The following is a 72,089-nucleotide window of genomic DNA, read 5'->3' on the forward strand; positions in this document are numbered from 1 at the left end:
GGCACCGAGGCCCAGCAATAACACTGGAGGCAAAAAATACATATATATATATATATATATATATATATATATATATATATATATATATATATATATATATATATATATATATATATTTCTAGTTTTCACTCAGCAGCAAATTGTAAGATTTTTTTCTTTTGCTTCTTGCAGCTTAAATAGAATATTACTACATTTAAAACATCAGACTTAAATGTGGGCTATAGCGCCCTCTAGTGGCTTCTTGAATATGAATGCTTAAAACTGACAAAATCCTTATTATTATAATTAATTTTATTTTATGTTTACCTCCAGGGTTATCGCTGGGGCTCAGTGACTGCATTATGAATCCACTGCTCCTGGTGGCCATTTTTCCACTGCTGTTATTGTTATTGCTGTTGTTGTTGGATAGCACAGAGAGAAATCGAGAGAGGAGAGGAACACGGGGGGGGGGGGGGAGAGAAAGACAGACATCTGCAGACTTGCTTTACCGCTTGCAAAGCGACCCCCCTGCAGGTGGGGAGCCCCGGTCTTGACCAGAATTCTTGCGCTTTGTGCTACGTGTGCTCAATTCTGTGCACCCCCCCCCCAATATTATCTTTTTAAAGTTGCTTCATATCAGATCTTTAGAAGCTTTTAAAACAGAAACATACTGGAAAAATCTGTGGTAGTTCGTATTTATCCTTTACTTTTCCCAGAAAGAAAGACATTGCCAAATTTGTATTTCTGTAGTATCTCTGTATGAAAATAGTTTCTTGTTTAAGAGGACCTTAGAAGGACAAGATCTAAATACAAGATATTTGCATTTAGAGTTAATGTGTTCTTTCTTTCTTTATTTATTTTTTGGCCTCCAAGGTTATTGCTGGGGCTCAGTGCCTGCACCATGAATCCACTGCTCCGGGAGGCCATTTTTCCCTCCTCTTTGCTGCCGTTGTTATAGCCTTGTTGTGGTTATTGTTGTTGTTGTTGTTGCTGTTGTTCGCTGTTGGATAGGACAGAGAGAAATGGAGAGAGATGGGGAAGACAGAAAAGGGGAGAGAAAGACACCTGCAGATCTGCTTCACTGCCTGTGAAGTGACTCCCCTGCAGGTGGGGAGCTGGGGGCTCGAACCGGGATCCTTAGGCTGGTCTTTGTGCTTTGCGCCACGTGCGCTTCACCCGCTGCGCTGTCGTAGCCGACCCCACCCTTTTAAAATTTTTTTATTTATAAAAAGGAAACATTGACTAACCCATAGGATAAGATGAGTACAACTTCACACAGTTCCCACCACCAGAACTCTGTATCCCATCCCCTCCCCTGATAGCTTTTCCTATTCTTTAACCCTCTGGGAGTATGGACCCAAGGTCATTGTGGGATGTATAAGGTGGAAGGTCTGGCTTCTGTAATTGCTTCCCTGCTGAACATGGGTGTTGACAGGTCCATCCATACTCCCAGCCTGTCTCTTTCTTTCCCTAGTGGGGAAGGTCTCTGGGGGAAGCGGAGCTCCAGGACACTTTGGTGGGGTTGTCTGTCCAGGGAAGTCTGGTCAGCATCCTGCTAGCATCTGGAACCTGGTGGTTGACAAGAGAGTTAACATACAAAGCCAAACAAATTGTCGACCAATTACAATTACGGACCTAAAGGCTGACATAGTGCAGATGAAGAGTTGGGGGGGGGGGGTCCTCCATTTTGTAGACAGCTAGTAGGCATATTTTAGTTAACTTCCAAAGGATCTGTGACTATACTAGTTTTTGTTTTTTTCCCTGAGCCTGAAATCTGATACGCTGGTGGATCCAAGTTATTGTCAGAGTTATAGTGTTCTACCTGAGCAAAAACACTTTGTTATATCTACCTTCCTAAGCTGGCAAGATTGCTCACACCTGGGAAGGTGCTTGCTTTGCAATGTTTGAGACGTGTGAGCCCGGTGCTCACAAGCTTCAATGCTTTAGTATCTTTTTGTCTCTCTCTCTGTCTCTGTCTCTCCCTCTGTCTCTCTTCCTATGTGAAATCACCCCAGAATGGCAAGATCCTGGTGTTAACAACAACAACAAAAAGGATGTAACTTCCTTAAATGGCTGACATGTGGCCACATCAATAACACAGTTGAGTTCTTGGGTTTTTGAGGAACAACGAAATTCTGGAGTTCGTTATAGAATTTTAATCTCTCTTAATAACAAATAGAGTTTTCTGGAAACAATTCTTGTGCCTTTCTATAGTATCCAGTTTGAAAGAACCAGTAGAGGATCAACCACCTTCACTTTTAAGTGGGTTGGTGTGACAACACATATTTGAAGATGTATGAACCTGTACTCGTATGACTTCACCAGGAGAAGCAAAAAAGACTCATTTAAATTTAGATTCAGATTTATTTGATTGCATTCTGACTATTGGTATATTGTAATTGTGCATGCTTGGGCACTGTCCTGCAGTAAGCTATCAGATACATTCAGTTACTCTGAAAGCTTCATTTCTTAATTACGTTAGCCAAATAAAAACGTGCATATGCTAGGCAGTACATTTTTGAATAGCTTAATACTTTGAAACTGGCTATTTTCATGTCATACTTTTTTATTCCTCCATTTACCAAAGAAAGATTCTCAGTGGAATTTTCCATATGTCATTTTTTTTTCTATTTTGATGCCTTTCTTTAAAAATAATTTTTGTTATTGTTATTCCTGTGTTTCACACTTTGGTTCCACTTATTTTAATAGAGAGACAGAGATAGAGAAAAAGAGAGAGGGTAACCCCAGCACTGATACTTCCTCAGAGGTGATAGGGGCTGGGTTTGAATGTGGGTCACACACATGACAAAGAAGCTCACTATCCAAGTGAATTGTTTTGCTGATCCTAAAATATTTTTATTAAGGATATGTTTTACAACTCTGTTGTCTTTGGAGCATGGTTCAAGACATCTCCAAAATCTGTGTCAGAACACTTCTTCACCCACCACCAAAATGCCATCTTCTCTGTCCCTTACTGGAACTTATCCCTGTCCCCGTTAAGTGACCCCCCTATAGCTACAGACCCAGGCCAAGGATTTATACATGTCATTTGGAGAGGCCTCTGCCTCAGCACAGAACAGAAAATATTACAGGCGCCACTAGGTGGCACACTAACTGTAGCGATACTTCCGCACAAGGACAAAATGACATGATTGAAATAGATCGCGTGTTAAAACAGGAAATTATATGATTATGCTTTGTTATTGGAGGAAAGAAAACATCAAAATTTGACCATGACTGTACCAATTTTTATAAAATTCTTTCCTTTCTTTCACTGATTTCTGCTATAAAATCAAAGATGTGTTTCTTTGGATAATGAAAGTTGACGTAGAGGATGTAAGAAACAACTTGGCAGGAAAGTACCATCTTTTATATTGACATGTTTGTATGGAGAATGGTATCATCACATTTATTAGAAGTATTAGATGTCAAATTTTGGCTATTGCATAAAAATTCATTTAAAAATATTTATTCCCTTTTGTTGCCCTTGTTTTACTGTTGTAGTTATTGTTGTTGTTATTGATGTCTTTGTTGTTGGATAGGACAGAGAGCAATGGAGAGAGGAGGGGAAGACAGAGAGGGGGAGAGAAAGACACCTGCAGACCTGCTTCACCGCCTGTGAAGTGACCCCCTGCAGGCGGGGAGCCGGGGGCTCGAACTAGGATCCTTACGGCAGTCCTTGCACTTTGTGCCACCTGCGCTTAACCTGCTGTGCTACTGCCCGACTCCCCAAAACTTCATTTTTATATTTGACACAGCACCATACAAATCTTCAAAAAATTAAATAACATTTTAACTGCACCAACTATATGGGGCAAAAAATCATCCAGACATAATTACCTTGAGCTTCTCTGATGTGATTCCTATTGATTTCTGGGTGCTCAGAAATAAAAAGTTTACTTAAAAAAAAGAGGAGAACTAATCACAGTAGAGGCAGCAATTAAAGCAGAACTACACAAGTAATTACAGTCACAGATTCTGCAGGAACACAGAAGTCACTGAAGCCATGGGAAAACACATTGAATGAAATGAATACTTGGATAGGATGGGAAGGACGTGAGAATTCTGTGAAGAGTCTTTCATGATGCAACAATTATTCCCCCTCCCCTTTCTCCTGGGCTATGAAGGTATGTGTGAATAAAAGCCAATCTCATTCTGTAGTGGAATAATAAAAACTATGGGGTCAGGGGCCTCCCACTATCTGGCTTTATTCCCTTGTCAAAATAGTCTCATTTGCTAGGGTGCCCCTATTTGCATTTAAGCTGACCCTCTCATCTCCTCTCTCCCCTGTGTTTTGCTGTGGCCAACATGGGTAAACTTCCCTTCTCTAATGCAGGCCTGTTGCTAAGAAATCCTGATCAGTCTGGACGCACATTTCTTTTTTTCTTTTTCTTCTTTCTTTTAAAAATTTATTTATTATTGGATAGTGACAGCCAGAAACTGAGAGGAGAGGGGGCGATGGAGAGGGAGAGACAGAGAGACACCTGCAGCCCTGCTTCACACCACTCATGAAGCTTTCCTCTTGCAGGTGGGGGGCCAGGGGCTTGAACTCCAGTCTTTGCATACTGCAACATGTGCACTCAACCAGGGGCACCACCAACTGGCCCCACACTTCTGAGCCTCAGACTCTATGTCATTCAGGTGTCTTGCCAGTGGAATTTGAGCAGAGACAGTGTGTCATTTCTTGGCATAATGACAAAGCGATAGTGCTTTTTCCCTGCTTCCTGTCTTCGATCTACCGAGTGGATATGCATGACATTGGGAGCCTCTGTGGAAGGTGGTAGAAACTTCATTCATACAGGGACCTTTCACCTCTCATAGCCCCTACTCCGCCTCCCCCTTCTGACAGCCAATAGTTTCCATTATTAGGGGTGACAGAGACTGTTGGGAACAACTAATCAGTTACTGTAATAGTTTTTCTTTATGTTTTTTTCTGTCTTATTCGTTTTTTTCAACCTTGATGCCATTCCTATCTTTTTCTGGTTGACTTAGACCTGACTGCCTGAAAAATAATAGGAGGCATTATTTGAAAGTATGCAGTTTATCAGATGAGATAGCACTTCTTTTTTCTTTTCTTTCTTTTTCTCTTTCTCTCTCTCTCTCCTTCCTTCCTTCCTTCCTTCCTCCTCCCCTCCCTCCCTTTCTTCCTCCCTCCAGAGCACTGCTCAGCTTTGGCTTATGCTTGTGCTAGGAATTGAACCTGGAGCCTGGAAGCCTCAGGCATGAAAGTCTTTTACATGACCTTTATTCCATCACCCCAGCCCCCAAATAGGCAATTTATGAGGTGCACATTTTGTGCTATTTTAACAATAGACTTTTTGTAGGCATTTGAAGATAGCTGGTAAACCAGAAATCAAGTAGAAAACTAGTCAGTGTCAAAAGAGAAATATATAACTTCTAATATATTTTCCTATCTTTGAATGTAAATCAGAGTAATGCATGAAAATGTGTTTAATAAAATATATTTACATTTAAATAATAAGAATATAGCATTCAGAATAAGATTTAAAAAAAACATTAAAAAATTTATTTATTTTTGTTGCCCTTGTTGTTTTATTGTTGTAGTTATTGATGTCATTGTAGTTGAATAAGACAGAGAGAAATGGAGAGGGGAGGGGGAGACAGAGAGGGAGAGAGTAAGGGTCCTTATGCCAGTCCTTGCGCTTTGCGTCACCTGCACCTAACTGAGTATAATACTCCTTTGTGTATATGTACTGCGACTTTCTGGGTTACTTCCGGGTATTCCTCTATGCAAATAGTAGACCTATGAATTCCATTGACTTAGTCAGTAATGGGAGTAAATGTTGGCGAGAAGCAGGAGTGATTTTGCGTTTAACGACATTAAGGTGGGGGCTCTGAGTAGCACACACTGTCAGAGGCAAGGACGGGCTTCAAACCTCCAGTCCCCAGCTGCAGGGGAAGCTTCAGGAATGGTGAAGCAGTGCTGCAGGCGTCCTTCTGTCTCCTTCTTCCTTCTCGATTTCTCTGTCTCTGTTCGATTAATTTAAAAAAATTGGATAAAATTAAAAACCTTAAACTTTATTCCATAGTCTCTCTCTCCCCCCCTTTCTTTTTTTTTTTTTTTCTAGAACAGATGGAAATTGAGAAGGGGAGGAGGAGACAGCAGGGAGGTGAAGAGGAGTGGAGCAGTGCTGCAGGTGTCCCTCTCTCAGTATTCTTATGGGGCACATGGGGTACTCTGTTCTGCTTTGTACTTTTTGTAACCAGGCCTTTATGTTGGTCATTACACCAGGTTCCCCTGCCTTGCTTGATGCTGTGGTCCATTTACATAATCATTGTTTTGCCTGAGACCCGCCCTGCCTGCAGCGTATTGGTTTAATCCCCACTGGTTAGATGGAAGCTTGTTACCTTCGTGCGCTTTTTCTCTCTACCCCCTCTCCTAGCCATTTCCTTTTCCGACCTGCCACTTCTGTTTCAAAAGATATAAATGTGTTTTCTCTGATCAATAAACGAAATTGCATTGCATTCCCGCTCAGCCACGTGTTCCAAAGTCTCTCTCTCCGGCGTTGCTAGCCTGGCACCTTTAAAGACCAGTGAAACAACTTGTCTTCACAACAAATTATTTAATGCCTTTTCCTGGAGAAAATTTTGTTCAATGAAGTCTTTTTCCAAACAAACATTCCCACCTCTGTCTTCCTGTCTACACAACTGAATATGCCCTTAAAAGACAACAGATAGGAAAAGACAAGAGAGCTGGGCTGTCACCACTAATCCACAGAGCCTGGCTTCTTTCATTTTTGTGGCACTGTGTGTGGCAGTGCACACACCACATCGTTTGTCTCTTGCTGTCCATAACAATGACATGACCACACACAGGATTTTGCCAGGAATGGTAGGAATGACTGTGGTGTGTATCAGCAATAGGAAACTATAGGGAATTGGGCGGGTAGCACAGAGGGTTAAGCTCAGGTGGCGCACAGCACAAGGACCAGTGTAAGAATCCTGGTTTGAGCCCCCGGCTCCCCACCTGCAGGGGAGTCACTTCACAGGCGGTGAAGCAGGTCTGCAGGTGTCTGTCTTTCTCTCCCCCTCTCTGTCTTCCCCTCCTCTCTCCATTTCTCTCTGTCCTATCCAACGACAACAATATCAGTAACAACAATAATAACTACAACAACAATGAAAAACAACAAGGGCAACAAAAGGGAAAATAAATAAATATAAAAAATAAAAATAAATTAAAAATATAATAAAAGAAAACTATAAAAGACAGTTTCCAGTGGAAGAAATGGGGACACAGAACTCTGGTGGTGGAACAGTATAGAATTATACCCCTGTTATCTCATAATTTTGGAAATCAGTATTAAATCACTAATAAAATAAAATAAATCCAAAAAAGATAACATCCTGGTCCCAATTCTCTTTTTATTACCCCATTGGAGGGGTGGGGTAAGACCTTGGTGAAAGGCATTCTTATGTTTGATCTAGGAAAGTATGTCAAAATAACTGGAAGAATTGAATCAGCTGCTTGAGGAAAAATAATAGATGGAACATTTTATTGCAACACTAGATAATAAAGGTAAAAAATGTTATACTTAGTAGTAGCTTATGAAGTGTGTCGTCAATATTTCCAATTGCCTTAAGAGTTATGGTCTTTCTATTTTTGTTAAAAACTTTATGGCTTACAAATTTACAACTAAAATGTGGAAAAATTCATTCAGTTGTTACAGTGGGTACTGAGTTATTCATATATAATCAGTATATATGTGGATCTCTCTGGGGAGTGCATTTCTGGAAGAAGTGAGTATATAGAGTAAGTAGAAAAAAAGAGAAAGATATTTTATTTTTCAAAGTAACTTTGTTATGAATTCCAGCTTCCACAGCCAAATTATTTTTGCTATAGTCACGTCACCTTTTTTTCACTTTATTAGATTGAAAGCAATTAGGAATGATATTTTACTTATCCTTCTTTTATTTTTCCTTTTTAATTGTTTTATTATATGTCTTTTATTGCCACCAGGGTTCTTGCTGGGGCTCAGTGCTGGCAATAAGAATACCTTGCTCCCAGCCGCCATTTCTCTCCCCCTCCTTCTCCTCCCCCATCTGATAGGACAGAAAGAAATTGAAAAGGGAGGGGAAGACAGAGAGGGAGAGAACTGCTTCACCTTTTGTGAATCTCCCCCCTGAAGGTGGGGAGTTGGGGGCTTGAGCTGGGTCCTTGAGGGAGGTGATTTGTGTTCTACTGCCCAGCCCTTTAATAGTTTTACGAGGAATAGAGTGGTTTATAAGACACTTGTCATTTGATACAATTTCTTGCTTCTCCATGATAGGTGACTGCCTTCCCTCACCCAGGACACTGCACTGGGTCCTTAGTGCGCTCTCAACTTCCTGCCCCTAGTCCTTTTTTTTTTTTTTTTTTTTCATATCTATGGTTCTTAAGCAAGAATATCAAGAGTAAACGCCCTCCCCACCTGCAGGGTAAAACTTCACGAGTGGTAAAGCAGTACTTCAGATGTCTTTGTGACTCCCTCTCATCTTCCCCCCTTTCAGTTTCTCTCTTGTCTCTATCCAATAATAAATAAATAAAAATATTTTTAAAAACAGAGTAAGTTCTTAAAAGAATAGTTATCCTGCATCCAATCCCCAAAGGGTTCAGATTGAGTGGGTTATAAATATGTCTTTAGGGAGTTGGGTGGTAGCAGTGGGTTAAGTGTACGTGGTGCAAAGCTCAAGGATGTTGTTAAGCATCCAGGTTCCAACCCCCGACTCCTCACCCGCAGGGGAGTCGCTTCACAAGCAGTGAAGCAGGTCTGCAGGTGTCTGTCTTGTCTGTCTTTCTCTCCCCCTCTCTGTCTTCCCCTCCTCTCTCCATTTCTCTTTGTCCTATCCAACAACAACGACATCAATAGTAACTACAACAACAATGAAAAAACAAGGGCAACAAAAGGGAAAATAAATAAAAAAATAAATACACTTTAAAAAATAAAAAAATAAATAAGTATGTCTTTAGAAAACGCACACGTGACTTGAAAACACAGAGTTAGGAAGCACTTCATTTGTCTTAAACTTTCTAGAATCACACACTCATTTGGAGATTCACTGGAGAAAGTAACTTTTAAAAATATATATTTATTTATTTATTCGCTTTTGTTGCCCTTGTTGTGTTATTGTTGTAGTTACCATTGTTGTTGTTATTGATGTCATCGTCGTTGGATAGGACAGAGAGAAATGGAAGTCCTGTGAGCTGTGCTACCACTGCACAGCTCTCTAGCCCTTTAAATAACTAAATACATTTTAAAAGTATTTTTATTTATTTAGTTATTTATTTTCTATCATTGGATAGAAACAGAGAGAAGTTGAGAGGGAGGGGGAGATAGAGAGAGGAAAGGAGACACCAGTAGTGAAGCTCTCTCCCTGTAGGTGGAGACCAGGGGCTTGAACCCTGGTCCTTGTGCACTGTAGTGTGTGTGCTTAACCAGGTGCGCCACCACCTAGTCCCTATAAGTACATTTTTAAATACTTTTAATTTGGTAGTACTCAGTGGGTTTTCTGCTTTATTTAACCTTATACATATAATAGTTTAATTTTTAAAAAATCTAATTTTGGGGGAGTCGGGCTGTAGCGCAGCGGGTTAAGCGCACGTGGCGCAAAGCACAAGGACCGGCATAAGGATCCCGGTTCGAACCGCGGCTCCCCACCTGCAGGGAAGTCGCTTCACAGGCGGTGAAGCAGGTCTGCAGGTGTCTATCTTTCTCTCCCCCTCTGTCTTGCCCTCCTCTCTCCGTTTCTCTCTGTCCTATCCAACAACGACGACAACAACAATAATAACTACAATAAAACAACAAGGGCAACAAAAGGGAATAAATAAATAAAAATAAAATATTAAAAAATAAAATAAAATAAATCTAATTTTTTACACTTCAAGGACAATATTGACCCAGCAAGCAGTGAACTGTGTACTATCTCCTGGGAGATTTTAAGTACCTTTTTAGCAACTGTGGGACAATATTAGGACATTATTTAACCACAATACACGTGTTTTCCTTTGTCTGTATTCTAGTAATGGAAACTTTACTGTGGGTTCATTTAGAATGTGATGAGTAACCACTTTTAGGTGCCTAAATGCTAAATTAAAATGCAAGATGACCTACTTAGTTGATAGAAGGAAAGTCAGTATGGAAAACACACATAATTCTTCAACTTTGTTTATTTGTAGCTTAACATGTAATGCCATACAGCTTTAACAGTCACTTAAAAAAGATGTTATATTTGCATAAAACAGAAGCAAAAAAATTTGAAATGAAATGCCATCTTGCTTCAAGTTTGAGTACTAATATATGTCTATATACATTTCAAGTATATTAAATAAATAGAGGATGAGTAATCTTGAAAACCACAATGAATATCTTAGGCACACGGCATTAGAAAAAATGCAGAGTCTGCAGAATTCTTGAGAGTGCTGAATGACTCACTCTTAGATCATTTTCACACATACGTTTTACACAAAATATAATCATCATAGGCGGTACTCAGATGCCTCTGAATCTGACCTTTTATCCCAGCACCCGTGCCTTCTTATTTTATTCTCTGATTCCATTGTTCTACACAGTGATTAAGTATGAAAATATTTTGCATTTTTCTTCAACTAATTGTCTAAGAAGGCATCAGTGCTACTGAAACGAGTATAACCTCTTTATATATTTATGGACATATATTATGGATACCAAATTACACAGCAGCTTACTGTAATACTGAGAGTTAACCTGAAGGCAAACTTACAAATTTTAAAATATACCAATTTTTTAAAATTTCCAATGCTGTCAAAACTGGAAATTAGTAGAAACTGAGGTAATACTTGTTTTATTTTAGAGACAGAAATACTAGAGGAAAAAAAACAAAACGCCAAACATATTTTTAAAAATGTTGACCAACATTGGTTTCATAAGCTTTGCCTGATAACACTTTCTGTCCAAATGTAAAACAAAGAATCCAGAGTAAATCTCTAGTTAAATTTACATACACTGTCTGGTTTAAAAGTCACAGTCATGGATGTCTGAGTCGCTCTCTGAGAAGCAAAAGCCCAATGCTTCTCTTTGTAGAGTCAAGACTCTAATAAAAATGAATCAAGTCAAATCTACTGACTCCTCCCCCAGCTACAAGTCAGATTCGGGCATATCCGGCATATCTGCCATCAAGTACCCTATCCCATACCGTCCATTGGGAGCAGTGTCCGGAGTGGATGATCCGCACTGTTTTCGGTAAATATTCTTACCAGAATCTGGCGATGACACCTCACTTGATGTCCTTTCATGAATGAGGCTGGCATCATCTCTTTCTAAGCTCACAGGCTGTTTCAGGGCCCTTCCTTTCTTATAGGACACAGATGATAAGTTCCCAGAACGATGGTCCAAGAGATTGGGGTAACGAATGATGATCATCACTGGGATGGGGAGGAGGGCTAGGACCATGAGAGAGATAGAGAGAATCGTTGCCCATGCTGGATAGTTCAGAAATACTTCAGATGCCTATTAAAGCCAAGCAAAAACAAAAACAAATAAGACAAAATCCATCATTATTATCAATCTACCTTTCTCTGCAACTATAAGATAGTTATGTTTATCTTGATTTTCTTTTTTTTTTTTTTCCAATCAACAAATCTTTACTGGGGATCAATTTTTACTGAGCATGATGTTATTAATTACAAATTATAGCATGGAAAATCACAAATCACATAATTTCAGGGAACTTTCTATTTGGTAGGTAAGATACAAATAATGAAAAACGCAGGGGCTAGGCAGTAGTGCATCTGATTGAGCTCATGGTTCAGTGCACAAGCATGTGGGTTCAAGCCTTCCGGTCCCCACCTGCTGGAGGGAAGTTTCATGAGCAGTGAAGCAGTTCTGCAGGTGTCTCTCTTTCTCTCCCTTCCCTCTTGATTTCTCTGTCTCTAGCCAACGAATAATAAATTAAAGAAAGCAAAATAATAAATCCTAATGATGGATTGTTTTGACATTTGACTACCCAGTGTTGTTTGAAAAAGGATGAAAAATTTTACAAAAGTAAATCCAATTTTTTAATCTTGGCTTCCTAAGCACAGAATCTGGGCTAGCCTCATGACTTGCTTTGATTATTAAGATGTTGGGGAAGTGACATTAAGCAATTTCTAATGTTAGGCACCTGAAATTGCTGGTTCTATTTCTTAGGACCATGTTCTGAATCCCTGATACTTAGACGAACGAAGGATGTCAAAGAGAAAGCCTCCAAAGTTCTCCAAGGACAATCCAACTACATAAATTAACACAGGCAAGGCAAATGGAAGAATTGCCTAACTGACCCACAAAACCCTAAAAAATAATAAATCTTTGCATAAATTTTAAAGACATCTTCATTGAAACAAATCCAATTACAAAGAAGACAAAGGCAAGCATAAACCTATGGGACTACATCAAATTAAAAAGCTTCTGCACAGCAAACGGAACCACTACCCAAACCAAGAGACCCCTCACAGAATGGGAGAAGATCTTTACATGCCATACATCAGACAAGAGGCTAATAACCAACATATATAAAGAGCTTGCCAAACTCAACAACAAGACAACAAATACCCCATCCAAAAATGGGGAGAGGACATGGACAGAATATTCACTACAGAAGAGATCCAAAAGGCCGAAGAACACATGAAAAAATGCTCCAAGTCTTTGCTTGTCAGAGAAATGCAAATAAAGACAACAATGAGATACCACTTCAAAATAATAATAATAGTAAGTCAGTATTGTTCTGGTCACTGTTTTAAGGTAATTTGTTATCAACTAACAGACAACTGTTATATGTACTTTACTATCTAGCTGAAATCTGGGAAATAGGAACATTTTTAATTATATCTGGCTGCAGAGGCCTTAGTAAGGGATAAAAGACCTATTTTTGTCCCAGTTATGAATGTAATTGTTATTAAACAGTTATTGATCAAAGAATATAGGTATGCATTACCTCTGGAAAATAAACATTCTTGATTTTATCACAGCCATTATGCCTTATAATGGCATTGTTATGTGGTTAGTACAACTTGAGAAGAGATTAAAATACTTGTTAGTATAAAATCATAACAAAGTTTTATATTTACCTATTTAAAATTATGTCTACATGGTTAATGAATATTTTCAGTACTATATAGTCTCTGGAGTAGAATTTAATACAAGTTAGATAGAAAAACTGTTTCTGGAGGTTTTTTTTTTTTTTCTAGAGTCAAAGACCAAATAATCATTGATATAAAGATGGTGACATGAATAAAGCTATTTTAGTAAGAACCAGGTTTGGTATTAATCTTTTAAAAATATGTCACATATAAAAATGCAGGTGTGGAGTTTAACAAAATATGTATCCCAAGATTCTCACATAAAAGCAACATCATTCATTAAATAGCAAAATACACTGTGAAGAAAGCAAAAGGAAAAAACCCCTCTAACCTGGATATATATACTTTTTTTGCTACCCGAGTTATCTTTTATTTATTTATTCCCTTTTGTTGCCCTAGTTGTTATTTTATTGTTGTAGTTATTATTGATGTCATTGTTGTTGGATAGGACAGAGAGAAATGGAGAGAGGAGGGGAAGACAGAGAGGAGGAGAGAAAGACAGACACCTGCAGACCTGCTTCACTGCCTGTGAAGCGACTCCCCTGCAGGTGGGGAGCTGGGGGCTTGAACCGGGATCCTTATGTAGGTCCTTGTGCTTTGTGCCACCTGCGCTTAACCCGCTGTGCTGCCGCCCGACTCCCCTCTGAGTTATCTCTTTTGCTTGGTGCTGGCACTACAAATTCACTGCTCCCGATGGCCATTTTTTTTCTTTTTTTCATTTCCTTTCTCTTTTTTCTTTCTATTTTTAATTGACAGTACAGAGAGAAATTGAGAGGAGAGGCGGAGGTAGAGAGGGAGAGACACCTGCAGACCTAGTTCACCCTCATGAAGCATTCTCCCTGCAGGTGGGGAGTGGGGGAGAGGGCTTGAACCTGGGTCCTTACACATGGTGACATGTGTTTAACGAGGTGTACCACCACCCAGCCCCCTCGCTTCCTTATATTTCACCTTGTCTTCAATCCATGCAGGGTAGCCAGGAGCATTTAATCCCATATTCACTGCACAGGCTACAAGGAGTGCAGTCAGGACTAGAGGTGAAATGTATTTCCACATGTAATAGTAGTATCTGTGAGGAGCAAAGCCCAGCATATGTTTTAGGTCTTCCATAAACCTAGATGAAAAGAAAGTGATTAGTCCTAGTGTTAGGATCGTTACATCTTAAAAACGAGAGACACTTGCCACACTGCTTCACCACTCTCAAAGCTTTCCCCCTGCAGGTCAGGGCTCGAACCCCTGGTCCTTGTGCATTGTAACACATGTACCCGGGAGTGGGGCGGTAGCACATTGGGTTAAGCGCACGTGGTGTGAAGTGCAAGGACCTGCATAAGGATCCTGGTTCAAGCCCCAGCTCCCCACCTGCAGGGATGTTGCTTCATAGGCAGTGAGGCAGGTCTGCAGGTGTCTGTCTTTCTCTGCCCCTCTTTGTCTTCCCCTCCTCTCTCCATTTCTCTCTGTCCTATCCAACAATGACGACATCAATAACAACTACAATAATAAAACAAAACCACATGCACTCGACCAGGTGCATTGCCACTTGGCCCCTGGAATTAACCTTTTTGTCTATTTTATTTTGTCCCTTTAAGTTTCATCTTAATTTCTGAAGTATTTTTCTTCTTTCTTTCTTTCATTTTCCTTTCTTTCCTTTCTTTCTTTCATTTTTTTCCTTTCTTTCCTTTCTTTCTTTCTTTCTTTCTTTCTTTCTTTCTTTCTTTCTTTCTTTCTTTCTTTCTTCTTTAATTGAGGAGATTGTTTACAAGACTGGGCTGTCTCGAGGGTATAATTGCACATCTCTCCAAAAGCATGCTGGCCTATCTTTCTCCCAATCCAAACACCACCCTTCCCCCATTGTAATCCATAGTCCACAGGCTCTTTGGTCTCCTCCCCCTTCCCCCTTAGCGTTTATTCACACTTTACCTTGCTTTCACTTGCTTTGTTTCATAACTGTTTAAGAGTAGACCTTAGAATTTCCCATTTCGGCTTCCACTGCTTCCCGTCCCCCCTTCATATTGACTTTCTATTTCCCTTGCCTGAACTCTCTCCTGCTGAATTCAAATTTTGTTCGCATCAATTTTTTCTTTAGTGCAGATCTTGGGAGGTAAAATGTATTTGATAATAAGAATTAAATCAAAGCTGCAGAATCCTAGTCTGTACTGCCACCCACACAATTCCATCTAATCACCTTTATTAAATTGCATGGAGGAAGTGCCTGCAAAAGATTGAGTTTGTGGCAAAGTGTTTTCCCTCCTCTTCTCAATTAAACAGACATTGAAAATTGCTCTTTCCAAAACAGAAATGAAAAATGAATGCATAAGAGCAAACATACTTACTTCTCTATGCCATAAACATAGGAGACAGCAATGTTTTCCAAAATGACTATAAATAGCAAAGGCAGAGTGGCAGAATAATCATCAAACATTGTAACAAAGTAATTTCCAGAGCTTTGCACAAATATCAGGCCCACAAAAAATGCCACAAAACAACAGATGACTGGAAAAAGAGAAAAAAAAGTAAGCCTTTATTGAGATTCATGTCTTTAAAATCTCATTATAATACATCTAAAACCTACTTTTTCACTTTTATTAACTTGTTAATAGTAAAACTGCAATTTTTCTAGTATCGTGGGGTATAGGATATTTGGAGTTAGTTTACCTGAATTTAGTCCCATCTTCAATGTAAATGTATTATAAGGTAGTAACTGAACTCACCTCTCTGAGTCTGTAGAAACTTAGTTACCAAGCATGGATGAAAATGAGGCAAAACTAACCGATTCTAAAAGTCTAAATGTGAAAAGTATTAATAGCCAACAGAGAGATATTGAGAAGGGTGGGGGAAATAGGGAGAGGAGGGGCAGGCAGTGGTGCACCTTGTTAAGCGCACACATTACAGTGTGCAAAGGACCCAGGTACAAGCCCCTGTTCCCCACCTGCAGGGGAAAAGCTTCACAAGTGGTGACACATTGGCTGCAGGTGCCTCTCTCTCTCTCTCTCTCCCTCTCTATCACACCCTCCTCTCTCAATCTCTCTTGGTTTCCATCCAATGATAAATAAATGAATAAATAAAAAGAGGGAAGGAAAGACAGAGAAACACCTGCAGCCCTGTTTCACTACTTGTGAAGCTTTCCCCCTGCAGGTAGAGACCATGGGCTTGAACCTGGGTCTTTGTACACTGTAGTGTGAGTGTTTAGCCAGGGGTGCCAACACATGGCCCCAACATTTTATTTATGTCAATAAATGCTTATAGGTCACTTCTACTTTTAATAATACTTATTAATTTTATAATGATAGAGAACATATTGACTCCTTGAATGAACACATCTAGTATAGCCTATGAGGTTGTGACATCATGACTTTGTCTTTTAAATATGGTCATTTTAAAAAACAGCTGAAAAATAAGCCACATCTGATCTGACCTCAGTACCAACTCAATCTGGAGCTTTACCTTGTCTCAACATATTAGTAGGGTAAACAGCTAATAAACATCTGAAAGGAATTTTCCGGACATCTAAGAATCAGATGCTGAAACCTTCTGACTAGTTACCATTCAAAGAAAAGCTCAATGGGAGTCGGGCGGTAGCCCAGCGGGTTAATCGCAGGTGGCATAAGGACCTTCATATGGATCCCGGTTCGAGCCCCCCCCCCCCACCTGCAGGGGAGTTGCTTCACAAGCGGAAACAGGTCTGCAGGTGTCTGTCTTGTCCCTCTCTGTCTTCCCCTCCTCTCTCCATTTCTTTCTGTCCTATCCAACAACAACGGCATCAGTAACAACAACAATAATAACTACAACAATAAAACGAGGGAAACAAAAGGGAATAAATTTAAAAAAGTAGTTTTTTAAAGAAAGATTTTTAGTATCCAAATATTTCTGGTAGACTTTCTACTCTCTTTTGTACATTAGTAGAGAAATTCTCAATAACAAAAAAAAGATGGCAATATTCTATTTCTCAAACACCTTTTAGAAAAGGGAAGTGAAAGTGAAAGCAAATAAGACACAGGTAGGGCCAGGAGCACAGAAAATACAACATCCTGGGTTCAATCATACAGCATTTCCCTAGAGATCTTAATCAGTGGGGCTGGGTTGTGGCACACCTGGTAGAGTGCACATATTACAATGTGCAAGGACACAGGTTCAAGCCCCTGGTTCCCACCTGTTGGGGCTGGGGGGAAGCTTCATAAGCAGCTAGGCAATGCTGCAGGTTCCTGTCTCTCTCTCTCGCTTTTTCTACCAACCCCTTATCTATTGATTTCTGTCTCTATCCAGTAAGTAAATAAAGATAAATAAAATATGTAAAACGGAAATCTTAATCAGTATGGGTGAAATTACCACGACTTCTGTCTTTTAAGCACTACGCTAATGGTATGAGGTATAACACACAAGGAATGTAAGTAAACATGTAAAAAGGAAAAACAGCATTTCCTGGAATCTACCACATACTAAAAATCTTTAAGTGCTTGTCACAGCAAGTCGACTGTATTCGAAGTCTGAGCAGAGGTTTGGTTTGAAGCATTGCCCGTGCTGCCTTTGCCGTCTCCTAATACACTCCAATATAAGTTAAACACGAAGAGGATGTATTAGACATGATGTGGACAGTAGAAATTTTTGCTACAGACTTGGGACAGGTAAAAAATAGTTCATTGACATCCTAATGTGGGAACTATCAGAGAAGACAAAAATGCATCAGAGGTTATGGGGAACTTTTCCTCAAGATAAAATGGAAGCTGGATCGCGTGGCGGCGGAGACTCTGTCTACATAGTGCTGCTTTCCCTATAACTTCGAAAGTTCTTAGACCACAGAAGAGATGGCCAGAGGAATGCAGCAAAGATGCCTGGTTTTAGTCTGCACATCAAGCAAAAAACTGATAATATTAAATGAAGGAGACACTTCAGAAATAAAAACTGCCTTCTGGGAGAAAAATGATAGTAGTTTCTCATTTTTTTTAAGTTGAGTTGAGAATATTTAGTTTTTATTTATTTATTTTTAACAAACGACTAAAGTTGTTTTCTACATACAGATATATACTTAGTAGAGAAGTGAAGCGACACTGCTATTTATTTTGGAATTATTTACCCACTACTAGTCTGTTGGAGCTTACTAAGAGCTTGTACAACACTGCTCAACCTTTGAGGTCACATGTTGATTTCCGGTTGGTTTGCCTAGCTGTTTTACTGCTTGCTTTATCTCCATTCATGTACTTAACATAAATTACCTTCTGACTTCTTACCCCTCTTCCAATTCATTTCTTATTTTTTAAATGTAATTAAAAAGGTTTTGTTTGGGGGCCGGGCGGTAGCACAGTGGGTTAAGAGCAAGGACCGGTGTATGGATCCAGGCTGAGCCCGACTCCCCACCTGCAGGGGGGTCGCTTCACAAGCGGTGAAGCAGGTCTGCAGGTGTCTATCTTTCTCTCCCCCTCTATGCCCTCCCTTCCGCTCTCAGTTTCTTTCTGTCCTATCCAACAACAACAATAAACAACAAGGGCAACAAAAGGAAAAAAAAAAAGGCTTGGTTTATTTAATTTATGAGCTCCTATTTACAACAACAACCCAATTCAGCTTCTATCTCTTTCTTTGATAGTTTCACCCATAGATGCCTTTTGTTTCCAAGTTCTTGTAACGTGGAAAGTCTCCACTATGGCATGTCTTATCTATCTCAGTTGATTTTAAAGAAGAGTGCTACTATTTCTAGACAAGAGGCACTCATATATCTCTGTATCTCATAATTTCCCTTACATCATTTATATTCCTTACATACAAGAATGATTTAGTACAAAAAAAAAAAAAGCAAAAAAAAACTTTTCTGACCAATTCAAGTAAATGCTGATTCATAGGGTTGTTGTTACAAGCAAATCAAGATGGGTGTCGTCATACCTTTCCCTCTACCAAACTATCATCCTCCACCATAAAGGACTTCTCTCTCTCTCTCTCTCCCCCTCTCTTTCTCCCTTTCCCTCTCCCTGTCCCTCTCTCTTTCAAGCTTTTAGGCTATTGCTGGGGCTTCTGGCAGCCATTTTGTTTCCATTTTATTTGATAGGACAGAGAGAAATCGAGAGGGGTGGGGGAGATAGAAAGGGAGAGATAGGGAGTCAGGCGGTAGCGCAGTGGGTTAAGCGCACCTGTCGGGAAGTACGAGGACCAGAGCAAGAATCCCAGTTTGAGCCCCTGGCTCCCCACTTGCACAGAAGTCGCTTCACAGGCGGTGAAGCAGGTCTGTAGGTGTCTACCTCTCCCACTGTCTGTCTTCCCCTCCTCTCTCCATTTCTCTCTGTCCTAACAATGACAACATCAATAACAACGATAATAAATACAACAACAATTTTTAAAAAAGGCAAAGAGAAAGACACCTACAGACCTGCTTCACTGGTGAAGCGGCCCCCCCAGAAGGTGGGGAGATGGGGGTTTGAACTCAGAACCTTGCGTGGGTCCTTGTGCATAGTATTATGTACGCTTAACCGGTTATGCCACTGCCTGGCCCCTCCTTGCCCCAATATCTCCTTAACCAGCATTCTACCACTCCTAGCCCCCTGGCCTGCTGTGATAAGCCTCAGTCCATTGAAGTTTCACGTCATATTTTCCCAAGCTTTGTTCGTTAGGTCCCACCTAGGAGTGAGATCACCCATGGTTCACCCTCCTCCTCCTGGCTTATTTCATTTAACATGATTGCAAAAAAAAAAAAAAAAAAAAGCTACTGTCTTAAAATTTTTCATTACTTAACTAACATCTCACAGGTTGAACTCAACAACCTTCTGTTAATACTTTCTCTTATCTAGAAACATTCAATACTAATAGTCCACAATTACTACTTTATATAAAGACTGAATTCAGATTTTCCAATTTCAATAACATACTTTTTGGGATAGGAATATAGAATGTCAGCTGCTTTATTTATAATGATGTGAACAAAACTCTACATGATTATTCTTTTGTTTTTGTAATGCCAGTGATTCATGATATTACTGCTGGTAGCGATATAGTAATAATTAAAACAGCATAGATCAAGTCTGTTTTTGTTACTGTTGTTGTCCAGAGCACTGCTCAGCTCTGTTGTATAGTGTTGCCAGAGATTAAACCTGGGGCCTCTAATACTTAAGGCATGAAAATCTGTTGTATAGTTTTCTGTGCTCTCTCGCCAATTCTAAACCTATCATTTTCAAGTTATATGAATGAATATATAGAAAGAATAACATAGAAATATATATTATTATTTTTAATAAGTTTTTAATATTTATCCCCTTTTGTTGTCCTTATTGTTTTATTGTTGTAGTTACTATTGTTGTTGCTACTGATGTCATTATTGTTGGATAGGACAGAGAGAAATGGAGAGAGGAGGGGAAGACAGAGAGGGGGAGAGAAAGACACCTGCAGACCTGCTTCACCACCTGTGAAGCAACTCCACTGCAGGTGGGGAGCCTGGAGCTGGAACCGGGATCCTTACGCCAAATCTTGCGCTTTGCGCCACTTGCGCTTAACCCACTGAGCTACCTCCCGAATCCCGCGATATATATTAATTGATAGACAAATAAATCCAAACTATCACACATCTGTTTCTGTTCAACAAGAATGAAGTGTCATCTCACTTTAACAAAAACCAAATACTTAAAAACTCACCAGTCACGATGTCTTTCCTCACTTTTAAAGTATCCACAGTAGGTGTGATGATCCCTTCCATGGTTCCAAACATGCTGCCCAGTCCTAGGTTTATGAGCATGAGGAAAAACATCACTGACCAGAAGGGAGCACCAGGTAAGTGGGTCATGGCTTCTGTAAAGGCAATAAAGGCTAAGCCGGTCCCCTGAACAGCCTGAAAAAAATAGAGAGAATAGCAATAGTAATACAGAGATCAACACTGAATGATGGCTATTTGTCCGTTAAAAAGTGGAGGGAAGGCAGTCGGGAGGTAGCTCAGCAGGTTAACCTCAGGTGGCGCAAAGCACAAAGACCCGCGTGAGGATCCTGGTTTGAGCCCCCAGCTCCCCACCTGCAGGGGAGTCGCTTCACAAGCGGTGAAGCAGGTCTGCAGGTGTCTATCTTTTTCTCTCCTCTGTCTTCCCCTCCTCTCTCCATTTCTCTCTGTCCTATCTAACAACAATGACATCAATAACAATAATAACTACAACAATTAAACAAGGGCAACAAAAGGGAATACATACATTAAGATTTTAAAAAAGTGGAGGGAAAACTCTGAATGTCTAGAACTAAAAATAAACATGTTGATATCCTAAGAAATTATACCCTTAAATAAACTGAAAGGCAACTGTAGTATCTCATAAGGGAACAGAGGGACCCAAATTTAATCAGGAAAAACAACCTCTTAAGGCTTAGCTCATTTTAGCTACACTATTCCTTAGAGAATTCAAGGTTTTTATGTTCATTGGGGCTTCATCCATAATTTTCTCTACATGACTCTTTATGTTTACTCTCAACTTATAGTTACTTATCCTAAAGAAAGCGATTAGCAGGCAATTCCCTCATTCTTTTTCTGTTGTTGCCTCCAGGGTTATTGCTGGTACCTGGTGCCTGCACTACGAATCCACTGCTATTGGTGGCCGTGTTTTTCTCCCATTGATGTTTTTGCTGCTGTTGTTGTTGGATAGGACAGAGAGAAGCCGAAAGAGAGGAGGGTAAGACAGAGAGGGGGAATGAAAGACACCTGCAGACCCACTTCACTGCTTGTGAACGACCCCCCTGCAGGTGGGGAAGCCGGGGGCTCAAACCAGGATCCTTGCGCTGGTTCTTTTGCTTTGCACTATGTGTGCTTAACCTGGTGAGCTACTGCCCGACCCCCAATTTCCCCACTCTGTTTTCCTTTCTGACAATATTAAGAGAACATGACAATCAATATGAGGATATTTATCAACATTCACCTATTCTGTGTTTAATATAATGCATGACAATGGCATAGTTAAAAGGTCTTGATCATGATTTATCAACCACAATTTTATTTAAATGACCCAAAATCTCATTTATTTTCCCAATCATGCAACATGTATATGTCATAATTTAAATATTTTACCAAATATTATATCAAGAAAGGTATCATACTAGTGATTTTCTAAGATGCAGTTAATTATATTCATGTTTAACTTTTTTTATATTTATTTTATTTATTCCCTTTTGTTGCCCTTGTTTTTTATTGTTGTAGTTATTATTATTGTTGTTGTTGTTTTTGGATAGGACAGAGAGAAATGGAGAGAGGAGGGGAAGACCGAGAGGAGGAGAGAAAGATAGACACCTGCAGACCTGCTTCACCGCCTGTGAAGCGACTCCCCTGCAGGTGGGGAGCCGGGGTTCGAACCTGGATCCTTATGCCGGTCCTTGTGCTTTGCGCCACCTGCGCTTAACCCGCTGCGCTACAGCCCGACTCCCTATGTTTAACTTTTGTGGTTAAATTGAACCTTTTTTTTTTAAGTAAAGCAAGCTTTTATGCTTTTTATTATTTTTTTTACTTACTTATTTTTATTTATTATTGAATAGAGACAGAGAGAAATTGAGGGTGGAGGAGACAGAGAGGGAAAGAGACAGACAGACACCTGCAGCCCTGCTTCACCATTCATGAAGCTTTCCCCCCACAGGTGGGGAGCAGACCTTTTATGTTTTTCAAAGAAGTAAACTCTCTGAAGTAAAATCTTCTATAGGAACTTTAAGAGTCATTTACCTAAAGGCACTCTTGTGGGTAATGCCTATTTTAGCTAGTGAATAACTACATTATTGCGAAAGCACAGCCTACTAACTTTATTTAGTTCCTCTTCAATTTTGCAGGCACTCAGATGGAGATCAGGAAAATCTTCTTTCACTTTTTGAATGATGTCATAAACTAAATGATAATCTTTTGTAGTAATAGCTGAAAAGTTGATGTGATGGGGAATAATATCCTGACTAATGGTGCCTGCTTTCAAATATGCTGTGATCATTTCCGAATTTCTGAAAAACACAAACACATTAGTAAACACTTAGGGTTCAGTAGAGTCTATTGGGTATGCAAGTATTGCCATCAAAAGTTAAAGGAAACTAATATCCATACTCTGCTATGCATTTCTTATTTATGACATTTGCTTTGAAGCCCAGAACTGCAAACACCACCAGTGTTGCCAGGATGGAAGTAAAAAAATTGACGAAGGCCACCAGGATAGCATCGAAGTGACAGTTGCTGTCTCTTGTGTTATAGCTGGAAAAGGCAATTACACCACCAAATCCCAGGCCTAAGGCAAAGAACACCTGAGTGGCAGCCTCTTTCCAGACGTTGGGATCCAGCATTATTCGAATCTGTTTAAAATTAAACAGAATAGAAGTCAGCTGCAAGTTAAAGTTCAGAATAAACAAAATAAAACTTGTTCTATTATTTAAAAGTATCATGCTGACATTTATGTACCCAAAGTTTATTTAAATATGAGCTATATGCTGTTCTTAAGTAGAAATAATACCGTTTATTCTATTTGAAAATTAACCAAGAAATATGAACTAAAAAAAAACTACCAGGGGCCAGGTGGTGGTGTACCTGGTTAAGCACTCATACCACAGTGCACAGGGACCCAGGTTCAAGTCCCTGTTCTCACCTGCAGGGGGAAAACTTCAGGAGTGGTGAAGCAGGGCTGCAGGTATCTCTCTGCCTCTCTCCCTATCTCCCCTACCCTCTCAATTTCTCTATGTTTCTATCCAATAATAAATAAATATAAATAAAAAAACTATCAAGCCTTTACATCAGGGGCAGGGAAGGTGCAGCCTGGGAGTTATATTTGACCTCTGAAAGCCTTTGTTTTGGTCCCACCAAAGTAATTACAGGCAAGACTAAAAAAAATCAGTAGGCCTAGGAGCTTTTTTTCCCCCCTAGCAACAGTTAGTGCTGGTTTTTAAGTTAATCGTTTTGTATGGTCTCTGGATTTGTAAATACCTAAATGGCCACTGGCAGAAAAAAAGTTCCCCAACCCTATATAATAGAGACTATAGATAGAGATTTTTCTTTTATACTGATTTTCTACTTCTAAGTAACTTGAATATCTTTTTTTTTATTTAAGAAAGGAGACATTAACAAAACCATAGAATAAGAGGGGTACAATTCCACAAAATTCCCATAACCCGATCTCCATATCCCATCCCCTCCCCTGATAGCCTTCCCATTCTCTATCTCTCTGGGAGTATGGATCCAGGGTCGTTGTGGGTTGCAGAGGGTGGAAGGTCTGGCTTCTGTAATTGCTTCCCCGCTGAACGTGGGTGTTGACTGGTCCATCCATACTCCCAGCCTGCCTCTCTCTTTCCCTAGTAGGGTGGGGCTATCTTTAAGACAGATCATGAAAGAAATTAACTATCTTCATTTATTTACTATCTATTTCTTTCTTTTAACCTTTTTAAAAAAATCTTTATTTATTTGATAGAGACAGCCATGTACATGTGCTGCTGGGTATATGTGCTGCTGGGGATTGAACTTGGGACCTCATGCTTGAGAATCCAACGATTTATTCACTGTGCCACCTCCCAGACCACTGTATATAATCACATCTTTAAGACAGACAGTATCAGACATAGACCTTAATTACTTAATTACTTTTTATTTGGGTCACAATGGTATTCAAAGTAGTTTTTAAATCTCTTTCTACTATTGCAATGAAATATCTTTTATTGGGAGCAGTGTCAAACATGATCAAGAATGAGTTCCATGAAAAGTTTCAGATTCTAATGCTGCCATTTAATACAAACAATGAGACTTGGGCAAGTTGACTATCCTCTGTGTTTCAGCATCCTTAATCAAATTATGGGTGTAATAGGACAGGTACTACTCATCACAATGTTTCCCACACTCAATGATTGTGTTCACTCGTTATTAGCATAGGCTGGCTATCATGGCAGATACTTTATAAGAATTATGTACTTTAATATTCATAAATATCTGTGAAATTTTGATAACACTGTGTGAAACTTTAGAAAGGTTAAGTACCTGCCTAGGTCATACCCCGTTCTTAGGGGAGAACTAAAATATGAACACACATAGATTCTGAAATCTGTATTCTCTCAAATATTATGGTTTATTGTTCAACTGATTATAGTTATTGTTGTTGAAATATATGTGATTGCCCACAAAAATAATCATGATCATATATGTATTCCTTTTTGTTGCTTTTTTATTGTTTTAATCATTGTTGGATAGGACAGAGAGAAATGAAGAGAAGAGGAGAGAAAGATAGACACCTGCAGACCTGCTTTACCACCTGTGAAGTGACTCTCCTGCAGGTAGGGGGCCGGGGGCTCAAACTGAGATCTTTACCCCAGTCTTTGTGCTTTGCGCCACTTAAGTTTAACCCGCTGCGTTACCGCCTGACTCCCTCATGACTATATTTCTAAGCTACACACAATTAAGTTAGATGTGTACTTTGTCTATTGACTACTGCTAGTTATATTAGCATTCATGGTTAAGGCATCTATGAACATGCATTCACTGTTTATCTCTAGCCACTAGAGGGCAGAAAGAACCTACTTATAAATGCATTCCGGTGACTTCCAATGCAGAAACTATATCTCCACTGTCAAGAGATTTTAGGTCACAATGTGCAAGGACTTGGATTCGAACCCCCAGTCCCTACCTGTAGAGGGAAAGTTTCACAAGTGATGAAGCAGTGCTGCAGGTCTCTGTCTTTCTCTCTCCCCTTTCTCTCAATTTCTGGCTGTCTCTATCCAGTAAATAAATAAAGATAACAAAAAAATCTATTAAAATCAGTTTAAAAAAATCTATTAAAAATTAGTTTAAATGACAGCAAGGCAAAGGTCTCCACTATCTGTGAAATAAGATAGGTTGTACCACTCAGAACACTTGCCTTGTTTAAGAAAAAAAGGCTTAATGTTTTGATTACTTTCTGCTCTGATCAGTCCATTCCCCAGTCTTAACCCTTAAATTCATATCCTACAGTTGTAACATATGCGCTTTAATAGATTGTTCAGTGATTAAATTAGTCATAAAACACTTGATAATAAGAAAATTAAACTATAAAAGATTGAGAGGTTAGTAAGCTTATTTAACTTTTCAAAGATCCATCATCTCTAAACCACAAGCATGTTTAATTTATCTCATTGCAACTAAATCTTGAATAATTTGTGATAATTCTTGAAATAAAATGATACTGGGCTGTTTGTTTTCTTAAAATAAAAGATTTACAAACCTGAAAAAAAAAAAAAGAGAGATTTTAGGTCCTGCCAACACCCAAGTCCAGCAGAGAAGCAATTACAGAAGCCAGAACTCCCACCTTCTGCACCCCAAAAAGAATTTTGGTCCATATTCCCAGTTCCCACCACCAGAATTCTGTGTCCCATCCCTTCCATTGGAAGTTTCCCTGTTCTTATCGCTCTGGGAGTATGGACCCAGGATCACTATGGGGTGCAGGAGGTGGGAGGTCTGGCTTCTGTAATTGCTTCTCCTCTGGACATGGACAATGACAGGTCTATCCACACCCCCAGGCTGTTTCTATCTTTCTCTAGTCGGGTAGGGTTCTGGAGAGGTGAGACTTCTGAACACATTAATGAGGTTGGCTGCCCAGGGAAGTCAGATTGGAATCATAGTAGCATGTGCATGGTGTATGACTTCCAATTTTCACATTGGTAAATTTCTATTTGTTTGTTACCAGAGCACTGCTCAGCTCTGGTATGGTGTATGGAGGTGTGGGAGATTGAACCTGCGACTTTGGAACCTCAAAGCCTGGGACTTTGGAGGCATGAGAGTCTCTTTGCATAACCATTATGCTATCTACCCCCACCCTCACTGGTAAATTTTTAGAACTCTGTAACCTTTAGTTTTCTTTCTTGCTGTGTCTCCGTAGCTTACATGTGTCTTGGGCCTGTTAGAATTTGGTAGCTGAGAGGTGATGAGATAAAGAGCAGGAAAAATTGTTTAATTAGCATGAAACAAAGGGTAGAAATATAGCAAATGAAATTAGGGATCTTCGGGTGGAAAGAAGCTAGGAAGTCTTTTTTTAGGTATGTTCCATGGGGCCCAATTTTTGCCTGACCTGAGAGCTTATGTGCAGGTGGGCTAAGAAAAAACAAGATAGCAATGTCAGCATTTTTGCTACTAGAGAATGAATAAAGGCAGCTACCATCCAGGAGAGATAAAGAGATCCAGGAAAGGGGCTGTCTTCTGCTGATTGAAGTGACAGTTTATGAACTTTTTTTTTTTTTTTTTGAAATTCTGTTCAGTGTGTATCTAGAACAATATTAGCAAATGCATAATGAAAAACTTTATTTTGAGGAAATTCTGTTCAGTGTGTATCTAGAACAATATTAGCAAATGCATAATGAAAAACTTCATTTTGAGGAAATATATATATATATACATATCTCAAAATGAATTTTTGTTTTCTGCCAGATCAAGCTAATAATAGTTCACAAGTATTAATTTCAGCAGGTTCAGTGTGCCCAGCATTGAGTACAGCACTAAGCTGAGTGGCAGGGTATAAGGGGAGCCCAGTGAGAATTCCCCTGACATGTATATGCATTCATAAATTCCACAACTCCCCAGATTCACTACTATAAATGTCATTCCAAAACCCAAAACATCTCCAAACAAAGTAGATGTTAACTGAATTTTATTTTTTTAAATAAGGAGATTAAACAACTTAATTATATTTATTTATTTATTAGATAGAGACAGCCAGACATCTTGAGGGAAGGAGGAGATAGAGAGGGAGAGAGACAGAGAGACACTTGCAACACTGCTTCACCACTCGCAAAGCTTTCCCCCTGCAGGTGGGGACTGGGGGCTCAAACCTGGGTCCTTGTGCACTGTAACATGTGCACTCAACCCAGTGCACCACCACACAGCCCAGATGTTAATTTTCTTTAAGACAGGGTTTTAAAGTGCAGCTGGATTCTTCTCCTGAGTACACAGAGTTTGGGGGGAATATGTGAAGTACCTGAGACGCTATGCAAGTTAGTTTGTCCATCATTTAAAAAAAATTTATTTATTCCCCTTTGTTTTATTCGCCCATTTAAAAAAATTGTTGTAGTTATTATTATTGTTGTTATTGATGTTGTCATCGTTGTTGGATAGGACAGAGAGAAATGGAGAGAGGAGGGGAAGACAGAGAGGGGGAGATAAAGAGAGACACCTGCAGACCTGCTTCACCACCTGTGAAGTGACTCCCCTGCAGGTGGGGAGCTGGGGACTTGAACCGGGATCCTTAGGCCGGTCCTTGCACTTTGCGCCACCTCTGCTTAACCCGCTCTCCACTACTGCCCAATATCCTGTTCATTTTTTTCTCTGGCAAAAGACACATGTAACACTAGTGAAATGGAGCAGGAAAAAGACTAAAGATCACAAAGTTGTAAGCATTTACCAGTGTAAAAATTGGACGCCATGCACCAGGTTTTCAGGTCCTGGTATGTGTTGTGGAGGAAGCCCTCAGCTGGGGGGTGGGAGTGTTTCGCAGAAAACTGAGAAAATTTATATATGTACCAACAACTATATTTACCATAAATTCTTAATCCCTCCAATAAAATATTTTTTTAAAATTGGAAGTCAGTATATTACAAAAAATAGTTTTTTAAATCCAGTGATAGTCTCTTCACACAAAATAATGTTTAATATTTTATCTTCTTTTCATGCTTTTTGGTGAGAGAAAGAGCAGAGCAATGCTCAGCTCTGGCTTATGGTAGTGCTGGGGACAGAACAGAGGCACAAAAGTCTTTCGTTTGCATAACCATTATGCTATCTCCCCAGTCCTAATATTTTATCTTCTCCTCGCATTTATAAATTTTCACTTTAACAAATCATAATCTTTATTCTCAATGCCACCAACTGGGTTACAAATATATAAAAATGATGCTGATGCTTATGAAAATATATAAGACAAATGGTAGTCTAAAATTAAAATGTAGGGGATCAGGTGGTGGTGCACAAGTACAGAGTACAAGGATCCAGGTTCAATCCCCCAGCCCCCATCTACATGAGGAAAGCTTTACAAGCAGTGAAGCACTGCTGTAGGTCTCTCTCTTACTCCCTCTCTATCTTCTTCTTCCCTCTTGACTTCTTTCTCGCTCTTTCCCTATCCAAAAATAAGTACATAGAATTAGATTGTGACATTTCAGAATTGGATGGATATAATCACAGACATATAAAAAAGTTCTGGTTTCTCTGTGTTAGTAAACATATCAACTATAATTTACAAGTCTAGTGTCCATAATTAGAACAATTATCATTCCTTAAATCTGTGGGAATATCACAGCAAGAATCATCATTGGTCATGATTATGAACCTTACATAGAAATGCAGTACAGGGAGTCAGGCGGTAGCACAGCGGGTTAAGTGCATGTGGCACAAAGCACAAGGACCGGAGTAAGGATCCCGGTTCGAGTTCCAGGCTCCCCACCTGCAGGGGAGTCTCTTTACAGGTGGTGAAGCAGGTCTGCAGGTGTCTATCTTTCTCTCCTCCTCTCTGCCTTCCCCTCCTCTCTCCATTTCTCTCTGTCCTATCCAACATCGATGATATCAATAACAACAACAATAAAAAACAAGGGCAACAAAAAGGAATAAATAAACAAATATTTAAAAAATGCAGTACATACCTTGGGGGTAAACATGTGACGGATACCATCAACTGAGCCGTTTAAAAGAAGTGCTCTGACTAGGAAGCAGAAAAGGACCACAAATGGGAGCAGAGAACTAATATATATGATCTGCAAAGAAAGTGAAAAATAAACACAGGTTGAGTCAGACTATATTTTTTAATAGTTAATATGTTCTATACTTTGACGGTGACTGTTTTTTTGTACTGATTAAGAATGCTACTAATATAATTCATAGAGCCATCCTATTAGAATGAACAGATTCCCACTTTTGTTGTTTTAGGTCACTGTTGTATTATGTACTGTCATTGTAACGAGCTTGATTGATGAAGATGGGAGAAGGCAATCGAGACTGAGGTCTTGAGTTGTCGCTTAAAGGGTTTATCCATGTCTTTCTTGTTAAGGAAAGGCAGGTATATAGTGGACGAGGAGCCTAGTGATAGACACGGAAAGGGCAAGGCCAGGTAAAAAGTAGAATATATATATCTTCTCTTTAAGCACATTTTGTTCAAATCCCACCTCTACCAGTCTTTGACACCCAGACTGAAGGTTTGCCCACGGAAATTTACAGCAGAGCTTGAGGGGATCATAGTACCCAGGAATGGTGCTGAGCAGAATCAGGAAGGGCTCTGGCATACTAACTTTTCCACAGGACTGAATGCCTTTGACCATAGCCGAGCAAACCAAGACCCAGGCAACCAGCAAGCAGAGGCCCATCTTCCATTGTAAGCCCCCGCCCTCAGAAATGGAGCTGGAAATATTCAGCGCTTTTCTGTACCAGTAATACGTGGTGGCAGAACTTTTCTCACATTCTGGTTCGACAACTGTGGAAAGAGAGATAAGTCAACCATTTCAGACTATCCAGGGTAAGGAGACTTTCTTTTTCCAGCTAAGTGTGAACATCGAAGTCTTAGTATTTCCTAGAAAAGCAGTCTATGGCAACATTTCTGTTTGCACTGAATAAACAGGCCTACATACTCTCTGATATTCCTAACTGCTCTTATGAAATGGGGACATATGCTTTTTTACATTTTACTGGGAGGGGGTGTACAGTATGGTTGCTGACACATGAGTACAGTTTCTTATCTCCCCATGACAGGTGCCTGCAGAATAGTACCACCTCTGACGTAAGTCCTTTTCCACCATCATGCATCAGGACCTCCCCTTGCCCCCAGAATCCTTTGCTTAATGCGATATACTGAAGCCTGTCCAAGTTTTACTTCGTGTTTCCACTTTCTGTCCTTGTTTTTTAAATTCCACCTTTGAGTGAGGTTAATCTTACTGTTTGGATCTATCTCACTTAACATCTTTTCTTCAATGGGATATATAGAACTTCTTGTCGGGAGTCAGCGGGTTAAGCGCAGGTGGCGCAAAGCGCAAGGACCCGCGTAAGGATCCGGGTTTGAGCCCCTGGCTCCCCACCTGTAGGGGAGTCGCTTCACAGGTGGTGAAGCAGGTCTGCAGATGTCTTTCTTTCTCTCCCCCCTCTGTCTTTCCCTCCTCTCACCATTTCTCGCTGTCCTATCCAAAAACGACAACATCAATAACAACAACAACAACAACAAAAAACAAACAAGGGAACACAAATAAATATAAAAAATTTTTTTAAAAAAGAACTTCTTATCAAAGTAATTAAGATAGATCAGGTTTATCACCCCTCCCATTCCCAGGATTATCTGATGCGCTTCCTAGTACAGTCAATATGACATGTATCTAAATATAAAATACCAGATTCTGGACATTTCGAGAAACATATGAATTATATGAAACATTAATAAAACCATATTAATTGTATGTTGAGATGATAATGTCTGGCAGAGACTGGATTTCATAAGAGATCTCAGCTGTTTCTTTTTACTTTTATGAAATGTGTTTGCCAGAAAACTCTGAAGTCCTAACGTGAATTACACTGTATTACACAACACAGCTACTAAAAGGAATTGTTCTTTTTAGAATTTTTTTTTTTATTGCCGCCAGGTTGTCTGCTGGGCTTTAGTGTCTGCACGGATGAATCCGCTGCTCCTGGTGGCCATTTTTCTTTTCTTTTCTCCTTCATTTCTTTCTTTCTTTTTTTATTCAGTAGGACAGAGGGAAGTTGAGAGGGAAGAGAGAGAATGAGAGGAAGGAAGAAAAAGATACCTGCAAACCTGTTTTACTGTTAGTGAAGCTTTCCTTTTGCAGGTGGGGAGTGGGGGCTTGAACCCAGGTCCTTGCACATGGTAATATGTGTGTTACTCAATATATCACTGCCTAGCCCTAGGAATTGTACTTAACACATCAGGGTATATCTATATATAAGACATAAAAATAAATGATAGTAGAACTGAAACAGTAGAACCAAAGCCATTACTTGATATTCTTCTTTGTTGACTTTTTTTTGTTTTAATGAAAACACAAGGAAACAAGAGACAGGTACAGAAGAGTGTCAAAGTTAACAGGGGGGGGGCTATAATCCTTTGCTCTAAACTCTTAGGTCTTAGTGGAAAACCTAAAGAGAGCTAGCAAAATCACATTGTTTTAAAGGAAGGTCGGAATGCTTTATTAATTCTGAAAGTTTGAGATCATAGAAATTTAAAAAATACTGGCCCACACTATTTTAAGAAGAAAGAAGAAATATTAAAAGCTCCTGCCTTTACCAACTTAAAAAAAAATTTATTTATTTATTCCTTTTGTTGCCCTTGTTGTTTTGTTGTTGTAGTTATGATTGATGTCATTGTTGTTGGATAGGACAGAGAGAAATGGAGAGAGGAGGGGAAGACAGAGAGGGGGAGAGAAAGACAGACACCTGCAGACCTGCTTCACCGCCTGTGAAGTGACTCCCCTGCAGGTGGGGAGCCGGGGGCTCGGACTGGGATCCTTCCGCTGGTCCTTATGCTTAGCGCCACCTGCGCTTAACCCGCTGTGCTACCGCCCGACTCTTTACCGACTTTATAACCATTAAATACAAAAAAACCCCTTTATTATATAGGTCTTACATGTGTGTGAAGCATTTTTCACCAAAGGACATTGATCCCAAGGTAGAGGGTTCTGAAAAGACTGAGAAAAGTAAAAAAGACTCCAGCCAATGACGACATTGTAGTAGAGAGCCACAAGGAAACACACCTGCAATGTAAAACAACAAGATGATACTAACCCCCTTGAACAAAATCCACTGATCACTCAAAAATTGTCCCCCATTTGTTTTTATTTAGAACATCTTTCCTTAAAAGGTATTATCTCTTTAAAAATCTTTTTTTTTTCCTCCAGGGTTATTGCTGGGCTCCGTGCCTGCACCATGAATCCACCGCTCCTGGAGGCCATTTTCCCCCCTTTTTGTTGCCCTAGTTGTTGCAGCCTCGTTGCGGTTATTATTGCCATTGTTGACGTTGCTTTGTTGTTGGATAGACAGAGAGAAATGGAGAGAGGAGGGGAAGACAGAGAGAGAGGGGGAGAGAAAGATAGACACCTGCAGACCTGCTTCACCGCCCATGAAGCGACTCCCCTGCAGGTGGGGAGCCGGGGGCTTGAACCGGGATCCTTAGGCGGGTCCCTGCACTTTGCACCACGTGCGCTTAACCCACTGTGCCACCGCCCGACTCCCTAAAAATCTTTTAAATCTTTATTTATAGGATAAAGATAACCAGCAATCAAGAGGGAAGGGGTGATAGAAAGGGAGAGAGACAAAGATACCTGCAGCACTGTGTTACCACTTGCCAAAGGTTCCCCCTGCGGGTGGAGACCAGGGACTTGAATCTGGGTCCCTGCACATTGTAACATGTATCACCCCAAGGCATTATCTCTTAGAGGTCTTATAACATGCTTTATTAAGATTGAACAGCAGCAATATTTCCATCTTGTTTTGTGTAGTAGTGCCCATGATCAAAGATTCCATTTAAATGAAAGCTATATTAATTACAGAACCTGTCAAAATCATAGTGTGCTATGGCCTGGGAAGTAGCACAGTGGGTAGAGAACTAGACTTGCATGTAGGAGAGTTCCGGTTTGATCCCCACCACTGACTGTGTCAGAGTGATGATAGTACTCTGGTTTTCTCTCTCTCATAAATAAATAAAGAAATAAAATTAGTAAAACAGATGGGGGCGGGAGATGGATTACCTCTTAGAGCACACACTTTACAAAGCTCAAGCACTCAGGTTAAGCCGCCACCACCACACAGGAGGACCCTGCACAGGGAAGTTTTCAGAACAGTGGAGCTGTGCTGTACTGTCTTTTTCTTTTCTTGCTCTCTTTTTTTCTTTTCTCTTTCTCTCCACTGGGAGTGGAGGAATTTTGCAGGCACAGAGCCTGCAAAATTGCTTAAATAAATAAATGAAATAGATGTATGTGTATATCGAGAAACTTACTATTAAACTGGAAAATCCAATCCCGCCCAGTTTGGGGCTTATGTAGTTCCATACACCAATGCTACCTCGCCGTATTTTTTGACCCACAGCAAGTTCCAGGAAGTAAAGGGGAATGCCTATTACCATTAGGAGTATAAAATATGGCACGAGATATGCACCTACAAAGACAAGAACATATTATTTTTAATAGTCATATTAGAGAGTAAACTATTTCTGATTACGTCATAACATACAACTTTTATATGCTACAAATATGATGGACTTTAAAGAGACTTGTAATACTTTAAACTTTGTAGTACCTAAATGTTGCCTGTTAGTTTCTGATTAAAACATGTATATGGTTTTTTTAAAAAAAGGATATTAGTGCATTACTTTAGTATTTTTTATTTAAAAATTAATAACTCAAATTTATTTACTGGACAGATACAGAGAAATCAGGAAGGGAGGTAGAATGGAAGGAAGAGAGAGAGAGAAAGAGATACATCTGCAGCACTACTTCAAATAACTCAATTTTCAATAAAAGGAATTGGTTATAATTATTTTTTCATGTTAGCTTTCAAAGGCTTGGACATCTTATTTACATATTTTTTGTCCATATTACCCTTGTAGTAAAGTTTCCACACTTAAAAATGATAATTAAAAAAATGATAATTTTTTCGGTAAATCTCAAATTAAGGCATATGATTAGCTCTTTAAAAATGCCCTGAATAGCTTGCCAATGTTAATAATTGACTCTAGGGATTAAGAAGAGTTGAATGTGAAGCCTGTTATCATTTCTGAAAGAGAATACAGATGTGAATTAGTCATTAAATAACCTCTAAGAAGGACTTTCTACATTTGAATTTTTCCCCTAGGGTTTTAGCTGGCCAGATACTGTCAAGTGGGTCAAGAGCTAATTCCTCTCCCCCTCCCCTCAAAGCTCTGGTTTATGGTGGTGCTGGGGATTGAATTGGTAACTGCAGAGCATAAAAGTCCATTTATTATGTTTTAAAAAGTGCTTAATGGTACTACCATATACAAAGCCCCATACCTGAGCCTCCGTTCCTCACCTGTAGGGGGGGTGTCTCACTAGACTTGAATAGACTTGAAGCAGGTCTATAGGTGTCTTTCTCCCTATCTCGCCCTCCTTCTGTCTTCTCTCAATTTCTCACTGCCCTATCCGATAAAAAAAATTAAATTAAAAAAGAAAAAATGACCAATGGGAACGATGGATTCATTATGCCAGCAGTGACCCCCAGCAATAACCTTGGTGGCAATTAAGAAAAACAGTGTTTAATGGTATTAAGTATATTTTGGAAATTATTCAGATTGTGCCAGTAGTTTCTCTGCTCAATAAGCAAATATTAATGCATTTCTTCAAACTATCTCAGTATCTATCTCTGGGATAATTAGTATTAAGAATGTGCTCTCCAGAGCTCTGCCCCACTAGGGAAAGCTAGAAACAGGCTGGGAGTATGGATCGACTGGCCAACACCCAGGTTCAGCGGGGAAGCAATTACAGAATCAGACCTTCCACCTTCTGCACTCCATAATGATCCTGGGTCCTTACTCACAGAGGGATAAAGAATAGGAAAGCTATCGAGGGAGGGGACGGGATATGGAACTCTGGTGGTGGGAATTGAGTGGAGTTGTACCCCTCTTATCCTACAGTCTTGTCGATCATTATTAAATCAATCATATATACATACATATATATATGTATATATGTATATATATATATATATATATATATAAAATGTTAAATTAAGTAAAAGGCTTTCCTTTAATACAATGGTTGACAGAAAATCTCTAGTTATGGTTGATTTTCAGGCTTTTCTACAAAGGGTATGTCATGTAGAAGAACATTAAACTTATGAAAAATGATTATCAAAATTATAATTCAGTGCAACACCACTCTCTAATATTGGTAACCAGAGGAGCCTAGAAAGGGCATTTTGACTCTTGTTAGATGTCCAAATAATATTATTATTAAATTTGAGATTATTTAGAGCCTCCCCCATGAGACTATATTAAATGGAAAGTGATCTAACTTTTACATGCAAAACAACCTCCCCCCTTAATAACATGGATAGTAAGACTTACAAGGTGAAAGAGCTAAAAATTAGAATCTATCTTCTACCAGTTTTGACCAATGGAATGATTTGTAAAGCTAAGTAACCAAAACCCAACCAAACAAATTTAAACATCAAGTAGATTTACTTGCAGGATCTGTGAGCTGAACATCCTTCCACCTAGCAACTAAAAGAGGGCTCCAAAAAGCAGCACATACAATTTTATTTTATTATTATTACTTTTAAAATCTTATTTATTTTTAATACATTAATTATTGGATAGAGACAGAGAGAAATTGAGAGGGGAGAGGGAGGTAGAGGGGGGAGAGACAAAGAGACATCTGCAGCCTTGCTTCACCGCTTGTGAAACTTTCCCCCTGCAGGTGGGGACGAGGGGCTTAAACCCAGGTCCTTGCACACTATAATGTGTGCATTCAACCAGATGCGCCATCGCCTGCCCCCCCCCCCGCAATTTTATAGATAGAAAGAGGAAATTTTATAGCTAGAAAGAGGAAATTCCAGGCGTACGTTAACTACCTGGGGGTGGGTAATGGGGAAAACTCTTGTGGCAGATTATTTAATCTTCCTTTGGAAAATGGGAATAGTTGTCTCACTGGTGCTGGCCAGAAAATTCTATACTGACCAGATAATACTACATTCTGGGAGAGGTGAAACTTCAGGTAGTTTGGAATTATAATTATGTCCTAGTGGGACATAATAAGTGACTCCATTTTGGGCCTGTATTTTTAACAAAGAGAAACAAAAAGCAGAGTAGTGCCTAGCTGATTTGATAAATAATTTATCGAATGTTAATAAGTTGCTGAGGTACTTACAGTTTCAGCAGGGTGATGTGTAACGCATGCCCAAATGCTTGTACTGATTACTACCACTCAGATGGATTTCTTGAAGACTGTTTACAAACCTCTTGTTTGTGCCTGGTTGAACTAATTAAGATCCTAAATATATTTCATCATCAAGATACCTGAGTTTTTTTTTTTAATTGTAGGGTTAATTGTTTACAGTACAAACAGTACTTTCTTCCCCAGGACTTAACTTTTCATCTCATAGTGACTAAGAAGAAATTTCACTTATGAATGGTGATCTTACTTCATTGTATTTATAAGTTATAATTACACTGAAAACAAAACCTTTACCTTTGACTTGTCAACATAACTAACACAAACTGGAATCAAATACCAAGACATTCTTTCTGTCCTTTGTGCACTGAAATGAGGTTGTGAATATTTACTAAATCACAGTATTTTAACAGACTCCACTTATACAGCTAAGAACAGTATGAACTCAAATACTAGTTACACTCAGTTTGATTTTGCTGTACTTTAAAACCTCTTTCCTTCTTTCTTTCTTTCTCTCTATCTCTTTCTTTCTTTCTTTCTTTCTTTCTTTCTTTCTTTCTTTCTTTCTTCCTTTCTTTCTTTCTTTCCCAGATCTCTACTCAGCTCTGACTTATGGCGGTGAGGGGGATTGAACCTGGGACTTTGGAACCTCAGCATGGAAGTCTTTTTTTGCATAACCACTTGTATTCTACCTGAAGGATCTATTCTTTTGTATGTTTTTTTCCCCTTACTTTTTAAAACAGTAATTATATGTACAAGTATAAAAAGCAAGATCATCCTCTCTAAATACTAAGGAATTGGGAAACAAGTACGTGCAATATGTAAGGAAGAAGAACATCTAGTATTGTATTAACTACCTATTAACACACTTTCTCTTAGAAGCTTCAAAGTTCTGGTCAGCATTTGAAGGTCATAACTATTTTAGCAACTAATAAATATCAAATATATTTTATATATTTATAGCAACTTCAATCAATTAAAATGTTTTATATTAGAAACACTAGGTGTTTAGCTTCACAAGTGGCGACGCAGGGCTGCAGGTGTCTCTGTCTCTCTCCCTCTCTATTTCCCCCTTCTCTGTCAATTCCTGGCTGTCTCTAGCCAATAAACAAAAAATAATTTTAAAGGGAGGGAGGGGGCTGGGTGGTGACACACTTGGCTGAGTGCACATGTTACAATGCACAAGAACCTGGGTTCAAGCGCTGGTCCCCACCTGCAGGGGGAAAGCTTCACAAGTGGTGAAGTAGGACTACAGGTCTCTGTCTCTACCTCCCCTTTCTCTCTCAGTTTCTGGCTGTCTCTATCCAATATGCAAATAAAGATAATAAAAAATTTTCATAATAAAAAAAAGCAGCACTAGGTGTTTATCCAAAGAGACTAACTGACAGGCAAAAGGTATGTGGTGTTTTTATCAAAACTCAGTAATTTAGAGATGTTTATAGCATCCCCAAAAGAATGTGAGACTGGATTTACCCTTAAATATTCCTTGAATATCAGTAAGAAGTCCTCTGCTCCAATGAAAAACTAATCTGAAGGGGGGCAGGTGGTGGCACACCTAATTAAGCACACACATTATAGTGTGCAAGGACCCAGGTTCAAGCCTCCTGGTCCCCACCTGTAGGGGAAAAACTTCATGAGTGGTGAAGCAGGGCTGCAGGTGTCTCTCTGTCTCTTTCCCACTCTTTTTCTACCTCTTCTCTGAATTTCTCTGTCTCTATCCAATAGTAAATAAATACAAATATTAACTAATCCAGAGGAGTCGGGGGGTTAAGCGCAAGGACTGGAGTAATGATCCCGGTTCAAGCCCCGGCTCCCCACCTGCAGGGGAGTCGCTTCACAGGCAGTGAAGCAGGTCTGCAGGTGTCTGTCTTTCTCTCTCCCTTTCTGCCTTCCCCTCTTCTCTCCATTTCTCTCTGTCCTATCCAACAATGAGGGCATCAACAACAATAAAACAACAAGGGCAATAAAAGGAAAAGTAAATAATAATAAAAAATTAACTAATCTGAAAACAAAACTGAGCACATTTCCAACAAAGAAGTTTCCCCAGTTCCACGGCTGAACTCAGTTTCTAAAAGAATGTGGCTACAGCACCAAAAGGAGCTATTGACGTTTTTAACTTGCAATTTACTCAACAAAGAAAACTTACCACCCCCGTTCTTCTGACATAGGTATGGGAATCTCCACACATTCCCTAAACCTACAGAGAATCCAATCTGAGCCAGGATATAGTGCCGTTTACTGTTCCAAGCTGGTCTTTCGTCTTTGACCTCAGATTCTTCTTCATCGTCTGTGTATTTATCTCCTTGGACATCAACAATTAGTTCGCTCTTCTTAAAGGCATCATCAGCTGAGTCTTCATTGGAAAGAAGGTCTTTGACAGATTCAATGACCTCATTGTCTAATTCTCTTTTTATGACCTTGCTATTCTTAGGCATTGGATAGTGCAGGTAGTATGATTTAAAAAAAAAAAAAATTCCCTTGTGGCAAATGTGTTAATTCCTTTTTTTTTAAAAGTGTTAATTAATATGAAGACCAAGGAACATATAAAATAAATCCTTATTTCAAGGTGGAAGTTCTTATGGCTCCTGGATCTGCACTCCAATATTTTGTATACACCTGTAAAATTTGAGGTGGAAAATGATAAAGACATAAATATTTAATAAGACTGAATACTATTTATTAATTCTTATGATACATCCTCTTACTATAAAGCATAAAAATATAGGATTGTTTTGGACTTGTCAGAGTTTAACATGTCTTGAAATATAAAAATGGGGAGTCGGGCGGTAGCGCAGCGGGTTAAACGCACGTGGCGCAAAGCACAAGTATTGAAGTAAGGACCCCCAGCTCCCCACCTACAGGGTGTCGCTTCACAGGCGGTGAAGCAGGTCTGCTGGTGTCTGTCTCTCTCTCCCCCTCTCTGTCTTCCCCTACTCTCTCCATTTCTCTCTGTCCTATCCAACAACGACAACATCAATAACAACAATAATGACTACAACAATAAAACAAGGGCAACAAAAGGGAATAAATATAAATAATAATAAAAAACTTAAAAAAATATAAAAATGGTGAAGTAAATAGGAGAGTCACACACATTTTCTTCTCTTTTTTAAAAAATATTTTATTATTTATTCCCTTTGTTTTATTGTTGTAGCTATTATTATTGATGTTGTTGTTGGATAGGACAGAAATGGAGACAGGAGGGGAAGACAGAGAGGGGGAGAGAAAGACACCTGCAGACCTGCTTCACCGCCTGTGAAGCGACTCCCCTGCAGGTGGGGAGCCGGGGACTCGAACCGGGATCCTTAGGCCGTCCTTGCGCTTTGCGCCACTTGCGCTTAACTTGCTGCGCTACCGCCTGACTCCCATTTTCTTCTCTTTCTATGTCATTTTATTGGGGGCTTATAGGTGTACAGTGCAGTTGACAGTTGGAAACAATTTCTCACCTCCCTGGGGTAGGTATCTCTCTGTTTCACCCCAACATTGGTTCATGTTCACATCATGTACCAGGATCCCCAAACCCTTTTCTCCCCCTACTTCCCCAGTATCCTGTGCTTTGTTGCAATATATCACATCCTGTCCAGATTTCCCTTTGGAGCCACACACAAAGCCAACTTCTTCTTTTTTAAAAATTTTATTTATTTATTATTGGCTAGAGATAGAGATTGAGAAGGGAGGGGGAGATAAATAGGGAAAAAGACATAGAGATACCTGCAGCTCTGTGTCACCACTTGTTCAAGCCCTTAGTCCCTGCAGGTGGGGACCAAGGGCTTGAACCTGATTCTTGTGTGCCACTTACAGTTTTCTGTTAATGTAGTAACATCGTAGAGAACCATACTACATATTATAATTAGATTATCAATGTTAATGGTTACTTCACTCCTTCACTTTCTTACATTCCTAGCAACAACTAAGCCACTGCTTCAAAGTAGCCCTAAAGCACTTGGTTTTAATATGGTTCAGTGTCCTAAACCACTGTCTAAAGTTCATGTCGTACAATTATGTATATATTATTATTATTATTATTTTGCCTCCAGGTTTATTGCTGGGGCTCGGTGCCAGCACCATGAATCCACTGCTCCTTGAGGCCATTTTTTCCCTTTTGTTGCCCTTGTTTTATCATTGTGTGGTTATTATTATTGCTGTTATTGATGTGGTCGTTGGATAGGACAGAGAGAAATGGAGAGAGGAGGGGAAGACAGAGAGGGAGAGAGAAAGATAGACACCTGCAGACCTGCTTCACTGCCTGTGAAGCCACTTCCCTGCAGGTGGGGAGCCAGGGTCTCCAACCGGGATCCTTATGCTGGTCCCTGCTCTTCGCGCCACGTGCACTTAACCTGCTGCACTACCGCTGGACTCCCTCAAAAATGTTTTTAACTCAGTTATCTCACTAAAAAAATTATGCATTTTTCTTTTGAAATAACCAAACCTAGGAAATTCACTAAGTCTCCTCTGCTTCTCTAATTTAATTTTACTGATGTGAAAGATTGACTTAACTTCTTGTAAATTCAGACGCCACCACAAAAATCATGAAGCCCAAATCTCCATTTTATTTGGTGCCTTTCAAAGAAGTTTATTTACTATTCTTTTCTAGCTGTATTTTGAGCAATTCTTACAACAGTGTGGTGTCAAGGGACATAGAGTGAAAAATATTTTCCTATTCTCCTCTCCTAGCCAGTCTGTATTACCTCCATTGTCCCTATAATTTACCAAACTCCCCGCTTACCTTTGTATATATTCAAGTTAATATGGATATGCAAGTTAGTATATATTGCCTCACAATCAACCCAACCTGTCTTCTCCCTTTTTAATGCAGTGCTGGAGAAATGAATACAGGGCCCCTCATAAATATAATTTGCCTCACAACCCCCCCCCCCACATACACACGCAATTTTATTCCATATACTTTGCGGAAGAGGGACATCAGTTAAAAAGGAGAGGCAGATACAGAGATACCAGAGCACAGCTCCTCTATCCTAAAGTTCCCTTGGTGCTGTCCCTGATGATCTGATGTGCCGTGGTAAGGCTTGAGCCCTACTAGTTGAGCCACTACCAGTCCCCCAACGATTTTTTAGACAGTTATTACTATATGCATAATTCTCTCTCTTGTCTTCCTCTTAATAAAATCTTCAAAATCTTTTGCATATAATAGTCTGTCTATTTTCTTTTCTTTTTTTTTAATTTTCATTATTTATTTATTCCCTTTTGTTGCCCTTGCTGTTTTATTGTTGTAGTCACCATTGATGTCATTGTTGTTGAATAGGTCAGAGAGAAATGGAGAGAGGAGGGGAAGACAGAGAGGGGGAGAGAAATATAGACACCTGCAGACCTGCTTCACCGCTTGTGATGCGACTCCCCTGCAGGTGGGGAGCTGGGGGCTTGAACCAGGATCCTTACACCAGTCCTTGCGCTTTGCACCACCTGCGCTTAACCTGCTGTGCTGCAGCCCGACTCCCTTATTTTATTTTCTTAAGTAGTATGATAATCAGAGTATTTGGAACGTTTCTAATAATTTCTACAGTGTTTAAGTAACTTTATAGATCTAGCAATCAAAGGTCATATGTATTGATTGATTTTAATTAATACCACCAAAATGGTTCTTTGTAAAAGTTGCTCCAATTTACACTGCCAGTAGCAATGTATGGGAGTGACTATTTCTCTCTGCTTTTTTTTTTTTTTTTTTAATGCAGTGACTAATCTGTTTAATCTAGGTGAAAAGGTTCCTGGGCTAAGCAATCCATTCAAAGATAACAATCAGTCTTCTGTGAAAGGATACCTAGGCACATTAATCAAAAGGAAATAGGGACTTTCAAGTCTAAAATCAGCTTTACCCTATAGCAAGTGATAGTGTGCTATTCCGAAGCCCAGACTTTAGGACTACATATTTGCAGAGAACTATGAGGCAGCAATCATTGGTCAAAATTATCATGTAGGCACATAAATTTATCTAAAGTTATCAGATACTTCCAGAACAGTATATATGGCTTCTTTAAAAATTTTTTTTTTAAATTATCTTTATTGGATAGAGACAGCCAGAAATCAAGAGGGAAGGGGGTGATAGAGAAGGAGAGAGACAGAGAGACACCTGCAGCACTGCTTCACCACCTGCAAATCTTTCCCCCTGCAGGTGGGGGACGGGGGCTCCAACCTGGGTCCTTGCACAATGTAATACATGCGCTCAACCAGGTGCGCCACCACCCAGCCCCCAGCTTCTTTTAAATTATAAGGCAAATTGGAAATAAACCTAAAGATTGCTGTCATGTAACCTTTAATGTTTTCATGCATCAATTTTTGTCAAAAATGCCATTTGCTAAGAAATTTTTTTAAAAAACCACTCTGCTGAATAATGTATTAATACCTCTAATCATGCACAAGTTTAAAGTAAGAAGGAATTAACATACTCTATAAAAGAAGTTGATAAGTAAAAGTTGGTTGCTTTTCATAATCATGAAGATATTTTCAGATTAATAACTCAATGGTTGTTTGATTATCTGGATGTTAATCCTGGAGCTTAAAATAATACAAATTATTTATTTAATTTATTTAAGCTATAGAGAGAATTTGAGAGGAACAAGTGAGGTAGAGGAAGAGATACTGCTTCACTAGTGAAGCCCCCCCCCCCAGCTAGATTTGCACATGGTAATGTATATACATTCAAGTAGGTAATCACCATATTAATGTAAATTTCTTACCTATTCACACCCACGTTTTTATGCTAGGGTAAGCATTTTTTATTATGAACACAATGAAGCTTGAATTGTGATCAATGATTATAGAGTTTAGGTTTTAATAATTATCCTATTTTGTAAATAACTGAAATCATCTCATTTGACTAATATATCTCAGACAGCTTTTATTTGATTTTGAAACTCTTTACTAGTTACAGTGTGTCCCACCCCGCTCCATTCTTATGTTGACATTCTAACCCGAAGGTGATGTAATTTAGTAGTTGGTGCCACAGGTGGGTAACAGGAGACCCCAGAAACATAAGTAGGGTTACTTTAATCATGTGTGGACACAGAGAATGTAACACCTATGAATCAGGAAATGGGCTTTCACCAAATACATAATCCGACTTTAGCCTGATCTTTGGGTATGCCTCCAGAACCATGAGAAACAATGTGTTGTTGGTAAGCCACCACGCTTATGGTATTTTTCTGCAGGTGAGGAGCCTAGGGCTCGAACTGGAAACTTTAACAAGGTCCTTACGTTTCGCGTCATGTGCGCTTAACCCGCTGCGCTACCACCCAGCCCCCTGCACAAATATCTTTCTTAACGATATTAAAACACTACATCTTGAATAATGCATTTGTAAGTAATTAAGTCTGCAATGCAAAATGTGGCAATCAGAAAGATTGTCGAGAGATTACTGCTGTCAACAAATAATAATGTTAATTTCTGCTTCCTCCCCATAAAAATTTCTTCACTTGGAAGAAAATGGTCGGCAAACGCTAGAAGAAGAAGAAAATGGTCAAAAAATACAATTGTGAAACTTCTGGATATTATACTTTATTAAAACGTATATGCATACGTCATTGATCATGTGATTAGAAAAGGAACTCACACGCAAACTAAATGATTCCAATCAAATATGACGAATTTAATGAATTTACATACTCTTCAAGATAAATGGAGCTCATAATCAAGCACTCAAATACCTACCACTGGGGCCGAGTGGTGGCGCACTGGGTTAAATATACATAATAACGAAGCTCAAGGATATAGGTTAGAGCCTCTCCCCTTCCCCACCTGCAGGGGGGTCGCTTTGCAAGCAATGAAGCAGGTTTTCAGGTGTCTCTCTCCCTATCTCCCTCTCCCTTCTCGATTTATCTCTGGTTTATAAAAAAAAAAAAGGCCTCCAGAAGCAGTGGATTCGTAGTGCAGGCAGTGATAACCCTGGAGGGGGGAGAAAAGCTTATACCTACCACTATAAGCAAGCTCAGTAAAAGGAGTCCAGGACTTAAGGAGGTCTATATATCAGCTCCAATCTTGCCGAAATGAGCCTGGGTGGGGCAAAATGCTCTGGGTGTTGAAACCAGAGATTATTTTATCCTAAAGCAAATATTGTTCCTGTTGTCTTGGAAAAGCAACCAAACATTAATAGGCATAAAATGGCTTGACAATAAGGATGAGGGAGCCCACACTCAGTGTATAAAGCAAACCCCTCATTCCTCTGCTGTTTGTTGTTTCTTGACAGTGCAACACACCAAAGGTGCAGATTAGGACTGGGACTACTTTTATGACCGGGAAACAGCCTAGATCTCATTAGCATAAGCACCCAAACACTGCTGACGTCACCACGCTCTAGGGCGGGCCCCGCCCCGTCTTACTCCCGCGCCAGCCCGCTGAGGAGGTGGCTGGAGAGCAAACCCGAAAGGCATAGCTATGAGGCTGGGGGCTTTGCTCTCCTCGGACAAACGTCGCATCATTGTCCAAAGGGGGAAAAAAATCCCGGTCTCTGCAGTCATGTGGTTCCCACCAGTCCCCGGGTCGCCTAGGGCGTTTTGATTCTTATGTATTTATTGAGATAGGCTTGTATATGTGCTGGGATTGAAAGGCTTTTGGAAACCGCCCTTTGCCCGCGTTGCGCACAGACCAGCCAAGTGAAAAACACACTCACACGGGCAGGGTTCCTGTTCCCCGCATCCTCTCCACCAACCCCCAGCACTCGCCCCGCCGCACTATCCAATTCCAGTAAGAGCAGAAATACACTAGCTGTACTTTTTGTTCCGCAGCCACGTGTCTGGGGCACCATGCAAGACCCGTTCAGAACCATTTTATTGCAGGTGCCTTGTTTGCAAGTGGGGTTACAAGCAAACCAGCTCCCATCGCGACTTCGGTAGTTCCTATCAGAGGTGGCAAAAGCAATCAAAATGTATAAGGAATGAGGCAGACTTATCTGCCAGTTTTGGTTCATTTGCACCAGGATTCGCTTTCAACTCGCCTAGAAATTCCCAAGTGCCTCTTTCTGCCCCAACCCTCTCAACTCTGCTACCAGCCCCCGTCCGACCCCGCCCTTCAACCAACCCCAAGATTTGGGTTGGACAGGACTCGTCTTCCCGGGATGCTGTGGGCAATCTCCGCGTCAGGTAGACAGAAAGGATGGCGGCACGTTTTGATCCGAGTGCTTCCCTCTCCCGCACACATTTGCCGCCGCGTCGCCCTCCACGACCGTGCACAGGTGCCGGGACCCCGGGGCAGACGCAGGAGGATCTCGTGCGGAGCAGAGCTTCGTTCTCCTGTAGTTTTGGGGTGTTTGTGTGTGTTGGGGGAGGGGGGGCTTCCTCCCTTCCTTAAACCCTGGACACAGCCTGAGTCCTCATGGGGTTCATTTTTCACTTCCTCGGCGCCCCCCCACCCCCGGCCCAGCTCCGGGGCTGCGCAGCGGCTAACAGTAAGCCCTCCCCCACCCCCGCTGTGCCCTTGGCAATGGGAGGGTCATTACCTTAGTGTTTCTGGATACGACGCCTTCTAGCAGCTTCCGAGTCACCCAGGGGTCGCAGCCAGCTGGCAGGGCCAGGGGGCCAGCAGGGGGCTTGCCTGCCTGCACCAGGGGGCTGCTCGCCGATGGCGGGCCCGGGGGCAGGGTGGAGCAGATCCCAGCTGTGACTGTGCGGGGGTCCGAGAGGAGACTCGGGGCTGGGCTGGAACCTGGATGCGGGCGCTTGCTGCGTGCAAGGGCGTGTGTGTGCGGTGGGTGTGACGGAGGCGCCCACGTGCCCGACCCGCCCTAGTGGCGCCCGCAAGGCTGCGGGCAGAGGGGAGGCTGCGGGAGGGCGGCGCTGTGAGCCGAGAGCCTGGTCCAGCCGCGCCCCGACCCGACCCGCCGGCCCTCTGAGTAAAGGCCTCTGCGGCTGAGGGGTCCTCTCTCAATTCCCCACCCGATGCGGGGAGGAGGTGGTGGTGGTGGTGCTGGTGTGTGTGTGTGTGTGTGGGGGGAATGAATGAAACCCAGAAACCCAGCCTCAAAGCAAAGTAAAACAAGTCCCTTGAGCCTCCTCATCCTCCCACACCCACTCAGCCCCCAACCCCATAGGGGCCCCGCTATTGTCTCAGTGAGGCTAACAATAGGAATGGTCCCATCTCGCACCCTCTGTATTTTTGAAGAGTTGGTAACGGGACTAGAAGTGGTTGACTTAAAGAATGCTTGCCCAGGGGGCGGGTGGTGGTGCACCTGGTTGAGTGCACCTGTTACAGTGTGCAAGGATCAAGGTTCAAGGTCCCAGTCCCCACCTGCAAGGGGGAAAGCTTCACAACTGGTGAAGCAGTGCTGCAGATGTTTCTATCTCCCTCTCTACTTCTGGCCGTCTCTATGCCAAAAAAAAAAAAAAAAAAAAAAACTAGTCCAAAGCTTTTTCTCCCAGCCGTCCATATAGGCTCTTTTATTCAGGGAGCCAGTCCTACTATGTTAGCCTCTTAGCACTGAACTCTTCAAGATGAAAACTGACCTACTTATGCTGTAATACTCACTAATCACAATTAAAAACCAGCGAATCCCTACAATTATGTATCACTGGATGCAAAACTTAGCCGCTGCTTGAAAATGACTGAATCTTTTCCCTAAACAGTCATGTATTATTAGGATCAAATCTTACATCCTTAAAATTTGAAAGAAATGTGAAATAAGCTTAAATAGCTTGTAAGTGAAGGCCACTTTCCACATCTAGATGATTAATCTTGACATAGATTCTAAGTGTTGACATCTCAGGACCAGGTGTTGGCATATCGAGTTGAGTGCACATGTTAACAATGTTCAAGGACCTGGGTTCAAGTCCCTGGTCCCCACTTGCAGTGGGAAAGCTTCACAATGGGTGAAGCAGTGCTGTAGGTTTTTGTCTGTCTTTCTCCCTCTCCCTCTCTATCTCCCCCTTCTCTCTTGATTTCTGGGTGTTTCTGTTCAATCAACAAATAAAAGATTAAAGGGAAAAAAACCAAAGTATTGACACCTCCAGGTTCGCCTACCCATAATAGCTTCTTAAAATGGATTGTGCTAGGAAAATGCTTTATTAAGTTTTCTTTAATTGTATTGCACCAAATTAAAAGACTCTGGGGTGGGGTGGGATGGGGTGGGGTGGGGTGGGGTGAGGAGAGTTTCCTGTTCTTGGAACACAATGACAAAGGAGGACCTGGGGGTTAGTTAGATTGTTATGTAGAAAACTGAGAAATGTTACGCATGTATAAACTACTGTATTTTACTGTCAACTATAAACCATTAGCCCCCCCAATAAAGATAAAAAATGAGAAAAAAATTAAGAGAGATAATACCAAAGGACACAATACAATGTAGGGATAGAGTGAAGCAGCAAATGAGACCAGAGAATCAAATATTCGGAAAAGGAGAAACTTTACTATGCACGCTAGCGGGCTTGGTGTCTGGATCACCCCAAGAACAACACCCGCCCCCAACCTTTGTTTTCTGGGATACTTATACCTATAGGTATAGGTCTCTAAGTTACTTGGTATGATTTCATTGCTGCTAGCAAGCAGGGATGACAGAAATAGATTACTAGCAGTTGGCTCTTTCTGTTACACATACAGTTACACATGTGTTTGCATGCCTTCCTGTATAAGGCAGTGGCATTCCCTTTGTCTACATATAGCCTGGCCTTTCTTTAGCTATTTCAACAGATGGATTCCCCAAATCTACCTCTTTCCAGTGCTCCCCTCTACTCCCCCCACCCCCGAAAGGTTTTCAGTTCTCTGCATTTGGTCAGCAAGCTCTGTTCAATGTCCCTCTGTAAATTACTTCATTGTTTTCTGGTGTGGAGATGAAGTGCATTGAAGCTTCATTGCAGGGGTTCTTACTATTAATATTTTTTTCTCTTGCACATATCCATTTCCCTGGGCCTTGCCAAAGGGGCTTCTCTCCCATGAATCATTTGTTTTTCCAGGTTCTTAGATTGGGGTTGAAAACTCTGGCTCCCAGGACTGTAGGCTGGTTCATCTCTTGAAATCACCTTCCACTGTTTCTCAGCTAGGGGTGTTGGAAACACACACCAGTTTGCAGGTCTGCAGGCTGAATTGGTCAGTTACAGTTTTTCCATGTTAAAAAAAAAACAAAAAACTTTTGCATACTTTAGGCCTTCCAACAATCTTCCCGATTTTTTTGTATCCAGTTAAGATTGAAATTGATAGGGCACCAAAGTAAAAACCCTGTGGTGAGGGGTAGACATGCAGCTTCCTGGGCCAGTGGGGGGTGGGAGTGGGTGGGAGGGATGGGTCACAGTCTTTTGGTGGTGGGAATGGTGTTTATGTACACTCCTAGCAAAATGTAGACATATAAATCAGTAGTTAATTAATATGAGAGGGGGAAAATCAATTGTATGTCTCAAAGTTTTTCAAAACACAAACTGAATCTTTTTAATATATAGGTTGTGTATTTGATATGCAGACTCTCTCAAAAGCCTAGACCAAGTAGATTAGAAGCATCCAATAGCACAGCTATATACAAGATACTGGATACTGTACAGCAAACCATAACAAAAGGACTTTTCAAAGTTAACCCAATTACCAAATAATGTGATGATAACATTAACTATCGATTGTCTTTTTGAACCTTAAGACAGCAGGAACCTCACATCTCCACTATAGAGCCCCTACTTCCCCCAGTCCTGGCACCCTTGGATAGGGCCCACTTTCCCGTATGCCTCTCCCAATCCATACCAAATAATATTGCATCCGCCGATCACAACCTAACCAACGCAACGATTGCCACCTCAACATGCTTCACCTCAGACTGTGTCCAGAGACTTCACGTGTGGAATGACAACCCTTCAGCTTCATTACTCCGGTGAGACCTTTCCTTTTTATAGTACACTCTAATTTCATCTCAGGTGGTTCACTTTCTAACAAAGTCCCATAACCTAGATATACACCATTTTCTGTGAGAGAGAGCTTATGTTCACACGTATCCATAAACTACTGCAAAATATATACCTGAAAGCAGAAGTACACTAGAGTTTCCAGTGAGTACCCCCCTAACACTTCCTCTCCACTATTCCAAGCTTTGCGTCCATGATTGCTCAACAAATTGTTTGGCTTCGTATGTTAACTCTCTTTTCAATCACCAGGTTCCAGACGCCACCAGGATGCTGGCCAGGCTTCCCTGGATTGAAGACCCCACCAATGTGTCCTGGAGCTCAGCTTCCCCAGAGACCCACCCTACTAGGGAAAGAGAGAGGCAGACTGGGAGTACGGACCGACCAGTCAACATCCATGTTCAGCGGGGAAGCAATTACAGAAGCCAGACCTTCTACCTTCTGCAACCCTCAATGACCCTGGGTCCATGCTCCCAGAGAGATAGAGAATGGGAAAGCTATCAGGGGAGGGGGCGGGTTATGGAGATTGGGTGGTGGGAATTGTGTGGAGTTGTACCCCTCCTACCTTATGGTTTTGTTAATTAATCCTTTCTTAAATAAAAAAAAGTTAACATATAAAGTAAAAAAAAAGATTGAAATTGATATTCTTGAAGATAGCTACATAAAGACAACACCTAGGTTGACTCTCCTCAAAATCGCTTCAAATTCTGGCAATTCTGAAAGGAAGCAGAATTTCCAGGCCAACAGGAGAGAAACTACCCGAGGAGACAAAGAGTGTCCATGGTGGAAAATTATAACCCATCTGTGAATTGGCAGAAGAGTGTTGTCCAATTAAAGTTGAATTAAGTAAGCTCTTACATGCACTGAAAAATCTCTTGAAAATTTATCACAAGATCTACCAACAGGACTTCAATTTCAGGTTAGAACATTGCTACTGATCCTTAGCTCTTAACTCAGCCAAGAAAGCTTTTTCTCACCCTTGCTTTCAATCCCACTTTTAATGAATATTTTAAAAAATTAAATTAGATTTTCTCCCCTGAATTTCATTCCTCTACCAGGGAGCAAATGCTCCAACAGATGTCCCAGAAAAGAAAATGATGTCCTAGGAAAGAAGTAAACCAGTTTTTTTTAAAAAAAGCCTCTTACAGATCATTTTGCATATATTTTTTAAATTTTATATATTGGTGACAGGCATATATATATATAATAAAATTATATATATAATTTTAACCAGTGGTTTGAATTATTTTAATCTTATGTGTGAGAAGTAGGCAGTACAAATATTACTAATAAAAGCACAATGGCTTTAAAAAATAGGCAGAGCTATGTACTTCATGATTGCAACTATACTTCTTTGTTTTTATTTATTTATTTATTTATTTATTTGGGGCTCCAGCAGGCTGGGCTAGCTTTGCGGCAGTGAACAGAGACTCAGGAACATACGGCTGGGCCAAGAAGCTGCAGTTTAATCTTTATTCACCAGCGGGCAAATCACCACACCATGTGCTTCCCCATCTTTCTCCTCCAGCCGCTGCTGCTGGTTCTCTGCACATCTATAGGGGTTCTTTTGGGGTGGGGCCAAGGGAGCCCGGAAACTAGCAGAGGCTAAACCACAATTGGGGGGAAGGGGACCAAACCAATATGAAGAATACCGACATTTATTGTTGGATAGAATTTTATTTATTTATTATTGGATAGAATTTATTATTTATTATTGGATACTCACCCGAGTAATGAAGCTGAAGGGTTGTCATTCCACACGTGAAGTCTCTGGACACAGTCTGAAGTGAAGCATGTTGAGGTGGCACTGGCTGTGTTTATTAGGTTGCCATCCGCAGATGCAATATTTGAAAAGGATTGGGAGAGGCATACGGGAAAGTGGGTCCTATCCAAAGGTTCCAGGACTGGGGGGAAGTAGAGGCTCTATAGTGGAGATGTAAGGTTCCTGCTATCTTAGGGTTCAAAAAGACAATCAATGGTTAATATTATCATCACATTATTTGGTAATTGAGTTAACTTTGAAAAGTCCTTTTGTTAGGGTTTGCTGTACAGTACCCAGTATCTTGTATATAGCTGTGCTATTGGTTGCTTCTGATCTACTTGGTCTAGGCTTTTGAGAGAGTCTGCATATCAAATACACAGCCTATATATTAAAAAGACTCAGTCTGTGTTTTAAAAAACTTTGAGACATACAATTAATTTTCCCCCTCTCATATTAATTAACTAGTGATTTATATGACTACATTTTACTAGGAGTGTACATAAACACCATTCCCACCACCCAAAGACTGTGGCCCATCCCTCCCACCCACTCCCACCCCCCACTGGCCTAGGAAGCTGCATGTCTACCCCTCACCACAGGGTTTTTACTTTGGTGCCCTACTTAAAATTTGATCAGGTCTTGCTTTTAGTTTCCCTTTCAGATCTTCTTACTCAACTTCTGTTGATGAGTGGGATCATCCCATACTCATCTTTATCTTTCTGACTTAGCTCACTTAACATAATTCCTTCTAGCTCTGTCCAAGATGGGTCAGAGAAGGTGGGTTCATTGTTCTTGATAGCTGCATAGTATTCCATTGTATATATATATACCACAGTTTTCTCAGCCACTCATCTGGTGTTGGGCACCTGGGTTGCTTCCAGGTTTTAGCTATTATGAATTGTGCTGCTATGAACATAGGAGTACACACCTCTTTTTGCTTGGGTGTTATGGAGTCCTTGGGGTATAACCCCAGGAGAGGAATTACTGGATCATATGGAAGTTCCATGTCTAGCCTTGTGTGAGTTTTCCAGACTGCTCTCCACAGAGGCTATACAAATTTACATTCCCACCAGCAATGTGAAAGGATTCCTCTGTCCCCACAGACTCTCTAGCATTTGTTGCTGCTGTCCTTTTTGATGTATGCCATTCTTACAGGAGTGAGGTAATATCTTAGTGTTGTCTTAATTTGCATTTCTCTGATAATCAGTGACCTAGAGCAGTTTTTCATATGTTTGTTAGCCTTTTGGATCTCCTCTGTAGTGAATGTTTTGTTCATATCCTTTGCCCATTTTTGGATGGGGTCATTTGCTTTTTTGGTGCTAAGTTTGCTGAGCTCTTTATATATTTTGGTGATTAGTTTCTTGTCTGATGTATGGCATGTGAAGATCTTCTCCCATTCTGTGAGGGGTCTCTTTGGTTTTTTAATAGTTTCTTTGGATGTGCAGACGCTTTTCAATTTGATGTAGTCCCATTGGTTTGTTTCTGCTTTAGTCTTCCTTGCAATTGGGTTTGATTCATCAAAGATGTCCTTGAGGTGTAGGTTGGAAAGTGTTTTACCAATGTTTTCCTCTAAGTATTTGATTGTTTCTGGTCTGACATCTAGGTCTTTGATCCATTTGGAGTTGATTTTTGTTTCTGGTGAGATAAAGTGGTTCAATTTTATTCTTCTGCATGTTTCAACCCAGTTATGCCAGCACCATTTATTGAAGAGAGCCTCCTTCTTCCATTTAATCCTTTGGGCCCCTTATCAAAGATTAGATGTCCATAGGTGTGGGGATTTATTTCTGGGCTTTCAATTCTGTTCCACTGGTCTGTGTGCCTATTTTTGTTCCAGTACCATGCTGTTTTGATGATGATGGCTTTATAATATAGTTTAAGGTCTAGGAGTGTGATGCCTCCATTTCTGTTTCTTTTCCTCAAGATCGTTTTGGCAATTCTAGGTGTTTTCAGGTTCCAGATAAATGATTGTAGTGTTTGTTCTATTCTCTTAAAGAAGCTTGGTGGAACTTTGATGCGTATTGCAAAAAACATTTATTTTAAAATATTTTTATTGATTTTATTTTAATGAGAGAGAAAGATACAGAGGAAAAAACACAGAGAAAATGACCAGAGCACTGCTTAGCTCTAGCTGATGGTGGTGCTGGGGACTGAACCTGGGATCTTGAACCAACAGGCATGAGAGTCTCTTGTAGAACTCTTATGTTGTGTCTCCAGCCTAAGTATATTTCTGATATGAAAGCCTGAATATGTTTGGCATTGTAAAAGTAATTGAACATTTCCTAAACAACTATTTAACCATAGTGCTAAAGATTTATTATTTAATGCCAAAAAATTGCCTTGGACTTTCATGGGAAGGAATAGTCATTCAATCATTCATTTTCTACAGAAAACATTTTCTGAGTGCTGCTATGTGCAAGCACCAGAGTGGACTTCCCCGTAATTTAAGAAGTGGTTCTAGCACGTCAGGAGATAACTCATCCGGTAGAGCGAATACACTGTTGTGCTAACAGTGCTGGAGGTTCCCAGGACCCAGGCTTGAGTCCCTGACCAATACATGAGAGCACTATTTAAAAATCCTAGGACAGGGGTAGATAGTGTAATTATCATGCAAAAAGACTCTCATGCCTGAGGATCCCAAGTCCCAGGTTTAGTCCCTGCACCATCATAAGCTGCTCTGCTGTTTCTCCTCCTCCTCCTTCTCCTCTCTCTCTCTTTCACCCTCCTCAATCTGAAAAAAATGGAAGAAGAGAGGAAAGAAGAGTATTCTGGGAACAGTAGAATTGCTCAGGCAAGAAGTCTCAGCAAAAGTCTGATGGCAAAAAAAAAAAGTTCTGAGATAAAACAGTATCAAAGAAAAAAATACCTTTGGAAAATACTGAAAAGTACAGTTTTAAAGGATTTTGAGATTAATTAGATTTAGTTTACTGAAGCAGAGTAAGGACTTAAAAGTCAAAGTTGGAACACTTGGAAGCTAATAATACTTTTAACAATAATGAATTAAAAAAAAAAATCCCTAGGGATAAGAAGGCAGAAACAGACTGTGATCTTGAAGACGCATAGAGAACCCAGTAGTTTTGTTATAATACCATGGGCCTCATAATAAAAATTTAAGCTAATGAAAAGGCAGATCATGGAATGGGAAATCAATGGTTACTAGAATTAGAGTGGGGTTGGACAAATGGGTAGAATGGATATAGGTGGAAAACAAACAAACAAAAACACCCATCTAGTAGATTTGCCTTCAGCTTTTTCACAATAAGAATATTTTCTACATAACTTATTGACCAGGAAGCATTCTTACCATAAAATAAAGACTGAATCACTCACACGCTCTCTCTCTCTCTCTCTCTCTCTCTCACACACACACACACACACACACACACACACACACACACACACACACACACGACGCATTAAACAGTTCTTATCAACACTTGATTCTTTTTTCACCTTCAATTTGTGATGTTGCATGCTAGGTTTGGTAATGGTTAGCAGTAGAGAACAAGCAGTCGTAGCTAAAGGAGCTACAGTTTGGTAATTAATGCTCTCGAAGCCCTCTGTGAGTTCCTGGCTGCCTCTTTTGTATTTGCCTTGACTTGGCAAATTTGATTTTGATGGGTAGGAGGCATGATTGTGCTCATTGAAGAGTTTGCAGACTCGTGTTATCATTCTCTAGTAAAGTATGCAATCTGGTTTCACACTCTTATTTCACACTTCCAGTAAGTTTGATTGCTGTATTTTCTATTTCATTATATATACTTATCATCTGCTATTTTTAGACTATGAGATCTACTCGTCACTATAGATCATTATGGGGGTGAAGATTAACATAATGTAAGAGAGAAAGAGGGTAATGTGTTGGTTAAAACCAAAACTGTCAGCCAAGTATATTTACTAATATATATGTCATCATAGTCAGTGTGAAAATACTTGTGACAAAGAAGTTAGGGTAAAATTATCTAGGAACCAATAAAAAGGTACACATGTTCCAGGGACAAAATAAAATTAAAAGAAACCTTGGAACTCTGTTGCACAAAATGTATACTGTATTGACGATTTGAAAGTTTTTTTATTTTTAATGATAATGTAGTGAATATTTGAAAGTTTTTACAATTATCTTTAATTATTGCATAGAGATAGCCAGGAATCATGAGGAAATGAAGTGATAGAGAGGGAGAGAGACAGAGAGACACCTGCAACACTGCTTTATAATTCGTGAAACTTTCCCCCTGCAGGTGGGGGACCAGGGATTTGAAACCAAGGCCTCGAGCATTGTAACATGTGCGCTCAACCAGGTGCACCACCACTTGCAACAAAGTTTTTTTTTTTTTTTTTTTTTTTTGGACCAGAGCACTGCTTGGCTCTCTCTTGTGGTGGTGTGGAGGATTGAACCTGGGAGTTTAGAGCCTCAGGCATGCAAGTCTCTTTATGGGTTGAGAAGATAGTATAATAGTCATGTTAAGGGTCTTTCATGTCCGAGGCACCGGAAGTCCCAGGTTCAATCCCCAGCTCCACCAGAAGCTAGAGCTGAGCATTAATCTCATGACAAAAAAAAAAAGAGAGAGACCTTATCACATGTAAAAAGTTAAAATTATGTGTAGTGATGGGTGTTAACTAGACAGTGCTGTGATCATCTTGCAAAGTCTATAAGTATCAAATTACATTGCACACTCCAAGCTAGTGTAAGGTTATAACATATATATAAATTTTATGTAGAGGCCCAGGAGCTGATACAATGAGAAAGTATTGGACTTGCAAAGATGAGATCCCATGTTTGATCAACACTCAGCACTGCATGCGCCAGAGTGATGCTCTGCTTCTCTTTCTCTGTCATATGTAAATAAGTCTTTTAAAGAAAGTTTTATATATAACAGAATTTAAGTGTTCCAAGTTTTCACATAGAAGAACTTAAAACTACTCTGCAAAGAAAACACAGGACTATTTTAATTCTACATCTACTGTTTAGTTACATTTGTAAAGAATTGTTAAATGATTTCTTAGAATAGTATTTTTTTTAATGTAGGAGATATAGTCAAGAAGATCATATTTCATTTAAGATAGCAATATTTGGGACTTAAAAGTTGACTTCAGGGTTTTTGAAGTTTAAGTACTTTAACATAAACCTAACTAATTATAGAACGAAAAAGTGGAGAGAGATATAGTAGCGTATGTAGCAAGGGAAAACTGTGCAATCATACTTAGTAAGTCATTTCATTATCTTCTACAGGACTGGGGAATATAAGTAAAATTGAGAGTTCAGAGTGAGTCAGAAGAGAACCTGTTGTCTTATAAAAGCTCTATTAACAAGTCTCTTTCTTCTATTATTTTCACATGCCTTGCTGAGTCTGATTGTCATATTGTGATCATTTGATCATTTGTACATGTTTCTCTTGTGAGCAGTACAGCAGGGTTATCTTTCCCACCCAAATAATTAGATCCTTATGTTAAATTAAATTCTGCTTTTTACAAAATTATTTGCCATCTATTAGATGCACCTCTACCTAGCTGCACAGTTAATGTCAGTTTTAGATAATGAGAGGTCTACCCTAGTAGTCACTACTATTAGAAATAATGGTTTTACAAGAGTAGATGGGACAGACTGGCTAGATTCAACTGCAAGCAGGTGCCAACTCAAGGAGAAAGTGAGGCATACCGAGTAAATCCATTATTGTTACTGTAATCGTGTAAAAATGCCTCAAACTCAGCGGCTTACAGTTATATGCATTATTCTCACCCTGCATCTATAGGGAAGCCAGAATTTATCTTATCTAGAGTACAATTATGTTACCTACGCTGGCATTTCAATATATCACACTTTTGATAAGTATAATTCTATCAGAAAATATTTTCTGCTTCAAAGAATTTTGCCCTTAAATCCAGAAGCCTCGTATAGTAGGAATCATGCTAAATAAATAGATTTGATAGAACTTCTGATGAGAAATTTACTCAAAAATATTAATTTTGTAGTTAAGAATTGATTAGAAAGATGATAATTTACATAAAAAACTGGATAATTATACCAGCTGCTGACAAATTTGTGAAACCAACTTCATGTTGGCAAGCAGAACCACAGTCTGTCTTAGATGTAAAAATATCTGCAGGCATAAGCGATGTTCTGTGCAAATGGAGAAATACAGACCCAGCTTTCTGGGGTTTTGTTCTTGTAGATGAATTTCATTCTCACTAGACATGGGACATTGGAAGAGCACTGATCTTTCCTCCAATACGAGCATTATTGTCTATTTTAGTGCAGGACCATGTAAATTTTATGAGCCGGCTTGCTGCCAGATGTCAAGGTACATTAGACATGTTTCCTAAGTTGGAACCAATAGGTATTCAGGATTTTATTTACTTATTTTGCTGCGAGGGTATTGGTGCAGCTTCATGCCTGAATAATTTTAACTTGAGAAATGGGCTTTTTTTTTTTTTTTTTTTTTTTTACAGATAGGAAGATATAGAGAGGAGGAGAGATACCACAGTAAGTACCACTTCACCACCCCTAGAGATTCCTTCTCTTGTGGGGGTAGTGGTGGCTCAAATGCAGGTCTTCCTTCATGAATAAACATGTTCTCTACTGGGTGAGTTAGCTCCTGGCAGCTTAACTTTCATTTTAAAACTTTATATCCTTAATTTCTGACAGAGTTAAGAATATGGAACTATCTCCATGCTTGATTTATTTGCCACTATAAAATAGTCAAGATTAAAATACCTTTATCTAAAAGTGTCTCAGATGTTTTTGTTTGCAAGCTTTGATAAACCAGTAACAAACATACAGGCAAACCCACAGTGTTGCTGCTAAAATGGCTTTAAGTAATTTTTGGAAGAAAAATTATGTTACCAAGTTATCTAAGGAACTCAGATTTTGAAAGTGCACATGTTTCAAAAAGTATTGTTTTTTAAGCTAAACTACTTGTTTCACATGATATTCTATAAAAACCGATCACTAATCATTTTGTCCTCTGTCCAAATAGGACACCATGTGTACTTCCCTGTATAATTAGTCTCATTTCACTTTTTATTTATTTATTTATTTAATTCCTTTTTGTTGCCCTTGTTTTATTGTTGTAGTTATTATTGTTGTTGATGTCGTTGTTGTTGGATAGGATGAAGAGAAATGGAGAGAGGAGGGGAAAAAGACACCTGCAGACCTGCTTCACCGCCTGTGAAGTGACTTCCCTGCAGGTGGGGAGCCAGGGGCTCGAACCAGGATTCTTACACAGGTCCTTGCACTTGGCTCCATGTGCACTTAACCCACTGCGCTACCGCCAGATTCCCCACTTATTTTTTTTTTAGGTAAAGACAGGTGGAGATAGAGACCACAGCGCTGAAGCTTCATTCAGTGGGTGGGTGCTGGGCTCAAACCTGGGTCATGCACAGGTTAAGCACTGCCACCAATCATGGAAATGAGCTAGAAAAAAATAATAGGAAAATTATCAGTAATGAATCAATTTCATTATTACTGTCAAAATATAAAGCTGCAAAGTTAGTGTATAATTTATTTTACTAGTTTTTTTTTTGAAAGGGAGCTAATTCTTGAGACTCTACACAATCTATAGCATAACTCTGATATTTCAATTTGCTGTGAAATAAAGCAAGAAAGAAAAGAAAGAGAGAAAGAAAGATTGAAAGAAAAGAGCCCACCAGGAGTGATAGGATTGGCAGGCACAAAGTTCCAGTAAAGCCTTGGTGGCAAAAACCAAAACAGAACAAACTCTAACAATAAACAAGATGAAATACACCATAGAGAATGTGATCTTAGTGGGGCCAGGTTGTGGTTCCTCTGGTTAAGCACATATGTTACAGAGCACAAGGACCCAGGTTCAAGCTCCTGGTCCCCACCTGCAGGGGGAAAGCTTTACAAGTAGTGAAGCAGGGCTGCAGGTGTGTGTCTCTCTGTCTCTCTCCCTCTCTATCACCCCCTCCCCTCTCAATTTATAGCTGTCTATATTCAATAAACAAATAAATAATATATGTATATATAAAATAGAATGTGATCTCAGTATAACTTAACATATTTACAATCTTGAAATGCATAATAACAGTCGATTCTCTTTTATTGTGTTTTTATAAAAAAAAACCTAGCAATATTTATCTAACTTTCAACTGCAAGTCTAAATCAGGAAACTATACCTTCATGTCCATGCCAAGTAACTCTGAGGTTATCCACCTCAGAAGCACATATATATTTCATGAAACACATAATTTTCCAAATGGTGGAGAACTCAGTCTGACAAATAAAATGTATACTCTAAAAGGTCTACATTAAAGTTTCTATTTATAAGAAAATATATTCATACCTGAGTTTCCTATTGCCTTATTTTGGGTGGGAAGTAACACAATATTAAAGTGAAAGTTGATACTAGTGCTCTCTGTGTGACTTGCCCCTGTGGATTTCACTGTTTCTTTCTCACTAAATTAATTAATTAATCTACAACATCCTACTTTAAATGTTTATTAATTTTCAGTTGAATGTCTTATGACCCTTTGAAAAAAATCATTGCAAACTGACTGAAAATATTCAGACGTTTGTATCAGTGTAGTTTATCTGCCAGTGAGAAATGTTTTTAAACTTAGCGCCTATCAGCCAAATAGTGTAAATTAGTTAGCATGTTTATTTTTAGGACAAAGATCTCTGTCATTGTATTCATTTGTATGTTTTTTTATTTTAAGGAAAAGCCTAATTTTCCTAAGTTTTGGGCTGCCTTTAATAAAATTGCAAAGTAATGCAAGCAAAAAAGTATGTGACACACCGATTCTACAGCTAGTGCTAACCGTCACCAAACCATACAGACAAAAGAGTCAGGTCAAGAATAAACTTTGAGGGTGATTTTTTTCCCTACACTGATTGCTGAGAAATTGTGCAGATGCAGTCACATCTGCCATGTTGTCCCCTCAGGCTATTGCCAGTTCCCGCCAGAGTTGGGACATTCTCGGAGTACCTTTCCCAACCAATCCTGTCCCGGCTCTTCACTCCCAGTTTTTGCTTTATAAAGCCCTTCTTCTTCCACCCCTCACTCTCTTGCCCGCTTTTCACTTCAGTGATTAGACGCAGGGAAGGTTGCTGCACGAGGCGGCCATTTTGGCTAGCTCCACGTGGCCCGAACCACTGTGCTCTCACCCAACTCTGAGGTGTCCGAGCAAATAAAGAATTGTGTTCCCTCTCCGCTCCGGATCTCCTCTCTCTCTCTCCTTCCTGTCGCAGCACAACAACTGATCTTATTTTGAAGTTTATTTATTAATCCTAATCTCCCCCTCCCCCCATATTTTTTTGTCCTCATTAGGGCTTCACTGCTTTGGAATGATTTTTCCCCCATACAAGCAGAGAGAGAGAACAACACCAAAATTTCCTCCAGTGCCTTGGGAGTTTGGCAATGCAGTCACCCTCCCCAGGTGAACCACCTTGCTGGCCCCCTAACCTACTGTTAGGACATGTGTGGATTGACCAGTGAACATGGCCACATCTTTTTACCCTTTAGTCACCTTGGTTCTTGGAATTGAAAACAGTATCTCGTGACTGTGGGTCTGTGACTGGAATTGAAAACAGAAGAATGTGCAGAAAGGCCACTTTGACCAATCGCCAGAATAGTATATAAACTGCGTCTGGATTCTGTTTCTCGTACCATGTTAGTCATGTAGCTATTGCCTTCCCTTTTGTTGCCCTTGTTTCATTGTTGTAGTTACTATTATTGTTGTCATTGTTGAATAGGACAGAGAGAAATGGAGAGAGGAGGGGAAGACAGAGAAGAAGAAAGAAAGATAAACACCTGACCTGCTTCACCGCTTGTGAAGTGACTCCCCTGTAGGTGGGGAGCTGGGGGACTCGAATCTAGATCCTTAACACCTTGCGCTTTGCGCCACCTGCACTTAACCCACTGCGCTACCACCTGACTCTGAGCTATTGTCTTCGTAAACTCTTAAGACAGTGGTGAAGTATTGCTGCAGGGTGTCTCTCTGTCCCTCTCGCCCTCTCTATCTCCCTTTTCCTATCAATTTCTGGCTATCCAACATATAAAGAAAGATGATAGAAATTAAAAATAAATAAGATACAACTTTGGTATCAACATTTAAGTCATTATTAGAAGATGTTTACAAATTCATCATTCTAATATTCATCATATTCATTATGTATTTCAAAATACATAGATACCTGTATAACTACTTCTGTAGAAGTCATTGCTGTTCTTTCGGTAGAAAACTCTGTGAATTATGTTTGGTGAACACAAATTATGTGATTGAAAGCTAGCTAGGTGCAGGAGACAGGAGGAACATATTATTATAAATTTCTTGGGAAGGGCTGGGGAGATAGCATAATGGTTATGCAAAAGACTGTCATACCTGAGGCTTCTGGGTTCCAAGTTCAATCCCCAGCACCACCATGTGCCAGAGCTGAGTAGTGCTCTGGGCTCTCACTTTCTTTCTGTATCTCTTCCTCTCATAAAAATAAAAATAAATAAGATATTGTAAAAAATTTGTTTGCAAGTCCAGCATCCCGGAAAAGGACAGTTTTACTAAGAATAAGTCAGTTTTTGTTTTCAGTTTGACAAAACTGTTACTCTAAATGGTGATTATTCATCTTTTTATTCATAAGAAAATATATTGATTTGAGGGTTGGGCAGTAGCACAGCATGTTAAGCACACATGGCACAGAGCACGAGGACCCGTGTAAGGATCCGGGTTCCAGATCCAGGCTCCTGCAGGGGTGGTTCGTCTCATAAGCGGTGCAGCAGGTCTGCAGGTGTTTATCTTTCTCTCTCCCCTCTGACTTCCCCTCCTCTCTCGATTTCTCTCTGTCCTAACCAACAACATCAATAACAACAACAATAATAACCACAGCAATGATAAAATACCTAGGGCAACAAAAGGGAAAAAAAATAGCCTTCAGGAGCAGTGGATTCGTAGTGCAGGCACGGAGCCCCAACAGTAACTCTGGAGGCAAAAAAAAAGAAAAAAGAAAAGAAAGAAAAAGAAACCCTGCAGGTGGGGACCAGGGGCTCCAACCCAGGTCCTTGCACACTGTAACTTGCTCTCCAGCTAAGTGTGCCACCACCCAGCCCCTGATTTTTATTATCTCAGTAAATTAACACACTAATCTATCACATCCTAAAAACCAAGTGGTTTTTCCCTCCTAGAACTATTTGTAATCCATATTTAAAGCATATTTAAGAGACCCATGATTCACATGAACTTTTCAATAGACAGATGTGCATGTCAACAAACTGATGTTGTCAATATCTTGAGCTTTCAGAAATACAGTGAAGTATCATCTTCCTGGTACAACCCCAAAGGGTTAACAAATATAGTTGAATTTAAGCTTGAAAAGTAGATCACCCCTTAATAGCTGGATACTGAGGCTGTGAATGCTTCTAGGATTTGTATTTGTAATCAAAAAATAAAATGTAAGCTGATCACATGAGCAAATATAAAATGAAATGAAGCAATACAGCCTGTGCAGGGATCTCAGATGCTTAAACCACTTACAGAAAGTTGCATTTTAAATGATTGACTGCAGAAGGAAGTGAAAAACGATTTCAATACCTTTAGTGCAGAGTCTTCCCATGGAGTGATATTCTGGTTGTCACATTGTGCTGACACTTTCTTTTTCATTTTTTAAATGTCTTTTCCCTCCTGATTTTAATTAAGCTACAACTCAACCCAATAAATGTGGTCCCCATTTATTATAAAGTACAAATCAGTTCCGGGCAACTTGGGCAAGTTCAAAAAGTTCAGTCAGCTGCTAGAAAGGATTAGGAAAGCCAGAGTTGAGTAAAATGAGTTTAATATCTATATCCTATTTTAAAACACTCAGGTGAAACAAAATTAAGGTTTCTGGATGTATTTAAATGTTAAGTCATTCTCATGGCCTTATTTACTTTCTTCTCAGTTACACCTTCATCCAGCTTACTGCATACTTGGTGATATAATGCAATAATTTTATTGTGCTTTTTAACCGATTTAACATTGGTCCATAATACTGTAAAATTTTAACAGTACAATTACACACAGTGTATGTTTACAACTCACTGTAGCCATCACCAAAATTCCAGCACCATTAAACTAAAGAAACTTTTCAGCCTCCTTCACTTCCCTTTTCCCTCCAGTAACCACCATAGTTTTCAGTCTGAAAGTTTCAGTCTGGGTACTATTATTATTGCAAGTATGTTTGACCATAGATAGATAGATAGATAGATAGATAGAAGTGCTTTCCATTATTTATCAATTAAACTCACATTTATTCATTATCTTTTATATTTCCTATATTAAATTTTTAGTTGGGATATGTGTATGTGTAATTGTGGTTTGTGTGGATTTCACTGCTCTGAGCCACTTTTTTATTCAGATAGAGAAAGAGAAACCAAAAGAGGTGAGACACCATAGACTCTGAAGACTCTATTGCCATGATACCTCCCATAAGGTTGATGGGTTCAGACCAGGGTCAAGAGTATTAAAATACTGGGATTTGGGCGGTAGCACACCAGGTTAACTGCATGTGGTGACAAGCGCAAGGACTAGCATAAGGATCCCTGTTTGAGCTCCACTCCCCACCTGCAGGGGAGTCACTTCACAAGCAGTGAAGCAGGTCTGCAAGTGTCTGTCTTTCTCTCTCCATCTCTGTCTTCCCCTCCTCTCTCCATTTCTCTCTGTCCTATCCAACAGCAACGGTATCAATAACACAACAATAATAACTACAATAATAAAACAACAAGGGCAACAAAAGGGAATAAATAAATAAATATTTAAAAAAGAGTTTGAAAATGCTGGCAGCATACCTAGTGAGCTAGCTCTCCTGCCTGCATCATTGAATTGTTTTAAATGAATATAATATATAGTGGGTATGCACATTCCCCCCCTTTACTCAGTATCAAATCCTTTGAGAAAAATACCCTTTGCTCAGTAAGCTATTCAGATATTTGGTAATTGAGGAGCCCCACCTATAGGATCATAGACATGAGCACATGCCAGGATAGCCTGAGGGTGCTTCTTCCCGAGCTAGTGCCCGATCTAGGCTGCTGCGTGGGAGAGGGATCAGGAACTCGTGCCACACTAACTTCGCAGGAGATACACTCTGGAACTCTCGAAGCCAGAAAGCAATTTCCAAGTGTCTTTAATCAGAAGAGCAGCTGTTTTTATACTCTCCAAGTAGGGTGGAAACAGGATGTGACATAGAGAGGGTGGAGCGAAAAGTGACTGGTGGAAGATCAGGGTGTGACAAGGAGAGGGGGCAGAGCAGGTGAGAATTCTACCACTGAACCACCAATGCCCTGGCGGGAAAGTGGTGCTTTATGTAAATGTAAAAGTGATTTATGTAAATAGACCCCAGCTTTGAATGGGATCAAATTAATCTCATACAGACATACTAGTGTTTAAGCCGGGGGGGGGGGGGGAGCTGGCATACTATCCAACAAGCACATAATTCAGGCCAATGCCAACAACAGTTCCTTCCTCTAGAAAATGAGTGATGAACTCATAAACAGGCACACAAAGCCAGACCAACTAGTGTTTTTATTATTAAGTTTTGACATAGATACTGGGAGAGAGAAAAGTCCTCCTTCCTTTCCTCTGTTCTGGGAATGTAAGTTTTATAGATATAATAAACTTGACCTTTTGATTAAGTATAAGAAGCTGCCTGGGAATGAAGTTGGCACAGATGTAATCTTAAGCATAATGTGTAAAATGCGATCATATCAACTTAAGAATGATCAGATGAGTCATAGAATTAGAAATTTACCCTCAGCACGGAATAGGATACTAATACTTAGAATTATTCTGACAGTCATAGACGAGTGAGAATGAGGTTTTTAAGACTTCAGGGTAGCATAGACACAAGTGACAAACAATTAGGTGTTTGCCTTTCATCTCTCTCTCTCTCTCCTTCTTTCTTTCTACCTTCATTAGTCTTTCCCGTTTTTTCCCTCCCTTCCATTCTCCATCACCAAATAAATATAAAGGTACTTTGACTCAAAGTCCTGGTGGACAAGGGCTTCCTTTATTATTACTATCCTTTATTATTACTATCCTGTTATCCTAGTGGATAACAGGATAATAATAATAAAGGAAGCCCTTGTCCACCAGGACTTTGGGTCAAAGTATCTTTATATTTGTTTGGTGAAATTGAAATGATTATGCAAAGTGTTTTTTCCTATGTTCCTCTTAGAACTCAGGTAATAGAACAGTTGCTTGAAATATAAAAAAAAATTCTTGACATATAAAAGGGAAAAATAGAAAAAGCTAGTATGTGCTTTTAAAAGAAAATATTTTGTGTTAAGTTAGTTTTAAATTCTTTTTTAAAAATGTCTTTATTGGGAGATCAATAGTTTATAGTTGACAGTAAAATACAATAGTTTGTACATGCATACATTTCCTAGTTTACCACATAACAACACTTTTAAATTCTTGAGATATGTTAAGAGATCAAAAGTTATAAATTATCTAAATCAGTTGGAAATATGAAACTTTAATTATAAAGCAGAAAGTAGTTAAGTTGCTTGTTATATGAAACATGTAAACTTTATGAAGACCTATGACATGGATCATAAATATCAAATGATTTCTGAATGTACTGCTACAGTGAGAGATAGCCGTCTTGAATCTAATGGTCTCAGGACTTTATTAACAACTCTGTTGCCTTTGGTTTTCCATATGGTTTTAATAATGATCAGATTAAACTTGTGACTACAAAACCAAATAGAATGATATTTTGTTCCCCCCCCAAAAAATGTGTGACTTGATGAAAAGAAGGACAAAGAGATTATGGAAAATTAAATTTGAGAAAGACTAGAGCACTATGCAGATCTGGTTTCCGATGGTACTAGGAGTGAATCTGAGATTTCACAGCCTCAGGCATGAACATCTTGCGTGAGCACTAAATTGTCTCTCCAGCCCAATAGTTCGTATTTTATAGCCAGAAAACACTAGTGACTGTTAATTGCAATGTTAGTTGCATAATTTTTTAAGTGTAAAGGAGTTAGTATTAAGAATTAAGATATTCAGAGTTATTTCTATCTAGTGTGCTTTTTTTTTTTTCAATTGGATGTCGCTGTAGACAAGTCTTTGTGGACATTAAATTGCCCTCTTAAAATACATATTTTAGGGAGAGTCGGGCAGTAGCTCAGCAGGTTAAGCGCACATGGTGGCAAACGCTAGAAGAAGCGCACATGGTGCAAAGCGCAAGGACCAGTGTAAGGATCCCGGTTCGAGCCCCTGGCTCCCCACCTGCAGGGGAATCACTTCACAGGCAGTGAAGCAGGTCTGCAGGTGGCTGCCTTTCTCTCCCCCTCTCTGTCTTCCCCTCCTCTCTCCATTTTTCTCTATCCTATCCAACAACAACAACAACAGCAATAATAATTATAACAACAATAAAAAACAAGGGCAACAAAAGGGAAAGTAAATAAATATAAAAATAAAAACCTCACTAATTAAAAAAAATACATATTTTAGGGAGTCAGGCGGTAGTGCAGTGGGTTAAGCCCATGTGGCGCAAAGCACAAGGACTGGCGTGAGTATCCTGATTCGAGCCCCCGGATCTCCACCTGCAGGGAGGTCGCTTCACAAGCAGTGAAGCAGGTCTGCAGGTGTCTGTCTTTCTTTCCCCACCTGTCTTCCCCTCCCCTCTACATTTCTCTCTGTCCTATCCAACAACAATGACAGTAATAACAACAACAACAATAACCACAACAATGATAAAACAACTAGGGCAACAAAAGGGAAAAAAAACAGCCTCCAGGAGCAGTGGATTCATGGTGCAGGCAATGAGCCCCAGCAATAACCTTGGTGTTGTTGTGCGCGGGCCGTGGAGAAGAGAGAGAGGGGGTCTGAAGCGAAGAGGAAACACAAATCTTTATTTGTGCTGGCACCTTAGAGTTGGGTGCTAGAGAGGCAGGTTGGGCCATGTGGAGGCAGCGAAAATGGCCGCCTCACACAGTAACCTTTCCTGCGTCTGAACACCGGAGTGAAGCGCTGGAAAGAGAGCGAGGTGCGGAAGAAGAAGGGCTTTAATAGGAGTAGCTTTCTCGAGAATGGGAAGGGGGAGGAGTAACCACTCCAGGATAGGATGATAACTCTCATGAGAATGGGAGGGGGAAGGAGTAACCAAAGCACTCCAAATATCGTGGGGATATAGACAATGTCCTGAGGGCACAACATGGCTGAACAGGCACTCCGAGAATGTCCCAACTCTCGTGGGAACTAGCAGTAGCCTGAGGGGACAACATGGCAGATGTGACTGCATCGGCACAATTTCCCAGCACCTTGGAGGCAAAAAAAAGAAAAAAAGAAAAAGAAGAAGAAAGTTTCAGGGTGCACAGGTTAGGGATTTAACATCATCAGTCATCTTCAGGACTTCCATCAACATGGAAGAACAGACAGTATTGGTACCAACAGTATGACTAAGAACACTAGAAGACATCACCAATGATATATTTAACTTGTTATCTCTTGTGGGTATACATATATAGACTTTCTCTCCAAATCTACATGCCTGATAGAGATGTAATGTCAAAGAACCGTTTAAGTCATGATCACTGATCATATCTATCCTGAGAGGGCCTAGAAGAAAAGCATAGAATGTGAAACTACATCGAACACCCGAGTGGGGAAACTTAATTTTCTGCTAAGAGCCATTTGGATATTTTTAACATCAGTCTCGGGCCATCCAAAACCATCAACTTAAAAATTAGCATTTGGGGTGGCAAGATAGCTCACATGTATAGTATGCTGTTTTGCCACCACATTTAAGATTTTTCGGGGTGTCTCTCTCCTTCTCCAGCAGGGTGTACTCCAGGGGAAAGGTAACGGGCTGGTTCTTTCTCGCTCACGACAGGGGTGACACGAAGTAAAAGACACCAGGGGACTCAGCGTGAATCTAGAATCTGAGTCCTTGAGTCCCAGAATCCTAGAGTCTGTTTATTGGCAAAGTGGACATGAGTTAAATAGAAAAGCAATGGAGGTAATTATTGTTGCAATATGACAGAAATGACAGGTTTCTTATCAGTCAGCATGCCCCTAAGGTATGACAGGAATTGATGAGATACAAGACAGCTATTTTCCATAACACAAGCAACTTAATTATCCAATGGTATTTGAGAGAAGCATAGGGGTTAAACCCGTAGGGTGAGACAGAGAGAAGATGAATATCAAAAGGCCATATAGTTTGGCATTTCTCTTGTCTGGGGTCTGAGGTGTGTGATGAAGTGTGTGATAAGGTGTGTTCTTCTGTGATCAGAAGGTGACTTTGAATGAGTGAATCTGTGGCCATGTGGCCTGCAGTTAATGGAGGGAAGTACTGGGGTATCTGTGGGCCTGAGAGTCAAGAAGGAAATAAGCAAGTCTGAGTTTCCCCCCTTATGCTCACTTCGGTTGAGAGAGACTTACCAAGAGGTTATCTTCTCAGACCTCCATCCAAAGATGGGGGTGGTTCTCCCTAAGCTCTATCAGGCTCACACATGTTCCCAACAAAGATTGTTCCCCCAACTCATCAAAGGAAGCTTTGGTGCTGTGGTCTCTTTCATTTCCTTTCTACCTCTCTGTTTCTATATGAAAACAAACAAACAAATAAACAAACAAAGGAACCCTCCTTCACTGCTGGTGGGAATGTCAATTGGTCCAACCTCTGTGGAGAACAGTCTGGAGAACTCTTGGAAGGCTAGAAATGGACCTACCCTAGGATCCTTCAATTCCTCTCCTGGGGATATATCCTAAGGAATCCAACACACCCATCCCAAAAGATCTGTGTACACATATGTTCTTAGCAGCACAATTTGTAAGAGCCAAAACCTGGAAGCAACCCAGGTGTCCAACAACAGATGAGTGGCTGAGCAAGTTGTGGTCTATATACACAATGGAACACTACTCAGCTATAAAAAATGGTGACTTCACCATTTTCAGCCAATCTTGGATGGATCTTGAAAAATTCATGTTAAGTGAAATAAGTCAGAAACAGAAGGATGAATATGGGATGATCTCACTCTCAGGAAGAAGTTGAAAAATAAGATCAGAAGAGAAAACACAAGTAGAACCTGAACTGGAATTGGTGTATTGCACCAAAGTAAAAGACTCTGGGATAGGTGGCTGGGGAGAATACAGATCCAGTAAGGATGACAGAGGACCTAGTGGGGGTTGTATTGTTATATGGAAAACTGGGAAATGTTATGCATGTACAAACTATTGTATTTACTGTCGAATGTAAAACATTAATTCCCCAATAAAGAAATTAAAAACAAACAAGGTATTACTTAATATTGCTATGAAAAAAGCCCCTAGATCTACTGAAATTTGAGTCCCACCTGCAGTTGCCTTGGCAGCTCAGACCAACTGATTTTGGACCTTATGCGGTCTGTGGGCTGGATGCTCCTTACCCGTCTTAGATGGCAAGATCAGCTAACACTGATCTAATTTGTGACAGGAGGTTATACATTCTTTGTTTTTGCCAACAGAGTTTTTTTTTTTTTACCTGCATGATTCATTCCACTGTTGCCAGTGGAGGTCTCAGCCTCTCTCTCTCTCTGTAGAGGGTGAGAGGTAGAGAAAGGGAGACACCATTACACTGCTCCACTGCTCATGAAACTTACCCTTTGTGGGGGCCGGACAGTAGCACAGCAGGGTAAGCTCACATGGCCCGAAGCGCAAGGACCAGAGTAAGGACCCCAGTTCCAATCCCTGGCTCCCCACCTACAGGGGGATCGCTTTACTGGTGGTGAAGTAGGTCTGCAGGTGTGTATCTTTCTGCCCCTCTCTGTCTTCCCCTCCTCTCTCCATTTCTCTCTGTCCTATTCAACAATGACCACAGCAATAACAACAACAATGATATACAACAAGGGCAGCAAAAGGGAAAAAATGGACTCTAGGAGCAGTGGATTTGTAGTGCAGGCATGGAGCCCCAGCAATAATCCTGGAGGCAAAAAAAAAAAAAAAAAAAAAGAAAGAAAGAAAGAAAGAAAGAAAGAAAACTTTCCCCTTTGCATGGTATTCTCCTGTGGTAGTGGCAGTGGTGTGCTGACTCAGGCCCTTTGAGTGGTGAAGTGCATACTCTGTGGAATGAACCATCTCCTGACCCTAGAAGGTTATAAATTTTAAAATTCCATTCAAGGTCTCATCAGTGAGACTTTTCCAGTTAACTACTAGATGATCATATAATGACTATTTTCTGCCCATGTGGGTATCTGAGGTTTTCCAAACCTGGTCTCAGCTTTCTAAATGTCATAATAAATTGGTATATTTTGTAAGAGATTGATTAAATACAGTTTGCTTCTTTAAAAAAGTCTTAAATCAGATCTCTAGAATATATTCATCCTATATATTTGAAAGATATATATATATACAAACATATGTATATTCATGTGAATATATACGAGCAGTAGCTCTTTTCTCCCACGCTTATCTGCTGGCAACCACCATCTACTCTCTGTTTTTTACCAGCCGGACTATTTTACCAGCAGTTCCCTCCTACAGGTAGAATCATGCAGGATTTTCCCTTCTGGTGACTGGTTTATTTCACTTAATATGAAGTCCTCCCATGTTGGGCAGTATGCCAGCTTCCCCCTGCCACATTGGTTTAATCCCACTGGCTGGAATTTTCTTTTTGCTCCTCCCCCTCTCCTAGTCACACCTGTTTTTCCACCACTCTCTTTTTGCTCCACCCTCTCTACTGCCACATCCTGTTTCCACCCTACTTGGCAAGTATACATACAGCTGCTCTTCTGATTAAACACACTTGGAATTGCCTTCCCACTCCTAGAGTCCCAGAGTCTCCCTCCTGCTAGCCTGGCATGAGTTCCTGATCCCTCTCCCATGCAGCAGCCTAGGTTGGCTCTAGTCGTGTTCTTTCCAACTCAGAGAGCTTTTGCTCCGAAGAAACGCCCTCAGGCTATCCCAGCACTCCCATTTCATTTGTGTTGTCTCATAAGCAGGATTTTCTTCTCTCCCATTTTTTTTAAGGGATAATGGTGTCTCTTTCTCTCCCCCCCCCTTTTTTTTTTCCTCCAGGGTTATTGCTGGGGCTCTGCCCGCACTACAAATCTACTGCTCCTGGAAGCTGTCTTTTTCTCATTGTTGTTGTTGCTGCTGCTTTTGGATAGGACAGAGTGAAATCAAGAGGGGAGGAGAAGACAGGAGGAGAGAAGGATGGACACCTGCAGACCTGCTCCTGTTATAGTGCCATGCACTATGTTAGATGCAAATAAATAGTGAATAACTTATGATAGATCAAATTTGAATAGCAGCATCAATTCTCTGTTACTTTCAAAAGTCACTGTTCGCTTTTTATATCACCACTAATGAAAGGTAATATTTCACTTTTTCTTTTTAAAAATTTTTATGATGTTCTTTTAAGAATGTTATTTATTTATTTAGTAGATAGAGAGACATTGAGAAGGGAGGGGGAGGTAGAGAAAGAGATAAAAAGACAACTGCAACCCTACTTCACCACTCATGAAGCTTGCCCCTTCCAGGTGGGGACTGGGGCTTGAACCTAGCTGGATCCTTGCCAACTGCAATGTGAGCGCTTAACCAGGTGTGCCACCACCGGGCTCCATATTTCACTTTTTCTGACTCTGGATTTCCTTCAGCTTTTCTCCTAATGTGACTTAGACTTGCAACCCATTACTGAAAATTTGTCATCATACACAACATATGTTCTGTGTGATAGATAGGTCAACAGCTC

General features: G+C 40.1%; 1 protein-coding gene across 2 annotated transcripts; it reads right to left on the reverse strand.

The window, feature by feature from the left end:
- Positions 1-10,126: 10,126 nt before the first annotated feature.
- Positions 10,127-46,572, reverse strand: SLC6A15 (solute carrier family 6 member 15). 2 transcript variants are annotated; one of them, XM_060195493.1, is made up of 12 exons: positions 46,302-46,569; positions 39,003-39,472; positions 33,949-34,106; positions 32,581-32,707; positions 30,248-30,429; positions 29,606-29,716; positions 23,085-23,326; positions 22,795-22,984; positions 20,672-20,864; positions 15,397-15,556; positions 14,018-14,180; positions 10,127-11,462 (listed from the first exon to the last, which is right to left on the reverse strand). In XM_060195493.1, exons 2-12 carry the CDS (start codon positions 39,289-39,291, stop codon positions 11,091-11,093), a joined length of 2,187 nt encoding a protein of 728 aa, XP_060051476.1. In that variant the 5' UTR covers positions 39,292-39,472; positions 46,302-46,569; the 3' UTR covers positions 10,127-11,090. The 2 variants fall into 2 exon arrangements, with proteins under 2 accessions (XP_060051476.1, XP_060051477.1); XM_060195494.1 differs by lacking the exons at positions 10,127-11,462; positions 14,018-14,180; positions 15,397-15,556; positions 20,672-20,864; positions 23,085-23,326 and having other exon boundaries at positions 22,856-22,984; positions 46,302-46,572.
- Between the last annotated feature and the right edge of the window lie 25,517 nt (positions 46,573-72,089).

The sequence above is a fragment of the Erinaceus europaeus genome, chromosome 7, assembly GCF_950295315.1.
Source record: "Erinaceus europaeus chromosome 7, mEriEur2.1, whole genome shotgun sequence".
NCBI classification, from domain to species: domain Eukaryota; kingdom Metazoa; phylum Chordata; class Mammalia; order Eulipotyphla; family Erinaceidae; genus Erinaceus; species Erinaceus europaeus.

Excerpts from the sequence above, each read along its gene's own strand:
- SLC6A15 (XM_060195493.1), bottom strand. The coding sequence starts at position 39,291 with ATGCCTAAGAATAGCAAGGTCATAAAAAGAGAATTAGACAATGAGGTC. Across the intron at positions 34,107-39,002 it reads ATGTCAGAAGAACGGGGGTG|GTGCATATCTCGTGCCATAT; the intron begins GTAAGTTTTCTT and ends TTGTCTTTGTAG. Across the intron at positions 23,327-29,605 it reads GTCACATGTTTACCCCCAAG|ATTCGAATAATGCTGGATCC; the intron begins GTATGTACTGCA and ends AATTTTAAACAG.